General features: G+C 37.1%; 1 protein-coding gene across 1 annotated transcript; it reads right to left on the bottom strand.

Annotated features, from left to right (window-relative positions):
- Positions 1-22,185: 22,185 nt before the first annotated feature.
- F2RL1 (F2R like trypsin receptor 1) lies at positions 22,186-39,153 on the bottom strand. The gene is made up of 2 exons (XM_044657702.1): positions 39,057-39,153; positions 22,186-23,300 (listed from the first exon to the last, which is right to left on the bottom strand). Exons 1-2 carry the CDS (start codon positions 39,151-39,153, stop codon positions 22,186-22,188), a joined length of 1,212 nt encoding a protein of 403 aa, XP_044513637.1.
- Positions 39,154-72,089: the final 32,936 nt, after the last annotated feature.

Here is a 72,089-nt window from a genome sequence, read left to right as displayed (position 1 = left end):
GATGGGAGGTTCTGGATTAAAATCTGATCTCAGATACTTCCTAGCTATGTGATCCTGGGTAAGTCACTTAACCCCCATTGCCTATCCTTTACCACTCTTTTGCCTTAGAACCAATACACATATTGACTATAAGATGGAAGGTAAGGGTTTTAAAAAAAAAAAAAAAAAAGGAGAGGTCTAGGTCACTCATGTTTCATTATCCTTCAAGCTGTACTCAGAACTTTCTTTACTATCCTCTCCTCCCCTCCTTTCAGCTAAATAGTTTTCTTTGTGGTCATCCTTGTGCTCCATAGCTACCCCACACCTCACCTTGTTTGCTTTCTTGTATGGATGGATTTCCACCATTAGAATGTAAGCTCCTTGTGGACAGAGACTGTGCTTGTATTTGTATTCCCAGTTTAGCACAGTGTCTGGCACACAGCAACCTCTGAATCAATGCCTGTTGACTGAGTGACTGAATCCAAACTAATTCTATGAAATTTTAAGGAAGTTCCTCTTTTGAAACAAGAATTCAAAAGCAAAACGAATATCACCTGGTTTTACTCTCCTACCTCTCCCACGACTCTTGAGAAGCATTCATTCCCTCCCTCATACCTGCTTACATTGAAAGTGGCTGTTATTTTTGGGTGCTTTCCAGTTCCCTTGTTGTTATCGACTCTAGAGATCCTTCTTTTATAGACTGCCAAAATCTTCCTTTTTGGCTATCATTCACCTCAACTACTAGTTTCCCAGGTGTGAAAGAACAATTGATAATTGGCCATTCCCTGCCAATACCCTACCCCAACACCAACAGTAGTTTGAACCCACTGATAGCTTTAGAATCCTTGCCACACATAATCTAAGCTCCCTTACCTTTTTCTCTTTATTTCCTTGTCTCCTTTGCCTGTTCACTCTAATACTCCATCACTCCTTCAATTATAGAGCCATAATGTGTATGTATGTATGTGTATATGTATGTGTGTGTATGTATGCATGCATGTGTGTATATGCATCATATATTATGTATGGTGTAGATATATGTATGATGTCAATATAATATAATGCATGTGTATTACATATGCTACAGACAATGCATATACACCCACCATGTGTTATATACATGTGTGTATACATACCACATATGGTGCTGTATATACATATGCATGTGGTGTATTACAATTACATTACAATATAATATGTATATACATTGCATATTTTATAATTGTATAATACATTATATAGTATGTATATATTATATATATTGCATGTGGTGTATATACACAATACACATTGTGTACATATTAAATATAAGTATATAATATAAATACATTGTATATTATATAATATATTATATAATTTACATATGATACGTATACACAATACACATTATGTATACATTATAATATAATATGTATATATACATTGTATATTGTATAATTGTATAATATATTTTATATATTATATATTACATGTGGTGTATGTGTACAATGTATTGTATACATTATTGTCTATATTAAACATAAGTACATAATATAAATACATTGTATATTCTATAATATATATTACACGGGATATATAAACACATCATATGTGACTTATGTATGTGCACACATGCTATGTTGTATGCACATGGGTTGCATGATATTTGTGTGCATATCATGTGCTAAAAAGATGCTCTATTGTGTCTGTGTATATGTACACATGTGTACGCATATATACACACGTCACCTATGGTATTGATTCATAACCTCCATTTAAGGCAAAGTCTAGGTCATTCATGTTCATTATCCTCCGGCCTGGACTCAGGTCTTTATTATCCTCCCCTCCCTTCCCTTCAGCCAAATAGGTTCTTTTGTGATCATTCTTGTGCTCCATCCCTACAGAATGCATAAGATCTGTAATGCAAGATGGCTAACAGAAACTTTTTGCTTCTGCAATTTCTAACGGTCACAAAAAGTCAGTTAAACATCTTAGATTGTTCAGAAAGTCAGTTAGAACTTAAATCTATAAACAGAGGGGAAGTTCCAACTGACTAGGCTCTTGCCTTCTGGCTTTCGCTGTGGCTGGAGGCTTTTGCTTTGGCCTTTCAGCTTTGGCCTAATTGCTTCGGCCTTGGCCTGTGCTTATTTTGTTTTGGGGAAATTTGGACCTACCTCATTTCTCTGGACCTCTCCCTGATCTCCCACCTCCATCCCTCCCTTTCCCTGAATTTCCTTTGGGTTCTGGTTGGAAGGGAGGGCTTGGTGATTGAACATTGTGGGTTTAGTTTCTTTAGATAATTGGAGTATCCTCAAATAAGTTATCCCTAGGTTTGATAAAGACTTTATTTAAAAGGCAGCCAAATCTTCCTGACTGGGAGAGCCGGACTCTCTCTGTCTAACCTCTCTGCGACCCATCCCCCACCCTCCCCCCTGTCCCTAGCAGCAGTTAGAAAGCCCTGAACCCCCTCCCCTTCTGACTGACCCTGGTATTAATAAATCCCCTTGTTACCTATTCAAACCCTGTGGTGAGTCATTGTGTTGAAAATTAAGACAAGGGCCAAGAGGAAAGAATCATTTTCCTTTATTTCTTGAGACAACTGGGGCATCCATCTTGACAGGAAGTACCCACCTTCAAGACTTCCTCCAGCCCTCAGTTTGACTGGCAGGGAGGAGCCCTCTCGACCCCTCCCTCAAGAGACTTTGAAACTAACTAGAGAAACCCTCCAGTCAAGCCTAAACGTTTCTTACTGGCCCTAGTTTCCTCCCTGTATTCTCTGTATCAATCCTCTGGGAATAAACCTGTTTGAGCTGCCTCTCCTACATATCCCATTTCCTTTATCTCCAATATATCTTCCCATACCTTCATTCCTCCTCCTATCACCTTATAATCCCTTATTCCCTTTTATCCTTCCTCACACCCACCTACTCAGCTTATTTATTTATTTTTATAACAGAATGCACTTATATAAGTTACGTGTTGTGCATAAATCATGTATTACATACACATGTTGTACAGTATAGCATATATGCATATCCCTATACTGGGCAAGATGTATGCACTGTGTGCATATACCACACATGATTTATAGAGCTACATAATATACAATACCTGTGGGTGTACATATATACATACATACACACATTATATACAACATATAAGTAAATGTATGTATAATGTATGTGTAATATAGCATGTAATGTGTATGTGTGTGTATCTCATATACATGTATGTGTACATACCACATATAATGTATATGGTTCGTGCTTGCACCTTATATAAAATATGCACAATGTGTGTATGCATAAAATGTGGATTGCAAATCTTGTATAATGCACATGTGTGTACACATATCATATGTGATGTGTATGTACACCATAGGGCAGATACACCTGAACATATATCCTTTATAATGTATACCTGTATGCAATTAATATGTGTGGATATACACCCATCACATATAAGTATATGTATGAATACAAATATCCACCTTGGTATGTATATGTAAATAAATCATGTATAATGAACATACATGTGAATGAATATATAATGACCATATGTTTGAATGAATGAACATATATATGAATTTATATATACATCTATAATGATGTATATGCTATATAATGAATATATATATGAATTTATATGTACATATAAGTGAATATATGTGGGTGGGTGTATATATGTCCTATATATGTGTATATGTATACAGATATATTTCCTGAATTTGTAACTTCAATTTTTGTAGAGAATTCAAACTCCCTCTACCAATGAGGATAACCACTTCCTCTACAGTTTCTCTTAGAAAGTTGCGGGACCCAGAAAGGCTGTATGATTGACCTAGCTTAGCTTCCCTAAGTGAGGATGTGGCCCAGATTACACTTGAGCCCACATCTTTCTGATTTTAAGCCAACTCTCCAGTTTCTGGGCCAAGGCTGCCTCTTCAGTATAGAGTATGGGTAGTCTAATATGAGGAATGCCATCCACTGCCTCTAAGATGATTGGCCGGTCCAAAATTGTTAGGCTTCAAGTGTTCGCATTCAGCCACCTCTTCCTCTTGTATTGGAAAAATCTGGGCCCAAGAAGGGAAAAACCTCCTTTAGGCCTGTAAGAAATTACAAACGTGACCATTTCTGGCTAAGACCAAAGTTTCTTCTTTTAAGCTGTTGTTCTCAGGAAAGGAAGGGATGAGGAAGTGTTGGTCTTTGACCAATTGATTTCCTTCCTGGGGTATTTTGTCTCCTCTCTTCCCCATCAGTTTTTGGCACTTTGAAATTGGATACTTCATCCAGCAAGGCAAGAGTTAAGTCAGTACCTAGTAATGGCACTGTTAGGTTTGTTTACTAAGGGGATCAGGGAAAAAGGAAAAGCGCCTACATGTTCTAAAATATTTATAGCAGCTCTGTTTGTGGTGGCAAAGAACTGGAAATTAGGAGGAAGCCCATCAGTTGGGAAATGTTAGTACAAGTTGTGATATATGATTGTGATGGAATACAAATGCTCCATAAGAAATGATGAGCAGGTTGATTAAAAAAACACATGGAGGGGCAGCTGGGTAGCTCAGTGGATTGAGAGTCAGGCCTAGAGATGGGAGGTCCTAGGTTCAAATCCGGGCCTCAGACACTTTCCAGCTGTGTGACCCTGGGCAAGTCACTTGACCCCCATTGCCCACCCTACTACTCTTCCACCTAGGAGCCAATACACAGAAGTTAAGGGTTAAAAAAAAAAAAAAAAGATGGAAAGACCTACATGAAATAATGAAGAGTGAAACAAACAGAACCAAGAGAACATTATATACAACAACAGAAACTTTTCAAAAAATATTTGTGTATGTACACCTCCAAAGAAAGAACTGATAGAGATAAGCAAGACATAGTTATATATCTATATATATTTTTTGTCAAATGATGCCTTCTTTAAATGGAGAGTGGAACAAGGGAGTTACTTGGGAATTTAATATAATAAACAACAAATAAATAAGTAAATTTAAATTTAAAAAAAGAGAGCTGTCAGCTCCAGAGCATTTGAGGCAGATGAAGGAATAGAGATTAGTTCTTCAGTCAGACATAGACAAAATTTTAGAGAGACATCAAATTAAAGAAGGGATTCATTTCAAGAAGTGCCAGCCCTGTCCCACTGGAGTTTTAGTAGGAAATTGACATGGTTAAACCTGTGCTTTAGGAAAACAATGTTGTCACCTACATGAAAAATGGATTGGAGCAGCCTGAGATGACCCACAGAGAGGAAGGAGACTTAATTTCTAAATGTGAGGCAAAGAGGACCCAAACTAGGGAGAGTGTAGGAATGAAAGGAAGAGGATGGATATGAAATGTCATAGAGGTAGAGAGGACTTGGTTTTGGCAAGTGATGTATGTGAGTGGGAAATCCAGAAAGACAAGACTACAAGAAAGGTGATTTGGAGTATAAATAGAGAGGGTGTAGAGAGAGATCTGGGAAGTCTTCTGCATAGAGAGAATAATTAAATCTAAGGGAACTACTGAGGCCACCAAAAGAGATAGTGTAGAGAGGATGAAAAGAGCCCTTGACAGAATCTATGGAGCTCCTGCAGTTCGCCTGTGTAATGTAGAGGAGCCAGCAAGGAATGTCAAAGAATGAAAGAAGAGCTCCCAGAGTCTAGAGGGAGAGTGAAACTTTGGTCAGCGGTCAGCTTTGTCAGATGTTGCGGAAGACAAGGTAAGAACTGAGAAAAGACTTTCCAATTTGGTAACTGAAAGATGATTGATCATTTTGGTGAGTAGTTTTTGTTGTGATGAAATTGGAATCCAATTTACAAAGGATTGAGAAGTAAGAGGAAAAATTTAAGACAGGGAGTATAGAGCATCTTAGAAGAATTTGAAGTCTGATCTTGATTTCAAGAATAGTATCCTTTGTGACTTGTTGCCTCTTTGTAGGATGCAATAAAAAATACATCATTTGCAATGGTGGACAAAGGTAAAAAAATCACTCTACAATTTCTCTTCTTTAAGGATGAGAACTAAAGTGCCTAGTCATTCCATTGCCTCTGTTTGTATGCCTCTGATGTTTGGCACCTTCACTCGTTTGATTGCTCAGAACAGATAATGAAGAACTAGAAAATGATGAAACAGAAAGGAAGAGTGATTCCCTAAGCAGAAAAAGACATATTCCTTAATAGGAAAAAATGAAAATTTGAGATTGTATCTATGGGACTAGATGCAATTACTCTGGACTAAACTCCCTGGTTAAAAAAAAAAAAAAAAGTATTAGTTCTGGTTGAAGAGAACCATCTCTGTATTAAAGGGTTAATTAGCCCTGGCAAGAAAGAGTTTGAACAGTTATCAAATTATTCCAAGATGAGAGCAAGAATATAGAGTCCCTGTGGGGGTGGAGGTATGAGTTGTCTTGGCCAAATGTGTTTCTTACATGTTTGCCTCACTACCAGCATGAAATAGTACCAGTTCCCAAATCTTGATCTATACACGTGGTCCATGCTCCCTACCTCCTACTCCTTCCCCTCCGAGTGCATGGTCCTACTTGACTCAGATAAGAATCTTTTTTTTTTTTTTTAATAGGCAATGGGGGTCAAGTGACTTGCCCAGGGTCACACAGCTGGGAAGTGTCTGAGGCCGGATCTGAACCTAGGACCTCCTGTCTCTAGGCCTGGCTCCCAATCCCCTGAGCTACCCAACTGCCCCCCTCAGATAAGAATCTTATAAAACTTAGTGGTTTGGCTATCCTTTTTTCCACTGGGGCCCTACTAGGACCTGTTTCATCCTCTCTAACTCTTTACTTCTAACCATATTTCCTCTAAATAAAACTGGGTTGTTTGTAATCCTGTACCTCACTAAAATTAGACTAAGATTGGTTCCCATCTACTTCTCCAGTCTTACCTCATATTTCTTCCCAGTTGTTCTCTCTGTTCCAGTCTAACTGATTTGCTACCTGTTGCCTTTGAACAACAATCCATCTACAATCTCCATGCCTTTGTACATGTGGTCCTTCTTGTATAGAATGTACTCTCTCTTCACCTTTGCCTTACTGAATCTCTGGATCCTTTCAAAGAATAACTCAGGTCCCTGATTCTACAGAAAGTCATTTCTGGATTCCTAAATAAATAGCTCTCTCTCTCTCTCTCTCTCTCTCTCTCTCTCTCTCTCTCTCTCTCTCTCTCTTTCTCTTTGCTCTCAGCCTATCTCTGTGTCCCTTTCTTTCTCTGTCTACCTTTCTCTTTCTCTCCATCTCTTGCCTTCTCTTTTAGTCATTTTGTCTCTTTTCCTTCTTGAAATAACTTTGCATTTATTTGTCTATACATCATGTATATCTAGCCAGCTAGCCAGCTAGAGCACATATCATATCATCACAGTAGAATGTAAATTCATTGAGGACCAGGGACTGGTTACCTTTTTGTCTCTGAACAGTGCCTGGGCATAGAGTAGACGCACAGTTGGTGTTTACTGAATTAAAAACAATTCCTGAGCCTTTCAAATTTTCCACCATTTTCTCTTTACTTTCTCTGGTCGTTTTCTTTTTTTAAAGACATTCACATTTCTTTATGGCATAAAAAAGTTGAGGCTCCAAGTCATAAATAGTAAGCAGGAGACAGTAACTAGGAAGGAAGGGAGATCGTAAACAAAAGTAAGGAGTATTCGGAAGTTTAGTTACTAGGCTCACAGTGAGCAGTTGGAACAATAGCCCTCCTTCATGAATATTTCTGCTTAGAAAGACCAAAACCAGATTTCAAGAGTTTCAGGGGGAGCAAAGTAAAATTCTTTCATCCCGCTAGCAACAAATAGGGTGTGTTAAATCCGTTAAATCCTCATTCAAATGCATATGACCTGCTGAGACTCTAGCTTTAAGATCTTTCCTCAATCACCTCCTCCATCCCTTCCTCATCAGGCTTCTGGCCCTCCCCATTTGCTTTGAAAGAGAAACTATTTAAAATCTTCCTCGGGTGAAGCACGGATAGCTATGTCATGGTCTGTTTACCTCATCCTTCCAGGAAAGTGAGAAAAGAGAATTGATGGGTGTGACATTCTTTTGGAATCTGGGATGCTGGCTTTTTTGGCAGTTGGAAAGAACTAGAAATTATGGAATATGAATGGGATGGAATATTACCTTGATCTAAGAACTGTCTGAACAAACAATTTTAAAGAAAGCTGGAAAGATCTCTATAAAATGATTCTAAGTGAAGTATGAAGGACTAAGAGGCCAATTTACAAAATAACCACAATATTAGAGGGAAAACAAACAAACTTTGAAAGACTTTACAACTCTGATCAATCTAAGCTTGAGCCAGGAGTCCTAAAGACTGAAGATGAGCACTTCACACACTGTCCAGGCAGAGAGGTAATGGATTTAAAATTCAGAATAAAATATACATCTTTGGACATGGCCAATGTGAAAATCTGTTATGAGGGCTTAAAATTTGTTTTTTAAAATTGTTCAATTGGAGGAACAGTGGGAGAGAAAAGATAATAGGTGCTTATAAAAATAAATGCTTAATTAATTGACTAAATGATTAACATGAAGACTCACCTTTGCTCATTCCCACCTACATAGCACTCCAGGTATTGTTTTTAAATTAAATTTTTTTTTTTTAAGTAACAAAAAGTCATTTTTCTCTCCCACCCAACTCCCACCATTGGAAAAGAAAAAGAAAACCCTTATATGCATAGTCATATGTATGTGTAGTCAACAATGGATTTTCCTTTGTGTGGCTCACAAAACTCCAAAAGAGTATCCTGCTATAAACTACATTAGACACTTGCTTAGTGGTGCTGCAAGTTTTCTGAATTGCAATTAATATTTTCCTAGCAGAGTTAGCGTAAAAGAGTCACCTGTAGTCAAACTAGGTTCAGTGTGCTGTAGGATTTACAGAATATTTTAACATGCTTATTTTCTTCATTGGCAAATATTTGATGAATACGAGAATGAAACATTTTTGTGTCTCCAATTTACTAAATTTGTGATGAAATAAAATTTGATGTCTAAGGATAACCTGATTGTACCAATTTTGGAAGAGGAACTACAGAATTCAGTGTTAGGAAAAGTGAAGCATGATGAGAATCATACATAAAAATGTACTGAACACCTAAGTAACATTAATTAGGTGCTGTATATATCAGTTTAGACACTTCAATCATGTCTATTTGTCTGTTTCTATGTATCTATATATCTACACACATAAAGCTCTCCCACACAGCAGACTGTACAGGCCGTGGCTTCTGAGATGTGTGTGTGTGTGTGTGTGTGTGTGTGTGTGTGTGTGTGTGTGTGTGTGTATGCTGAGAGGTATAATTTAGCCCAGACCAAAGACTGAGAAATCAAAGGCAAGTCATTGCCTTTATGCTACAAGTCAAGGCTATATGGCAAAGATAGTCCTTCAGCAAATCCTACAAAACTCTAACAGGGCAGAAACTGTAATGGAGAGCAAACTAATGCAGCAAGAACAGACACCCAGAAGTCCAAATTATAGGAATCGTTACCTTTATTACTGACCAGTGGGGCGGCCCCGAAGGGGAGTTATGCCAAACAAAAGGGTAGGTGCAGAATTTATAGAGGTATAGAGGGATAGGAAGCCTTTCTTTGGCATATGCACCAAAGGAGATGATTGGTACATTTAAACAAAAGCATACATGTATATTCCTTATAAGGTTGGCAGAAGCAGGCACTAAATTACAGAAACAGAAGTGGCTTTTTGTTCGTTCCAATGTTTATCAGTGGAGGCATTTTGTCCTGCCATAAATTTACCCCTAGGGTGGACTGTGTCTGTAGCTTTCAGAGGAGACTAGCAGGCACTACCTGGAAATATGGTTTTTGTCTCCTTCCCTGCAGGCTTCCTGGACATGCCTGGGACTGTGGGTTTTTGTCTACTTCAAAACCCAGCATGCTCAGAATTATATCACTCTTCTCCTGAGATGGCTGTGCTCTAGTGGCCCCTGGGCCTTGATTCTGACTAAAAACTGGGTCTATTCCTCCATGATTTCCACCAAGGAACAATGAGAAGCCCACTAGAACTAGAGAAGTTTATTCTATAAAGATGCATATTTTAAGGTAGCCATAATCTCTTATTGCTTCTCATAATTGGGAGATCAAGGAAAATGGGCCTAAATTCATTCCCAAAGTGTAAAAATGTCCATTCCAATGATATTGCAGAGAGGCTGGGGAAGAGACTAGAGGGCCAAAAAGCAAGTAAATAAAGTACTACTATGGTTTGTCTTTTTTTTTTTTAGCCTTTTTAACATTGTTGTATGGAATACTCCTTCTACCAAAGCAGAAATGTCCTGCAATTTATCATCTTAGAGAGCTGTGAGAGTCACATGTGTAGGTGCATGCCTGTAGTTCTTACTGCTGGGGAGGATGAGGCTGGTGGATCTCTGGAACTCAGGTATTCTGGGGCATAATTGGTTGGCACCCATATAGTGAACTCCTTGAAACTGGTGAGTTACTAACCTGCCTAAGGAGATGTAGGGATTAAAATTGACTAAAATATATGAAAATTATAAATACTAATTGTGGTTGCCATTTTAAAGTATTATTATTGCTCAAAGTCTAAATGACTTTTAATAGCTTTTATTTACAAAAAGGGGTGGAAAGAGTGAAAGTAGAGAAATACCAAAAGTAGAGAAGACATTAGCCTATCTAACTAAACATTGCTCAGTTGCTTGACTCAGCCAGGACTTGTTGACCTTCAACTGAAATTAAACTCTCTCCAGAAGACAGGAAGGGAAAGCCAGTTATCCACTCACCCAATTTCCCTCCAAGAGGCAGTAAAGATGATGACTTGAGTTGAAGGTGACTCCTAAGACCAACTTTCTTCCTTGAGCTGATCTTCTTGAAGCCTATTTCCTCCTTGAAGTCCAGCTGCTTCTTGAAACCAACTTTCTTCTTGAAGTCAACTCCCCTAGCCCCAGAAATTCAGGGCCTTTTATAGTGGCTTCTTGTCCCTTCCCCTCTTCACAAAGACCAATCACAGCTTCCAAATTGCCCAGCACTGCTCAGGGGCCAGTGTTTTGGGGAACCACTTCTCACCTTCTGGAGAGATGAATATTCATCAAAAGGGTTCACAGATTCCTGGCTGATTGAGGTTGAATTCTCATTTCCTGGCTAATTGAGTTGAAAGGGTAAAGAGCTCCTCTACCTAGTGCTAAGTAGGGTGTTCAAGCTTTTGTTGATTCAATTTAAAAGTAGACAAAGGAGAGTTAATTCTGTCTTCACAATCTGGTGAGGTACTAAATTTGGGTACTTAAGTTATTGTTAACCAAAGTGTTGACTCCAACTAGACAAAGAGAATAAAGGATTCCCTTTTCACAAGTGTTAACTCAGAATAGACAAAAAGAACCAAGAATTTCCTTTCTGAGAGGGGAAGAACTGGCTAAGGATGAAAATGGAGCAGGTCAAAACTTATCATGCAGATTGTGGACTATACTTCTAGCCTGGCATTGAAAGGGAGATTCTGAAAGAAAGACAAAAAGATAGAGACAAAGATGCACAGAGGCAGATAGAAAGACAGAGATAGACAGCAACAGAGAGTGATAGAGTCAGACAGGAAGATAGTCAAAGATAGAGAGGCAGAGAGAGACAGGGACAGAGATAGAGACAGACAGAGAAAGGTACAGAGAGACATAAGAGCCAAAGAGAGACAGAGGCAGAGAAAAAGAAAGAAAGAATAAAAGCCAGGAACAGAGAAAGAGGGAGACAGTGATAGAGACAGATCGACAGATAGATAGAGATGCGGAGACAGAATAAGAGAATGTTTAGAATGTTTCTTAGAACACTGAAATATTAAGTGCCTTAGCCAGGTCACACAGCCAAGTTAGCCAGAATGCATTAGAGACCATATGACTTTGAGATTAATACTATCCAATATGCTGAATTTCCTTGTAATTAATGAGCTTTTAAGAAATGTTTCCTGATTTGATTTGAGTGAATAAGGGGAAAACATGAATCCTAATGATAAGTGCTATTCAAAAACTAGCCTTCTGTGCCCATCAATTGGGGAAAATAAACAAATTGTGGTTTTTAATGGAATGGAATGCTGTTGCACCCTAAGAAATGACGGAAATGAAGAATTCAAAGAAACACGGAAGACAAAGGAACTGATGCCACACTGGAGTTAGCAGAATCAGGAAAACAAAAATGTGACGATGTCAATGACGTAAATAGAAAGAACAATGAAATGAAACTGAACAGATTTTTATGATAACAACTGCCATTCAGCTGCCATAGTGAGTTTCCTAATGCATAGGTTCTATATATATATATATATATATAATGCATATATTCTAGTCTTCTTATACTTTTATAGTATAAAAGGTTCTAGTCATTAGACTGAGAGCTCCTTGAGTATAGGAACTATGTTTTTGTCTTTAATTGGATCTCCAGCAATTAGCATATTGACTGGCTCAGAGCAAGCATTTAAATAAATGTTTGTTCACTGACAGCCCTATGAGGCAGGCACCATCATTATCATCATTTTCCAGAAGAGTAAAACTTAAAGAAACTGAATAGAGGACCTAATGGAAATTAAGCAGTTAGGTATAAATATATTAAAAAATAATAAAACCATTTGCTACTTACTAGTAAAAGAAATTAGGGGCAGCTAGGTGGCTTAGTGGATAGAAAGTTAGGCTTAGAGACAGGCTGTCCTGGGTTCAAATTTGGCCTCAAACACTCTTTATCTATGTCACTTAAGTCACTTAAGCCATATTGCTTATGCCTTACCACTCTTCTGCCTTAGAACCAATACTTAGTATTGATTCTAAGACAGAAGCCAAAGGTTTAAAAAAAGAAATTAAGGTATTGACTATTTTTGACTCAGCCTGGTCTGATAGTTTGGTTTTGAGGTTGAAATGAAATCAATGAGATACTCATAAATCTAATAATCAACAAAAGGTGAAATAATCTACAAATGTGCAAACTGGGATCCAGAGAGAGCTTCCCAAGGTTGCAGCGGTAGCAAATGGCTTAGGCAGGATTGGAACTTGGATCCTATGATTCTTAAGTTTCATTTTCTTGAGAGTTGGTAGAAAGGAATCAGCATTTGTGAGATACAGGTCCTGAGAAGATGGTGGACTTCTCTTATAAGACCATATAATGGAATAAAAAGAAAAGAAAAAAAAGTTGAGTTGTTGCATGTTCCTAGCTTAAGCTCTTTTCCCCCACATCCATATCAGCAGGACATGATGAGGAACAAATGATAGGTTAGTCCTTTGGCTAACAGGTAAAGTTGCTTTGCTTTGATTGTTTAAAACCCATGTGAATGATTGGGGCTATGTGACTAGATTGTAACTCTCTGGTAACCCAGTCAATAGTGAATGAAGAGAGAGATTGATTTGAATTAGGGACTAGGATAAAAGGGAGCCTTTGCACTCCTACTCTTTTTATTTGCTTGCTGGCTGTAACACCTGTAACACTGGCTCATGAGTACCATTTTGGAGAGGATGAAATAAAATAGCCTTTGCCACGTTAATGCCAGAATTCATGATTCTTTTGAGTAAGTGCTTGTTCCTTTCAGCACAGTTAACCAAAATTAAAACAGAAGATTCAAGATGAATTATAAGGTTAAGGTCTACTAATCTTCCTTCAAGGAATAAGAATCAAATATTTGCATGTACACAGTAAATTAACCACTATATTGACAACACATTGGCCTTCGAAGGATGATGGCATAGTGGAAGAGAAAGGACTTTATTTGAAGTAAAAGGACATTGGTTTGGACATGAGCTCTGCTACCTTCCAGTTGCAATATTTTGGTTCTTCGTTTAATCTTTGCAAACCTTAGTTTTCCCCTCCTTAAAAAAAAAGGGGGGGGGGGGGGGGCAGCTAGATGGCTCAGTGGATTGAGAGCCAAGGCCTAGAGACAGGAGGTCCTAGGTTCAAATCTGGTCTCAGACACTTCCTAGCTGTGTGACCCTTGGCAAGTCACTTAACCCCCATTGCCTAGCCTGGTAACAAATAAAAAATTAATATAGAAGGATATATATAAAGATATTAGGGTTTAAAATTTTTTTTAAAAGGGGGGGGGGACCAGTACTTAAAATCCCTTCCAGCTTTAAATCTTGAATTCTATAAATTCTCTTATTTGAAATAGATTTAATGAAATGCTTTAATAGTTGCTTAGCCTGTAGGAAAGAGTCAGACCATTCTATAGAACTAATGTGGCACAAGGAGTCTCTCTTTCTAGAAAATGTTTTTTAAAATCCTACAAAGAAACCCAATTTAAGGCAAGGGAGGCAAAGGTTAATAATAATCAATAAATAACTTCCAGGAGTGAAGCCAAGATGGTAGAGTAGAGTAGAGAAGCACTCAGTTGAGCTCTCTTAGCATTCCCCTTCAAATAATTATAAAATAATACCTCAAATCAAATTCTGGAATAGCAGAGTCAACAAAAGGTCAGAGTGAGAGATTCTTCCAGCCCAAGATGACATAGGAAGTCAGAAGGAAAATCTGTGACACAGGGGAGGAGGTCCAGAACCTAAGTGGGTAAAGCACCAGTGGTGGACTAAATGGTCATAAAATAAGCAGCAGCAGCTTTAGGAGCTCTCAAGATATAGACAGTAAGGGGATCTGACTACTGGTTAGAAAGAGATTATAGGGTTCCCCTGTGCTGGATGCAGGACCAGAAGCTCTTTGGCAATTTCATTGACTTCAATCAATCATTTCTTGATGTCTAATGTAGTCACCAGCTTCTACTTGCCCAATTCTAATTTTCAAGGAATGGTTTTCTCCATTGACATTTTGTACCTCTTTGGTCAGTTCTCCATTTTTAATAGTTATTATTATCAGTGAATTTTTGTACATCTTTTTCAACTTGGTCACTTTTGTTTTCTTATGGTGTTAATTTATTCAGTATTTTTGATGCTTCTTTTGCTCCTTTTCTGTTAGTTGCATTTTTGAAATTTTCTTCCTTTGCTTTCATTTCTTTACTTGGTTTTTCCTCAACCTCTCTTATTTGATTTTGAAAATAATTTTTTAACTCTTCTAGGAATTCTTGTTGGATTTCTGTCATAATTAAAGGGCAAAAAGGACTTTTGGTCAAGAGGGACCAGAAGCCCTGAGGGGTAGTATCACTCCAAGCCTCAAGGGATCAGAGGACCCTGATGTAGTCCTGATGTATCAGTTGTGATCTCAAGAGATCAGAGACCCTTCTTGTATAAAGACCAGAGTACAAAGAAATCAGTGCTTACATCTCTCCACAGATCATGCCACCTAGGAAGCACTGAAAACTTTCAAAACCCCAAACTAGCTCTGAAATAACAGTGGAAAAAAAAAAACCTTGAAGCTGAAGACAGAGTCCCTCCTCCCCTCAGACAAGAAAAAGAGCCCAACTTTAACATAAAGTTCTAAATCAAGAAATAGGGCAGAAAAAAATGAACAAATAACAAAAAAAGAACCTAACTATAAAAATGTACTTATGGTAACAGGGAAGATCAAATCACAAACTCAGAAGGCAATGAGGTCAAAATACCTCTAAGCATAGCATTAAAGAAAAATGTAAATTGAACAGAAATCCAACAAGAATTCCTAGAAGAGTTAAAAAATTATTTTCAAAATCAAATAAGAGAGGTTGAGGAAAAACCAAGTAAAGAAATGAAAGCAAAGGAAGAAAATTTCAAAAATGCAACTAACAGAAAAGGAGCAAAAGAAGCATCAAAAATACTGAATAAATTAACACCATAAGAAAACAAAAGTGACCAAGTTGAAAAAGATGTACAAAAATTCACTGATAATAATAAATAAAAATGGAGAACTGACCAAAGAGGTACAAAATGTCAATGGAGAAAACCATTCCTTGAAAATTAGAATTGGGCAAGTAGAAGCTGGTGACTACATTAGACATCAAGAAATGATTGATTGAAGTCAAAAGAATGAAAAAATAGGAGAAATGTGAAATATCTCATTAGGAAAACAACTAACCTGGAAAATAGATCAAGGAGAGAAATTTTAAGAATTAATGAATTACCTGAAAGCCATGATCAAAAGAGCCTAGATATTATATTTCAAGAAATTATCAAGGAAAATTGCTCTGATATCCCAGAACCAGAAGCTCAGATAAAATTAAAAGAATCCACTAATTACCACCTAAAAAAGATACCAAAATTAAAATTCTTAGGAATATTATAGTCAAATTCCAGAGCTTCCTGGTCAAAGGTCAAAATGACAAACAACAAGAAAGAAATAATTCAGTGGAAATACAGTCAGGATTACTAAAACATTAGCACTACCATGTATAAAGTGTGGAAGGCTTCAAATATGATATTCCAGAAGGTAAAAGATCTAGAATTATAGCCAAGAACCCAGAAAAACTGAGCATAATCTTTTATGGGAGATAATAGATATTAAGTGAAATGCAGAAATTTCAAGTATTTTTGATGAAAAGATCAGAGGTGAACAGAAAATTTGACCTTCAAATATAAGACTCAGTATATACATGAAAGAGAAACCATAAGGCACTCAATAATTTTAAACTGTGTATCTTTCTACATGTGAAGATGATACATGTATCTTCTAAGAACTTTATCATTATTAGGGGAGTTAGAAGGAAAGAGGATGCAGGAGTGAGTTGATTAAGTTGGGATGGTGTGAAAAAAATGGACAAATGAGAAAGAAGGATGCCATAGGAGAAGGGGAAAGAAGAATGAGGGAAATTATCTCACATAAAAGAGGTGTGAAAGGAAGAGCTTTTATAGTGGAAGGGAATGTGGTGGTGAGTGGCAATGCTTGAACTTTATTTACATCCAAATTGGTTCAATGAGTGTGTGTGTGTGTTCAATTGATAACAAAAATCTATCTTATCACACAAGAAAGGAGGGGTAGTAAAAAGGGGGGCAGATTAGGAAAAAAAGGCAGGGACAAAAAACAGCCTACAGAGGAATGACAGGATAAAAAGAGAGAGAAAAGGATAACAGAAGAAAATAAGGAGGGAAATGCATAGTTAACAATCATAACTTTGAATGTGAATGGGATGAACTCATCCATAAAACAGAAACAGATAGAAACAACATGTTGTTTACAAAAAAAACATACTTGAAACAGAGACATACAAAGTAAAAAGAAGGGGCTAGAGCAGAATCTATTATACTTCAGCGAAAGTAAAAAAAGGCAGGGGTAGCCATTCAGATAAAGTAATAGGAAAAATAGACAATGAAAAGAGTTAAGCAGGAAAATTATATCTTGCTAAAAGGCACCTTAGGCAAAGAAGTCATATCAGTACTAAATATATATGAGCCATATGGCATAATCTTCTAATTCTTTTTTTTTAAGTTAAATGAATTATAGGAAGAAATAGACAATAAAACTATACTAGTGGAGGATAAAACTATACTAGTGGAGGACCTCAAATTTCCCCTCTCAGAGCTAGATAAATCTAATTGCAAAATAATAAATAAGTCAAGATGACAAATAGAAACTTTAAAAAGTTAAATGTGATACATCTCTGGAGAAAACTGAATGGGATTAGAAAGGAGTATGTCTTTTCTCAGAGGTATATGGCACCTTCACAAAAATTGGCTATGTATTGGGGTATAAAAACCTCACATTCAAATATGGGAAAATTAAATGCACTCTTTTTAGATGATAATGAAACAAAAATTACACTTAATAATTAAAAAAACACAGATAAAAAATTAATTAAAACTAATCTAATCCTAAAGAATGAGTCAAAGAACAAATTATAGAAACAATAATTTCACTAGAGAATGAGACAACATTCCAAAATTTGTGGGCTGTAGCCAAAGCAGTACTTAAGGGAAAATTTATTTCTCTAAATACATACATAAATAAAAGAGAGACAGATGATCCATAAATTGGGCATGCAACTGAAAAAGAATAGAAAAAGAACAAATTAAAAATCTCAATTCACCATCAAAATGGAAAGCCTGAAACTCAAAGAAGAGAATAATAAAATTAAAAGTAAAAATGCTATTGAATTAACAAATAAAATTAGAAGCTAGTTTTTTATTAGTTAATTTGATTAAAAAAGAAAACCAAATTGCCAGCATCAAAAATTAAAAGGGTGATTATGCCTTCAATGAAGATGAAATTAAGGCAGTTATTTGGAGTTATTTTAGCCTAATTACATGCCAGTAAAACTGATGATCTAAGTGAAATCAATGAACATTTGCAAAAACATAAACTGCCTAAATTAACAGAAAAGATAGAATGCTTAAATGATCATATTTTAGAAAAAGAAATTGAACAAGTATCAATGAGCTCCCTATGAAAAATCGCTAGAACCTAGTATTCTGAAGTAAATTCTACTAAATGTATAAGGAACGATTAGTCTCTTACTTGAAGGAATTGGTAAAGGTGTCCTACCAAATTCTTTTTATAACATAAACATGGTTTTGAGACCTAAACCAGGGAGAGCAAAACAAAGAAAACTATGGATTAATTTCCTTAATGGATATCAATAAAAAAATTAAATAAAATAATAGCAAGGAGTTTATAGCAACATATCACAAAGACAATGATCCAAGAAGGTTCTGAAGGTCTGATCATGAAAAATGCTACCTGGCTTCAGATACTTCCTACCTGTGTGAACCTTGGCAATTCATTTTAACTTCCACTGCTTAGACCTTACCTTTGGAGCCAGTACAGTGTACTGATTCTAAGACAGAAAGTGAGGGTTTAAAAAAAAAAGAGAAAGGTACTAAGATTCTGGGGGCAGGGAAGTAATTAAATGAGTCAGCCTCATTCACCTGCAATTCCTGAATAAGTATGAATTTATTAGAGCTCTGAATACAAACCAATACCAACTATTCATTCATTCACTCATATAATTAATGTGTGCTCACTATGTGCAATGTATGGACTATGCCAGGCACAGTCAATAAATAATTTGTAAGCAAGTAAAGCTTTTATTAAAAATATAAACTAAACCCCAAAAAACTAATATTGTTTTCCTTTAGGTCAGGGATAACAAACTTTCAGCATGGGGCCAGAATTGTTTTCTGCCTTTGCAGCTCACTGCCTCTTTGACCCTTTGGCAAGTCTCTGGGTCCATTTCCTCATCTATAAAATGGTTGTGGGTGACATGGGATGGAATAAATGATCTTCCCTTTCTAAATTGATGAGCCTTTGAAACCAGTTCTGATAGATAAAGCACTCACACTCCACTCATCCCATCATTTTCTACGTCAAACTTCAGTGAGTGATTTAATTGGTATAGTGGTCCCTATTTCTAGGAATGCAGATTGCCACATATCTCATCTCCTTTACTTCTTATTCATATTTTCCTATAATCTTCCACAACAGGTTAGACCAACAGCTGAAAATCTTCTTCTAAAGGAATTAGGAAGACCTCAGTTCAAATTTATTTTTGTTTGGGGAGTCACTCTTGAAGAGGAGTTGGGGCAGAGGGGCTGGGAGCCACCCAGCACCCTCTTCTTGTCCACATTTTCTGAGGGAGCCCTGAAGAGTCTTACATAGTTCTTAGTTGTGTGACCCTAAGCAAGTAATTTAACTTCTGTTTGCCTGAGTTTCCTCAATTGTAAACTAGAGATAATAATAGCACCTACCTCCCAGGATCAAATGAGGTATTTGTTTTAGCTCAGTGTCTAGTGCTTAAAGGTAGGTGTTTAATAAATGTTCACTCTTTTCCTTCTTCTCTTATTTAGGGAAATACATTTATTCTATCTCTCATTCCTTGCTCCATAACCAGCTCATCTTCTTTACTGGTCCTACTTGTCTTTCCTTGGCAACATCACAGCATACTTGAAAGCTATAGTAACAGCTGACTGAGTGTATCAAAGGGTTCAGCATTTGACCATATAACCTTAGGGCATTGACAGGTGTTAGGAATGAAGTAGATGCCCAGATGCCCTTGTTTCAAGTCATTAAAAGGTTGTGGAATCAAGAGCTCCATTGATTGTGGCCCCTTCTTGATTTCAAAGAACTGATGTTGAAACAAGCCTGCCTCCCCTTAGAAGAGAGCAATTGATCTTACAGGTATGAAATGAAGACTATTCTGTTAGATATGGCCTGAGTACTGGCAAGTTTTCCTCTTAAGGTTGACCTATTTAACAGCGAGACTTTGGACTGACACAGGAACCAGCAACCCAATGTTTTTGGTCCTTTTTCATGCTGAATCTACTACTAAGAGCTGTCATTCTTTACTGCCTGCAGAGACACATCATGCATCAGTGGGCATATATATATATGTATATATATATACAATTTTTTCTATTTAGTAAAGGAAAAGTGATGTCTGTAATTCATGTCACATCCCCCCCCCCCACAAAGTCCAACTCAGAAACAGGTTATAAAAAAGTTGCTTTATTTACAAAAGAGATCATAGTATAAAATACACGATTACAAAAAATAGTCATCAAATATAATGATCCCACAAAATGTCAGTTTCTGGGAATATATAATAGAAGGAACTATACAAGTATATACAACTCAAAAACATACCCAAAATTGTGAAACATAACAGTACATTGGTAGACTATTGTTACCCAGAAGAACATGCGCTCCTTCCCAATAAAGCCTACTTCCTTTTAGTCATTCGGCGCCTAGCGCATTCCAACATAGGAGGTACTTGTTAAATGCTTGCTGTTGTCCTATTCCTCTTTCTAGGAAGAATAACCTTATCAGGCTACTATAATTTGACTTTTGGCGATAATAAAAAAATTTGACAATAAATATTGCAATCTGGACAGAAAAAACTCTAAGTGTCAAATGTGGTTCTTATTTACAAAAAAAAAAATTCTTGGCCTATATACCCAAAATATGCATTAAAGTTAAGTAAAAAATTTATTTTAATGTATTAAAGGCTAACACCATTATTACATTTTTCTTTTCAAGTAATAATGAGCCATATAAAATTCAAAGACCAATACAAAGAGACACAGAAATTATAATCAGAAATGTGTTTGAGCCAACATGTATCAGCTCACAAGAGCTGACTGTTAAATTTTCAGTGTGAGCATTTATAACTTGAAACTAGCAAACACTGTAAATTAGGGCTTACTTTATTGTTTTGTTGATTGTCTAGACCTCACAAAGTGAATGCAAAAATCGATAATTTAGATTAAACTTAAAAGCATGTCATGTGTTTCAAAGAGTCATTTGTTCAACATTCAGCAGTGACCCCTAGTCATATAGCATAGGTTTAAAAGCAGAATATTTAGTACAAACCCCTCATTTTACAGGTGAAATACGTGAGGGTTAGAGAACTGAAATGTCTTCCCTGAGATTATGCAGGGAGAAAGCAATTGACAAAGGATTTTAACCTGGGTCCTCATGCCGTCATCCACCCAAAGCAATGAAAAAGAAATATTGGAAACAAGAAATCTGGGTTGTCATCCTCACTTTTGCCTTTGCCTGGTTGTGTGACCTTGAGTGAAATCAATTTCCTCATTTTTGCCATCTATAAAACAAAGGGGCTGGACTAGATAATCCCTAAAATTCTAACTCTAATACTCTAAGGCAGTGATGGGCAAACTAAGGCCCACAGGCCAGATGTAGCCCCCTGAAATGTTCTATCCAGCTAGGGGACATTATTCCTAATCTGACAAATACAACAAGGATATAATACAATGAAACTTCGAAAGAGTTGCCTTAGAAACAGACTGACAGATGAGCATTTCCTTTGGCCCCCTCTTTAAAAAATTTGCCCATCACTGCTCTAAGGTAACATTTTAGGGAAGCCAATTGATGGGTAGTTCCCTGCTCTAAAATTCCATAATCAACAGAAGGCAAAGAAATATAACTCTAGGTAACTGAAATTATCACTTCCAGCATCCAATATCTCTAAATTGTGATGCCATCTACATATACATTTTTTTAGTCTTTTTCTCTCCCTCATAAATTGACAATTAGTTGAGTTTTACCTGAAGGCTGAGCAAATGAAGCATACAAAAAGGAAAACACAGAACCACAGATTTATAGCTGGAAGAGATGCTAACAGCAGCTAGTCAAATTCTCTTATTTTATAAATGAGGAAATTAGGGCCAAAGGGAGGCTAAATGACCCACCTAAAATCATACATATTCAGTGGTGGTATTCAGATTCCAATCCAGGTTCTCTGTAACTCCTGAGCAGTCTCTGCCATAGCACAACATGTCCATTCAAACTACAAGTCCTTGCTTTTCTTGGAAACACCAGCACAGGGCTCCTTCTGAAGGGCAATGTGATCCCTATTGATGACAGAATGCAGAATGCAATGGCAAGACACTTTCTGAAATGTATTGTAGACTCTTAAATTCAACAATGATATTTTTCTCCAATGATATGAAAGATATATCAGTAAGATGCTTTAACACTGGTTGAACTAGAAGAGTAGGAGCTGGATTTCCGAGATAATTTCTTGGAAGTGAGGGACACTTGCATTCTATTCACAGTCCGAACACTTCGACAGAGAAGAGCATTCTTGGCATGATCCCTAAAATCCTGAGAAACAAAGTAATAGACAAAGGGATCGATACAGCTGTTAAGGGTCGAGAGACAGAGAGCTACCAGATACAAGGAATAGACATCGCTCTGTCTTCTGGCTCGAATCAGGAAGTAATGTACCACCAACAAAATGTTACTGGGTGTGAAACAGATCAGGTACATGGCCAGTACAGTGATGATGAGTTTGATGGCTCTCCTTCTCTTCCTTCCAGAATCATCCATAGCAGAAGAATGGAGTGTTCGGATCATTAGGATGTAGACAGAGGCCGTGAGACAAGCAGGGAACAAGAAGACACCAATGGCCAGAGAGAGGAAATAATTGAACATATCTCCCGCCAGCACATTTTCAGGCAAAACATCATGGCATGTTGTGATGTTAAGGTCTGGAATATAGACAGTTTGCTTCACAACATACAGGGGAATGGTCACCAGCAGAATCAACAGCCATATTCCAATGGAAACCCCTATGGCAATGTTAGACAACTTCCTGGAGCGTACAATGGGATTCATGATGACCCAGTATCTCTGCACACTGAGGCAAGTCATGAAGAGGATGGAACAGTACATATTGCCATAGAAAAAGCCAATCGACACCTTGCACAAAGCTTCCCCATAAATCCAATTGTTGCCATTTATATGATAGGAAATCTTCAAGGGAAACCAGATTACAGATAAGAGATCTGCCAAGGCTAAGTTGCCCATGTAAATCACAGCAGGGTGTTTCTTTTTTGTTCGGAAAATGAAGACCCACAGAGCCATGCCATTGCTTGGCAAACCGATGATAAACACAATTGCATAGACAATTGGAAGGAAGACAGTAGTCAGTCCTCCGGTGAGGATTTCAGCAGAAAACTTGTCCACAGAGAATTCTGGGACCTTGGGAACGCCTTCATTCCCACTGGATGAGATATTCTTTGAGGGATTTTGATGGCCAATAAAACTTCTTCCTTTGCTGCTGTTGACTCCTGAACAAGAAAGAGAAAATAGACGGGTTGGTTTAAGGCAAAAACACTCATCTAGAAGTTTCATCTGATTGGTTCAACTATAAGCACTTAAAAGCACGTGGTAAAAAGGTTAAGGTAAGAAAAACCAACAACAAATGCTATACTGACTTTTGAGAATTTCATAAATTTCATTAGATTTTACGGCATTATATTGATCTACTTGTTCCCTTCCTTCTCACCAAAGCTCAGCGTTCCCATTATTCTACTCTTTTCTTCTTATTTTTCAAAGCTTAGCACAGTGCCTGACACATAGAAGACACTTAATAAATGCTTAATGGTGACTGACTGACACATGTTTCTAGCTAGGAACATTTCATATTCCACTAATGGGTCAGTTAATAGGGAATGGTTTTTGCCTATTAATTTGTTTCAAAAATCAGAGAGGAGGTATAGCTAGGTGACTCAGTGAATAGAGAACCAGGCCCAGAGACAGGAGGCCCTGGGTTCAAATCTGATCTCATGTTCTTTTAGCTGTATGACTCTGGGAAAGTCACTCAACCCTCATTGCATAGCACTTACCATTCTTCTGCCTTGGAACCAATACACAATATTGATTCTAAGATAGAAGACAAGGGTTTAAAGAAAATATGGTGATTTAGCATTGAAAAATCCAACACCAGTTTTGAAATTTTTTTATCCCACAGTAAATTGTCAATCCAAGGTCAGGCTCAGGATCTGATCCTTCCAGTCAAATTATTCCTTTACAGAGGTCCTGACAAGTCAAATAGTTCCTTGGACTCCTGAGGATTCTCCTTTCTGCTGCAGGACAAAGTAACCCCAACTGACTTCATATAGTACTATAGAGATTGCAAACTGCTTTCCTCAATATCACATTGTTTAGTGGGTGGTGCAAGCTCTTTTGACCCCATTTTGTAGATAAGAAAGCTAAGGTTCAGAAAAGTTAAGAGGCTTGCCCCTGATCACATGGCAGGTGCCACAATGAGGAATCCGGCTAAAGACACTTGACTCAAAGAGTATGATACTCATTTCTTTCTACCATGTTGTCTCTCAGCAACAGGTGAGATGCTCAACCTTCATAATCAAGGGATTTGCTTAGATTTCTCCAAGGTCTCTCCTAATTCTTACTATCTAAACATCCAGAATTCCCTTTCTATTCTTCTGGTGCCCTCAAAAGAGGAGGCAGGAGGAAGGATCCCAAATTGAGACCTGGAAATAACCTCAAAGATCATCTAGTCAAAATTCATTTTGCAAATGAGGAACTTGAAGCCCAGAGAATTGATTTCTCTAAGTTCACCCAGGTGGGAAAACAGAGCTAGAATCTGAATATAGGTCATTAAGACTCTAAATCTGATGTTTTTTTCCAGAAGCTTTTCCCCATTTTGCTTCCCAAAATCCCCTCCATAAAGCTTAATTTTTTTTTAATTTTTTTACCAAAGGTCATAAAAACAAGAGGATCTTTACTTGCTCAAAGCTGAGAACTCAACTATAATTCTGTAATATGGATTATTGCCAGAAAACTAAAGGTTAAAAAATGATTAGGCATGTCTGCTTTATAATGGATAACCTACAAAAGAAGGCCTTCTTTTCTGACAAGCTTTAAAGCCTCCTTTCCTCATCTACTTAACAACTCCAATTCCAGTGCATTTTTTAACTGGAAGGAGACACAAAAAAAGACATTCCCCCCTTAAAATTAAGTATACTAAAATGTCAGAAAACAATTGTCAAAGATTGTTTCTACATATAACTGGAAAAATTAAAAATCAAGTATACTTAGCCATTTTTTATGGGAAAAGGAAGAGAAAATTTTAGCATAAAATAGGGATATTATTTTAATCAGAAAGTACGAGTCACCACATGTCCAAGAGCAGTGACTCATAACCTGTAATCTATAAACCTAATTAAAAATAAATACAAACATATATATTTATGTATATATGTACACATATATACGAAGACAACTGTATTTTGATATAATTGGTTCACTTTGTGATCTTATGTATTTTATTTTCATTTAAAAGCCTTATTCTGAGAGGTCCATAGGTTTCACCAGACTAACAAAAGGGCTAATAATACAAAAATGGTAAAGAATCCCTGTTTCAGAATATGGTCTCTCATGTGAAACAATTCAACCAACCAGTAAAATACTTGAATTCCCTAACAATCTGCCCTCTGTCCACGTGAGCAAGCACTATCGCCATTCTTTATGGCTAGAGGTTGGGGTGGGGAGAAGGAAGAAAAGAGGAAGAGAAGAGGCAGCAGGAAATAGAGAAGAGGAGAAAGCAACCACATCTGAAATGCACAGGTTTTAAAAACTAAAGCCCTTTGGACCTTTGGCAGTGAGAAGGTTTATAGACCAATAAAAAAGACTGATGTGGAAATCCACAATGACAGCATCATTCCCATTTTCAATGCCTATTGAGGCTATCCTTAGTCCTTTCACAGACATATCCAGTAATTTAACTTTACTTGCTTAAAGGTATAACTTTTTTTTAGCTTCTCATTGACTCAGTACAAACTATAATTTACTTTTTTTTAATGTTTCATGCATGAAGAGCCAAGAAATCTGAAATATTGAAGTGCAATGAAGGAACACAGTAATAATAGCAACCCCCACCATCCACTGTGCAGAAACTAGCAAACAGTGAGAAGAATCCTTCAAATCTACAATGTTAGAGGTGGAAGGGATCTTAGCCATTACCTTGATGGACCACTCTCTACTTTTTTATCTGAAGAAAGGGAAATTGAGAGGTACAAGAATTTGCACAGTTTCCTGGTTCTGCTTACATTACTCTGCATTAATTCATAAAATACAACTATATTTTTGTAAAATCATCTTATTCATCACACAGATAGAGGCGCAACTAGAAACTGCTTCTCCTTGGTGAGTCTGGTGCTTTTCTATCACTTAAGTAGGAAGGACTATACGCACAGATAAAGCAGTATCTGTGTTACATTTATTCATAACCTTCACAAATACTTTGCAAAATTTGAGCACATAAGAATTATACAATAATTATCTGCTCTAGATAGACAGGTAGATAGATAGGTAGGAGGCTCAGTGGATAGAGTGCCAGGCCTGGAGATGGAAGGTCCTATGTTCAAATCTGGCCTCAGATACTTCTTAGCTGTGTGACTCTGGGCAATTTAATTCCCTTGCTTAGCCTTTACTACTCTTTTGCCTCAGAACCTGTACATAGTATTGTATGGATAAGAGATTTAAAAAATTTTAAAAAGAATTATCTGCTCTACATGAAATTATGAAGATTGAAACAAGCAGAACCAAGAGAACAATATACACAGCAACAGAAATATCCTTTGAAGAATGACTAGTGTATGTCTACCTACAGAGAAAGAAATGATGAATAGAATTACAAAATAAGTTTTATATATACATATTTCTTTTTGTCAAATGATGCCTTCTCTAACGGGGGGAGGAAAAGAGGGAAGGGAGTTACCTGTGTATCTTAATATTTTCAGTGTTATGAACAAAAAATAATTAATTTTAAGAATTTTTTTAAAAGTTAAAAGAATTATCTGCTGACCTAGTCATCAGTAATATATGTCAGCAAAGCAGAGTTTTAGAGAGAGTCTGCCTCCCTGATTCTGCCCTGCCTAATCCCAGACTTTTGAGGAAATGGTCTGTCTTTTAGATATAGACTAACGGCTCCTGGGATTGTGTCCAGATGACACACAACAGAAAATCTGCAAATGGATCAAAACGAGAAGACCTACGTGAAACAAAGTGGGTTCTGATCCATTAGTGAATGGAGGACAAATTGTGGCATATGAGTGTAATGCAATATAATATTGCCCCCAAAGAAATGGCAAATATGAAGACTCCAAGAAATGTGTGTATAGAGTGAAATAAACAGAACCATGAGAACAATAAAGCTCACAATAATGTAAATGAAGAAAACTATTAAATAAAGTCTAACTGTAATTATATCACTCAGTCTTGACCCCACAGAAGAAATGAGAATATGTAGACTAGCCTTTCTCTCTGGGAGAGTGGATTCACAATAATCAGTGTCAAATGGTTTTGCTTAATCGGTTTTTTTTTTCTGTATTACAAAAGAAGGCCTCCTGGGGGTGGAGGGAAGAGTATCTGGAAATCCCAAAGATGGAAAAACAAACGGTCTCAATAAACTTAAAAAACAAACAAACAAACAAACAAAAAAACCATTGGGAGGGAAACAGCTTGGAACTCAAATGAAACAAAAATAAAATAAATATTTTTTTAAAAAACCTTGAGTAATGGGAAAAAGAGATGAAGTTCTAGGAAAAGAGATAACAAGAACCATATAACTTTCTTCATATCAGAAAGGTAGAGAACTACTAGGCCTGAGTATTATAAATACTGTCAGACAGGGTCTCTATATCTGAAGTTTTTGCTTAATCCCTTCCTTTTTCACAAAGCCTCAATGAATGAATTAAGAATTCCTAATAAGACAAAGTCAGGGTCAACAAAACTTATTTTTAAAGTCTTTTTAAAAATTACTTTAAAAAGGAAAACACACATCCTAATAAGATGGCCTATAAAGATCCTTTTTACTCAGATGAAGACTATTAGTCAGTCTCTCAAAGAAACTCGAAGTTTCTCTAAGCAGAGAAAAAGCAGGCAAATAACAGTCATGTTTCCATTAGCTCCATGGAGATGTGTTTTAAGACATTTAAAGTAAAACAACTTTGAAAGAAGAGAAAGTTATACAGAAAAGGGGCAGTGGTAGGCAACGGTGTTATCAACCTATCAGCTTCATGAAGGGTCTTAGATATGGAACAGGAGTGGGGAGGGGAGATGGGGAGTGGTTGGCAGAAAACAGAAATGACTAAAGCAAGGGGAGCAGTATCTTTTAAAAGTCCAGTTTCTGCTCCTTAAAGGCCATATCTCAGAAGAGAATAAATAATTTGGCTAAAAACAAAATGCTATGACTTTTTTCAGGGAGAAAGGTATGGGGAAGCAATTAGGCAGCATAAGGCAGACTGATCCTATCTTTGGATCCAGTGATCCCAAGATTAGAAGTTGTTGTCGTCGCCGTCGTCCTCCTCCTCCTCCTTCTTTTTTTAAACCTCTGCCTTTCATCTTAGAATCAATACTGTGTATTGGTTCCAAGGCAGAAGAGCAGTAAGGGCTAGGCAATGGCGACTAAGTGACTTGTCCAGGGTCACACAGCTAGGAAGTTTCTGAGGCCAGATCTGAACCCAGGACCTCCTGTCTCTGGGCCTGGCTTTCAATCCACTGAGCCACCCAGCTGCCCTCTAGAAGTCCATCTTCTGAAGATTTCATTAAAAGGGGTTCCCCTGCCTCTTAAAAAACCCAATCTAGGATATGATTGGGGATCTAGACTCTAAGAGATCACCCTAATGCAAATATTAATAATATGGAAATAGATCTTGATTAATGACACATGTGAAACCCAGAGGAATTGCTCATTGTCTACAGCGGGGAGTGGGAGGAGTGGAAGGAAAGAACATGAATCATGTAACCATTGGAAAATACTCTAAATTAATTAATTCAATAGAATTTTAAAAATAAAATAAATATACATTAAAGAATTTTTAAAAAATCAATCTATAAAAAATAATCATGACCTTTTTTTTTCTTTTGTAATAGCAAAAACAAACAGCTAGGTTAATGTTTACAAACAGGCTAACAACCCATTATCTCCACTTTGTCATCTCTCAATTATTCACTCACTTCTCAACCCTCTACATTCTGGATTCTGACATCATTCAACCGAAACTACTCTCTCTAAGATCATTAGTGACTTCTTAATTGTCAAAGCAGTGAACTTTTCCCTCCTTTTTTCCTTTAAGGAATCCATGTGACATTTTCCTGAAGTGTAGCCTTCTCCTGGACTCCAAAGGTAACCTGGTAGAGTGCTGAAGCTACCTGCTCTTGGTGTGTCTATTTGTCTTTGGTGACTCAGCTTCCGGGACAGATACCCCTAACAACTACTGCTGTTGCTGCTCATTTCTGTTGGATACTACCAGCATCCTTTCAGCTCCACATGTCCAGAACCTGGGAGTCATGCTTGCCTCTTTGCTCTCCCTCACCCCTGCCCATAGTCAATCAGTTGATAAGTCTTGATATGAAGATAGAATCAATATTCCTGGTATCCATCCCTTTCTGACCACTTATATCATGATCTTTCTAGGGTGGTTAATCATCATCTTTCCCATCAACTATTACAAGTCTCCTAATTGGTCCTCAGGTTTCTAGCCTCAACCCTGTCTAATCTATCTTCTACACAGTTGCAAAATTACATTCTAAAGCAAAGGTTTATGTTATTGTTCTACCACAAAAAAGCTCCATAAAATACAAAATCTTGTTTTGCCTTGAAAGCTAGTTAAAGTCGGTCTCTAGCCTACCACTCCAGGTTCATTGAACATTGCTACTCTTCACTCTCTATTTCAGACAAATTGATTTATTTCCTATTTTCTCAACTTTGCATTTTTATCTCTCACTCATGGCATAGGTTCTCTGTCACTCATGACTAGAACACACTCCTTAGAATCCCAGTTTCCTTCAAAGCTCAGAGAAAGCCCCACCATCTACATGAGTCTTACCCTGTTCCTTCTGGTTACTAACACCCTCTCCACTCCCTATTACTTTCTATATATTCTATAGTTAACTTGTATGTATACACATTGCTTCCCCCAGCAGAATATAAGATTCTTGAAAGTAAAGACTTGTTTTATCTTTGTATTCCTAGCACCGTGCCTGGAACATGTTGTTGTTCAGTCACATCCAATTCTTCATGACCCCATCTGGATTTTTTGGGGCAAAGATACTGGAATGGTTCACCATTTTCTTCTCCAGCTCAGTCAACAGATGAGGAAGCTGAGGCAAACAGGGTTAAGTGACTTGCTCAGGGTCATGCAGCTAATAAGTCTCTGAGGCCAAATTTGAACTCATGAAAATTAGTCTCTCAGACTTCAAGGCAGGCACTCTATTGACTGTACAACCTACTTATCTCACATGGAACACAGGAGCAGGCACTTAATAAAAGCTTACTGATTGATTCTTAGCATCCTCTCTATTATTATATCTATCCTCTCTCTACCACTCTGTCACCTTACCTGCAGAGGTAGCAGGAGACTATACAGGTTGGAAGCAACTTTTCATTATTCACTGTTTGGGGAATTGTCACAGCTAAAAAATATCCATCACCAAGTAGCCAGGTTTTGTGGGAAGAGTACGCTGCGTTTGCTCTTCTGTGGAACATATGGGAGGATATACAGATGTAAGTCACACAGAATAGCTAGTAAGGATAAGTTTCAATAAGCTTCCCCAAAGGGAATAACCACTTTAGGGATGTCCCAAATCTTGAATTTGAATATTGCACTGTCAAAATTTACAAATACAATGACAACAAAGGAATATGGTAAGACATTATTGAGTGACACAGAACAAAGGAAATAGGATCAGAATACTATACAATCTATGAATATATGTTTTAAAATAGCAACATCACAGAGTGAAAGGAGCAGAACCAGGAGAACCTTATACACAGAGACGGATACACAGTGGTAAAATAGAATGTAATGGACTTCTGTACTAGCAGCAATGCAATGACCCAGGACAATTCTGAGGGACTTATGAGAAAGAAAACTATCCACATTCAGAAGAAGAACTGTGGGAGTAGAAACACAGAAGAAAAACAACTTCTTGATCACATGGGCCGATGGGGAATATGATGGGGATGTAGACTTTAAACGATCACCCCAGTACAAATAATATGGAAATAGGTCTTGATCAATGCCACATGTAAAACCCAGTGGAATTGCTTGTTGGCTACAGGAAGAGGGTGGGAGAAGGGGAGGGAAAGAACATGAATCATGTAACCACGGAAAAATACTCTAAATTAATTAATTAAATAAATTTTTGCAGATCACACAAAAAAATTGCAGCATCAAAATCCAATAATAAAACAGAAGAAAGGGGCTTAAGAGGGGAAAAGATAAACAAAAATAATCCTTTGTAGCTATTTTCTTAAAGTTTATGTGTACTTGTAACTTTGTGTGTGTAAAGCCTTTAGAAAACTTAATAGTTTTTGAATTCATGATTTTATATGTGAATTTTATTCATTTGGTTTTCCTGAAATTATTACTAAATTCATAATAAAATGATTACTTTTTAAAAAACACAAAAGAAATTACAGCTAGAACAATGAAGCAAAAGAGGTGCCCACTAGAAACATGAAGAGAGAATATTGTCAGGACATATTCCAACATATATCTTATATGGTATCAATCCAATGAATAGATTTATATATCCACTAGACATGTTTTATCAGTCCCTGAATATAAATACAACACAGAGCCTGAATTTAAAAGATACCAATAATGTGCCAGGCATGAGGCTAAGCACTGGTGATACAAAAGAGGCAAAAGATAGTCTTTTCCCTTAAGGAAGGACAAATCATCTGCCTGGGTATACAGATCTGTCCTTATCAAGGTTAAAGGTCATCTAAGTACTTTTTACCATATCTACTCAGAGACTTTAGAGTTACTCAGTATTTTTATTCATGTAGTCATAAACTCAAAAGCATTTATTCAGATGAACTTGTAGAGAGAGATTCCCTGGATTCTTTTTTTTTTTTTTTTTTTATCCTGGGATTCCATTCTAGGAGCATAGGGCCACAACCAGTAGGCAATGTGACACACAGTCGCTCAGGGTCACCCAGCTGGGAAGTGTCTGAGCCCGGACTTGAACCTAGGACCTTTGGTCTCTAGGCCTGGCTCTCAATCCACTGAGCTAGCCCAGCTGCCCCTACTTTAGGTTGCAGTTTCTTTAGCAGATGTAGTTTTTTACAGGGTGGGGTTGCTAGCCCCACGCCCAACCCTCCTCCTTTTTTCATCCGGGCTAGGGACCGTCCTTGGCCCAGGAGTGGTAAGGGTGGGCAGTAGGGGTCAAGTGACTTGCCCAAGGTCACACAGCTGGAAGTGTCCAAGGCCGGACTTGAACCTAGGACCTCCAGTCTCTAGGCCTGGCTCTCAATCCACTGAGCCACTCAGCTGCCCCTCCCTGGATTCTTACAGCCTATTAAAAGTGATGGGGTCCTTCATAAAATTAGAAAATCATGACCAAAAGAGATCTCAGATGGGGGAAAAATAATTAATGACAATTTCCTTTGGATTCCTTTAAGAATTTCATCATAAGAGAAATAGTCACTTTCCCTGGATGAGACAACTCCTTATGAGTTGTTATAAATGCTCTTGCTTATACACACAAAATTTACAAAAATTAAACATAGGTAAAAAATATTAGTATATATTTATGTTTAGAGATATATGATGCATGTATGTTTGTATACATACACATGCCAGTTAGAAACCTGGTCATAGCATTAGATTCAGAAAATTCTGTTACTAAACCTTTATTCTGAAAAGGAGAAGGAAAGGGACTAAGCTTTTATATAGTACCTACTATGTGCCAAGCACCATGCTAAGTGCTTTTACAAATAGTGTAGCATTTGATCCTCACAACAACCCTGCTAGGTAGGTATTATTCTCTTCATTTTACAGTTCAGGAAAATGAGGTAAACAGAGGTTAAGTGACTTGTCCAGGGTCAGACAGCTAGAAAGTATCTGAGACTAGATATGAGATGATGTCTTCTTGACTTCCAGGCCTAATTCTCCATCCAATGTGTCACCAGATGCCTCAATATTAACGTGTAATTTAAAAACATTAATTAGTGAAATATTAAAATAATACTCTAACACAGTGTGCATTAAGTTTATAAAGTGCTTTTCTCATAACTATCCTTTGAAACCTGCAAGTTTGTCAATGGTGACAAAAACAAAACAAAACAGAAAATTACAAAACTTTGGAGGGTCTGTGGAAAAACAGGGACATTAATACACTGTTAGTAGAACTGTCCAGTGGTCCAAACATTCTAGAAAACAGTTTGGAATTCTGTTCCCAAAGTTATTCAACCTTGTATACCATTTGACCCAGTAATTCTATTACCAGGCCTAGACCCCAAAAAGAGCAAAGAAAGAAGAAAAGGATCCATATAGACAAAGATATTTATAAATGCTCTTTTAGAAACAGCAAAGAAATGGGGAAAAAAGTGGGTACACAAAAATGAGAAGTGGCCAGGATATATTAATGTAATGGAATATTATTATGCTATGAGAAATGAGGAAGAAATTGTTCTTAAAAACCTGAGGAGACTTGTATGAACAGAACAATTTATATAGTAACAAAACAAACAACATAAAAAGTTTTGAAAGCCTTAAGAACTCTAATCATTGTAATGGCCAACTATGACTTTCAGAGGACAAATGATAAAGTAAACTACCTATTTTCTGACCAAGCACAGAATGATATATATTTGTTGGGCATGAGCAATGAGGGAGAAACAAGCTTTTATTAGTGCTTTCTATCTTCTGTGTACTTTGTTAAATTCTTTACAAATGTTATCTCATTTGAACCTCATAACAACAGGAATTTGTTTTGTTTGACTGTACATATTGGATTACAAAGGTTTTATTTTTCCTTTTCTTTTCAATTGTGTGGGTAAGTAAGAGACATAAGGGAGAGAAAATAGATTCTTGTTTACTAAAAAATTTTAATTAAAACTTTTTCAATTATTTTAAAAGACATCAAAACATCACATGAAGTAAGTAGTACAAGTTTTGTCCTCATCATTTGACAGATGAGGAACTTGAGTCTCTGAAAGGTTCACCTAGTCACACTGCTAATAAGTGTCAGAGGTTTAAGTCTAGTCTACTACAGAAGTGGTAGAACAGGCCTATGCCAGGCACTAGGATTACAAAGAATCCTATCAAAAAACAAAAAGAATTCATCCTTTTTGGATATCTCATTATTATATGGCACTTAAAGTTTACAAATTGCTTTCTTCATAAAGACCCTGAGAGATGGATAGTAAACATTGATAATTATTTTATTTGAAAGAGCAAAAGCTTGCATGCTACCTTTTTTTTTTTTTTTTTAAATAATTGGGGGCTTCCTGGAATACTATTGTGCTCAAAGGAATAATAAACTGGAGGAATTCCATGTGAACTGGAAAGACCTCCAGGAATTGGTGCAGAGTGAAAGGAGCAGAGCCAGAAGAACATTGTACACAAAGACTTATACACTGTGGTAAAATCGAATATAATGGACTTCTGTACTGGCAGCAATGCAATGATCCAGGACAATTATGAGGGATTTATGGAAAGGAACGCTACCCACGTTCAGAGGAAGAACTGCAGGAGTGGAAACACAAAAGTAAAACAACTGCTTGAACACATGGGCTGATTCGGACATGGTTGGGGATATAGACGCTAAATGACCACATCAATGACTACACCAATTCAACCATCAATAATATGTAAATAAGTTTTGACTGATCATACACGTTAAAACCAGTGGAAATGCACATTTGATATGGGGGGTGTGGTTAAAGGGGGAGTGAAGGGGAAAGTAAAAACAGGAATCATGTAACCATGGAAAATTTTTCTAAAAAAATAAAATATTTAAATCTTAAAAAAAATAATTGGTGAACGCATGGGTCGGGGTGGACATGATTGAGGGTGTGGACTCGAAACTACCACACCAATGCAACTACCAACAATTTGGAAATAGGTCTTGATCAAGGACATATGACTAGTGGAAATGTGCATCGGCCATGGGTGGGGGGAGTGCAGGGGGGGTGTGTGTGTGAAGGGGAAAGTAGGAGCATGAATCATGTAACCATGTTAAAAATGAATATTAATAAATGTTTAAAAAAAATAATTGGGGGCTGCCTCAATGAAGTATAGCATAACAATGTAATTAAATGCTACGGCACTGTAAAAAATGCTATGAAAAAAATAAAAGAAAATGAGAAAACTTGGGAATTATGCAAATCAAGATATGTAGAAATAGAATATTATTATATATACTGACTAGAACTCTATATAAAGAAAACAAAGCCACAGGAAAAGAAATGGAGTCAGAAACTAAAACAGAAAAGTATACTTTTTTTGGTGGTTTATTTGTTTGATTCTGGTTTATCAGAATGTATTAAATATTTTGAGCTCTTTGTATGGTCTTTTCCCTTATTTTGTATGTTTATTTAAGTGCTTGCCTTTGTTGATTGTTACTGAGTATGTTATTTTAAATTCATTACTTATATTATTTATTCTTAAAAATAATACTAGATAACTGTAAAATAAGTAAATAACTAAAAAGAAAGAGACTTGTCCTGAGAGGACCCTGTCCATCAGTCAATAGGTATTTATTTACTAAATGCTTAGTATGTGCCAGGCAATGAGAGAGAGAGAGAGAGAGAGAGAGAGAGAGAGAGAGAGAGAGAGAGAGAGAGAGAATGGTGTTCCAGGAAAGTGAAGTGGTGACCGGTATTCCAAGAAAGGGTTCCTGTTGAAAGTGGGATTTGGTAGAGTCTTCGAGAAAACAAAGGAAAGGAGTCCCATTGTTAATGACAAATATTTTACTGATGGAGGTGAGGTGGGGAAGTTTCAATATATACAGTGCAATTAGAGAGACTGGTCATTAGGAGACAGGAATTCCTGTCCTAACTCTGCAGTTAACTAGCTCAGGCAAGCCACTTTATCTCTTGATCTCAGTTATTTGGATTCTGTAAAATTCTAAAATGATCTTAGGGTACTCTTGAGCACTAAATATCTCAGTCACATTTCCTTGTTTGCAAAAAAGGGATAATAATATTTTTGCATTCAATTTCTCAGGGTCTTTCTGAAAAAGGCATTTTATAAACTTTTAAATATCATAAAAATATGAATCATCCACTGTCTCTCTCAGAACCTTACCCATAGTAGAAGCTTACTAACTGTGGGTTGAACAGAATGATTCTATACACATTGTTGGGAAAATATACTGGGGAAAAAAAGTCAATAGTTGTAAATGAGTTGTATACAGCATTTACACCAAAACTGGGGAGCACAAAGAAGAGGTCAGATAATTTGCAATGGAATATAGCAACAGAAAAGTAGATGTACAAGATAGAGGGGTAGATTGGGCAAACATTCATAGCTCCCTGGTCCTAGGTATGTCTAAGCCTTTGTGATCCCATTTGGGTCAGCACAGATATTGGAATGGTTTGCCATTTCTTTCTCCAGCTCATTTTACAGATGAGGAAACCAAGGCAAACAGGGTTAAGTGACCTGCCCAGGGTCACACATCCAGTAAGTATCTGAAGTCACATTTGGACTCTGGTCTTTCTGACTCCAGAGCTGACTGTCTAGCCACTTTACCACCTAACTTCCTAGCTAGTCCTCCTACAAATCCTCATTTCTCCAAGGCAGGGAACTATATAATGTCAGAGAGAGGGATGGGTAAATTTAATAATTGATGATAAAAGATGATGGTTCTGCCAGCTGAAACATTGAACTTCATTTAATATAAATGCCAAAATGCTATTTAACCACTGTTGGGAAAATGACAGCTAGTGAGGTGGGAAAGAACTGAGATATAATATTAAATAGCCTTAGTTAAAGAGTAACTTGCAGCTTTTCACTAAGCTGTTATTCTATTCCTTGACCCACCCTCTACCTGACAACACCCTGAGTTACTGGAGCAATTGACCGGTGTGTTTTTTTAATTTGTGGTGTCGAGTTCAGTATAAGACACTAATAAGGAGGAGCTTACTGAATCTTTATTTCCATTTGTACAAAATAAAATCTTAAATGTCTGGCATAGAACTATAGTTCTATCCACTAATAGTACCTTTAGAAGAGTTCGGCAAACTGGGAAATCACAGCTTCCCAAGGCCTCAAATAAGCATAAGCTAAATGCTATTAGTTTTATGCCAACTAATGGAAAACATTCTGTTTTTCTTGAGAATCAGACCTATGTATATGGCATACATATACATTTATTATCCAATTACCCACCATTTTCTTAACTAGAAAGAAGTCATTTATATAAGTTCTTTCAGTCACATTCCACAAACTTTGATTAAAAAATCAAACAACTATTTTATGTAGAAATGAGAAGAGTTGGATCTCTGAAAAAAAGAATTTTTACAATAAGTAAAAATCAAGTCTTTGAAATTTTGTTTTGTTTTGAATAAAGGGACTTAAGAATCTCCATGAGCCTTTGTGTATACTAAAGAGTAAAGAGTGTGTGTGTATATATATATATTTTTAAAAGGGGACAACATTCAAATAATAAACCCCTGCTACATAGCTACTCTATTTATTCTTAATGTGTAGCTTAATGATTGGATCCCTATTTAAATCACATTTTCTCACTCTCAAGCCAGGTATATCTCCCTCCATCTTTGCTAGTTCAGTTAGGGCTCATTCCACACTGGGCATGTCATGTTTTTCTTCATAAAGACAATGCACATAGGCCCAATGAAAACAAGAACTCAGGCAACAAAGGGCTCCCCTGGTTGTTCCTGTACTGTACTCTTCTGTTTTGCTTAAATAGAATGCAAGAGAGTCCATTGCCACACGATTATGATAGCTGGCATTTGTCAGCTACTATGAGTCTATCATTAAAAAGGGCATTGCTATGTGATAGCCAGATAAGGTGGAATGGAGAACAAAGGTCTAAAATGTGCTCGACATTCAGGTTGATCTAAATTACTTCGAAGCTAACGTCAGAACCTCTAGCAACAGAAAAGGTAGGAAAGAGCTGCTGTTTAAAAATGCCAGGACACCCGTTTGGGTACCAAAGCTTAGGACAGTTCAGGGCTAGCCAATAAAGACTTTTAACAGTAGCTTGCAGTTTCTGAGTCAGGGATATTTAGGGGCTGGAGAGAATTTGAGACAAAAGACGGAACTGAAAAATTAAGGCATTCAAAGGAATCAGAGAAGAGTGAGTACACACGGAACCAAGTCTCAGTCTTAGGAGTTTAATTTTACATCTTTGAGTAACAGATACTCCCCTGGGAACAAGTCTCTGCAATAGCCTCTGTGTCAATCAATCCTCCAGGGTCAGACAGTAGTCCCCAAATTATAGTCCCCTCTCACCACCACCCCATGGGACCCACCAAAGGAAATCACAAGGGTTTGTCAAAAGGTCATAATTACTTAATGTTTGCAAAGTGATCTAACCCCAAAGCCCAGAACGGCAGGCAGCCACTCCACCAAGTAGAGGTTGAGGGATTCCCCTGAAAGTCAGGCACGGTACCATCAGCAAGGGAAAAGAAGAGCAGCACCCGGATCACTTAGGTGTGGCAGATAAAGCTTAGGATTTGGAACTAAAAAAGCCCTGGTGCAAATCCCCGCCTCTGCGCTTATCACCTGTGCTATTGCAAGCAATTAATTTAACTTTTCTGACGCTGTTTCATCTTTAGTAAATTGGTGTAGGCGTGTTAAACTAAATGGTCAATATGGCCCCTTTTTTGTTTCGAACTGTACGATCTCCTTTTTTGCGTTCCAGCCCTCCCAAGATCAGCAGAGACATTCCTCATCATCTTACCTCGATGTTTTCAGCCCTCCGCACTCCACTGCGAAGGAGGACCACTTCCCTTATAAAAAAGCTTTTAGTGCAGTGCCTGGCACATAGGCGCTATAGAAATGCTTTTTATTCCCTTCCCCTTCCCCGCTTATGCCAGCTGAGAATAAATTCCACCCCGCCAGAAAAGGAGGGGGAACTTGGTAAGTATCCAAGACTTTCCAGATTCGCCCGGATCTCCTCCTAGCCCACAGAGTCCCAAGGCATCGCGGGGTCCGAAAACAACGTCATCAGGGCCCAATCCCCCTCATTTTAGGGCCCAGGGAAAAGATTCGCTTTACACCTAGACTGGAAAGATTTGCCCCTCCCGTAAGTCTCACCTGGAGTCAAGAGGCCAGAGGAGGAAGCGGAGCAGGTGACTACAGCGGCTAGCAGAGTTGTGCACCCCAGCAGCTGCGCCGTGCCCCAGGCTTGCATCTTCCCAGAGCTGCCCAGGAACCAGCCCCGGCGGTTCACCCGCTGTTACAACCACAGGAGTTGTAGAGGCTCAGCGCTAACCCTGCCGCTCCTGCTCTTTCTTCAACCACTGCTTCTGAGGTCGGGGAGAACAGAATCCAGTGAAAATTCCCGGCCAAGGCCAAATCCAAACCTCCACGGAGGAGCAGATAAGTTTCACTGAAACTTGAGGCTCACCTGGAGGACGTCAGCGCCTGGGGCTCGGCCCCGCCTACTTCGGACGTTGGAAGCCGAAGTCCCGCCCCCGTGGAACGCCCACCTGTCGAGGGCCCAAGCCTTCCACCTCCTGTGCTTGGAGGAGTCCTCCTAGATAAAGAGGAAAAGGCTGAGGCTCCTGGCTAAACCTAGGAGGTGGCAGTCCTGGAAAGAAAAAAGAAAGAAACTAGAGATCAGGACAGGGCCAGGAGCATTCAGGTGTTTGATCATTCTCTGAGAGTCTAGAGTCCTCGAGAAAAAACAAAAACAAAAACAAAAAAACAGAAACCGAACCCTAAAACCGAGCTTGACCCTAGAAGAGGAGACAAATTCCTTTTCCAGAAGAAAAATGCAGTGGTGGGGAGAAAGTGTAGAACGTTATATATAGTTAGACCAATGTATGTATAGGTTCTACTGAACTGCCTTTTCTTTTTCCTTTTTAAATCTTTGTTACAAAATATATTCAGTATACATATATACATTCACACATGTACCACCAATATATATAAACACATATATAAGGGCACACATATATATGTGTGTATACATATATAAACGAATGAGAGAAAAGCAAGCTATATAATGAAAATAAAATAGTTCTTTTTAAAGAATCTGAGTGCTATAAGGCCTTTCCTGCTTACAGCTTACAGATTTGAAGTTCAACTATTTTATTGTCAATTGGTGGATGCTGAGACTCCCTGACTTCTTGTAGCTACAATTATATTTTTAGAAGTAAGACACAATTTGACAGATTTTAACTTAATGCTCTCTTTTTTAGCTTCTTTTGTTTAGAAAATCACAAAGGAAGAAAATAGCTTTTGAGTAGTGTCAGTTGATCTTGTGCTTGGGGTACACATTAAAATTCCTTATTTGGAATTCCTACAAGTCCCATCTGAGTGCCTTTGGATACATTGCTTTATATCCTCTATTCTGGACATCTCTGTGATGACCTGTAAAAGTTCTACAATGTATATCCTCCTTTAGGGGAAGACTATGTGACCTTGAGCAGAGGTTATAGTTGTGTATTGCCATGCCAAGCACCAATAATCCCTTAAGGAAGCCTATTCTGCTCTTAGATGCCTGTTATTGTTATTGTTACTTTTTTCTTTATATCAAGCCTCATTCTGCTTTTTTTTTTTTCCTGCACTGTACCCATTGCTCTAATTGTACCTTCAGGGATCAAGAAAAATGAAGCTAATTGTCATTCATGTAGCAATTCTTCAAATACTTCATCTGAGCTAGTTTTAGCTAGCTCCCATGACTGAATAAGTGGGATCCAAGATGCTAAAGCCATCAGTCTTGGCTATGGAATGAATTGTGGCTATAGGGCAGTGACAACAAACCTATGACATGCGTGTCAGCACTGACATGCCATTTTCTATGAAATACAGCCGCATGTGACTGCTTACAAAGAAGTAGGGGGCCACATACCAAGGATGAAAACATTTATGGTAGTGTAGTGTAGACACTCTGTGCTCTATAGATGACAATTCTACCTATATTAATTTACCTACTTTGGTTTATTAAATACAGTTATATATTACCATTATACATTTTTGTTAAACTATAAATATTGCAAAATTATGGTGTTTTTTTCCTCAAAGTGACACATCACCCGAGTTATGCTCAGTTTTTTGGTGAATTTTGACACACCAAGCTCAAAAGGTTGCCCATCACTGCTGTAGGGCTTTCTTTCCTAGACTCCTACAGAATTTATACTCCTCTTCCTGGTTTTCCTCATATGGTCCTTAGCTTTTACCTAAAATTCTTAAGATTACAGACTTAAGAGTTTGAAAGAATACCTTAGAGATCATTTTGTCTAACCACTCTCATTTTTTACAAATAAAGAAACTGAGTCCCAGTGACATTTTAATGGTTTATTCATTCTTTGTCATCAATATCACAATCCATCACTATGCTATTTTAATATAAATCTGTAAACCTTGTGTCAGAAGCTCTCACAACATGTTAGCCCCATCCTGGTTCACCTAGGATAATTTTTTTTTAAGTTTTTTTTTTTTTTTTTTTAAACCCTGGTACTTCGGTGTATTGTCTCATAGGTGGAAGAGTGGTAAGGGTGGGCAATGGGGGTCAAGTGACTTGCCCAGGGTCACACAGCTGGGAAGTGGCTGAGGCCGGGTTTGAACCTAGGACCTCCTGTCTCTAGGCCTGACTCTCACTCCACTGAGCTACCCAGCTGCCCCCACACCTAGGATAATTTTTAAATTTTCTAGCTCATAGTCATGGAGGAAGGTCACTACTTGATACTGTCAGTACTTGATTGCTGCCACTGTCTTTGCAAACATATTCAAGAATTCAAAGAATTCAAGAAGCAATGTAAATTGAAAGACTCTATGAAGTAGATCCAAAAACAGAAAAAACAGAAACAAAAACAAAAAGCATTTGTGGAATAACCAAAAAAGCCAAAAATATGTATGGAAAGAGATTTTCAAGCACTTGTCAACGTGAAAAGGGAAATCACTGTTTTCAGCAGCTCTCACCAGATGTGATGCCTGTAAGTTAAGTTTTGCAAGTTTTGCAAGAAGGCATGTCTGGGGGCAGAGCTGCCAGTTGGACACTTGGAATCTTGGGAGATTACTGATGCCATGCCAGGGCATGAGATCAATCCTCAGCTGGGCTGTGCCCTATATAAGGGAGAGAGAAACCCAGTCCTGGGACTCAGTCTTGAGCTGGGGATTCAAGTGGTTAGGACAAACCTTTCTCTCCTGAATTTAGTGATTAGCCTAAGAATCAACCAGCATACCTTGAAGTTACAGGTTTCACTACTGAGCTTTAGGGTCAATTAACACCATTCAACAAATTACTACAGAAGATTTATCCATCGAATTCTCTTCAATCAAGCTGCAAACTAAACAATCTATAGGCAATCAGTGTTAATTATAGCAGGCCAGTGGGCAACCTCAACATTCTGAAACTATTGGATTATATATTTTGAGTTGGAATAGATTTCATTTAGGGATTCCTAAAACCCTCTTCCCTTCCCTCAGCTTTCCTGATTATTTGAATATCTCAAATAAAAATCCTTGTTATAAAACTCATACCATCTACTGACCTTTTGTTGGTTGACCTGACAATAAGGCAGCCTCAAAGGAGTTTAGGGGAACTTGAAGGGATAGAGAGGTGTCCAGTTTCATCCTTTGAAGCTGTGACTAATTACCTTTATTAATATTAGCAGTCAGATGTGTTATTGATCTTTCATCAATACTTTAATAATACTGTTTCACATATCATCAGTTGACCAGTTGATCATCAGTTGATACCAGGAAGTTAATTTTCCTGAGGAACCATACTGTGACTGGTTGAGGGAATTCCAAAGGAAGTCTGGTTATGCCACCAGACTTCCTGGTGAAACCAAGGGGAGGCTTAAAGCTCTTCTAACATCTGAGACTTTTTGCTTTATTCCTCTGAGCAAAAACATCATTTCTACTGATTCCCTCAATGGTCATAACATGCCTCCTACCCAATGTGCAACAGCTATCAGGCAAGAACAAAATTTTCCAACAAGACAAATATTTCACTGCCATTAGATTTGTCACCAAAATTCCCACAATAGCTCTAGAGATACACTATCAGACTAGGAAGCTTTGTTCACTGAGGCTATTCTCTTTTCCTCCTCCTCCTAGTGACCTTTGACCTCACAAAAAAAACCTATTCAAGGGGAAAACAATTGTGACTTTCCAGTTCCAAGAGAGTTATAGGACAATAGAACTAGATTCAGAAGGGACATAAGAGGGCAGTCTAACCTAACTGTTTCATATTATAGTTGGAAAAAATTGAGTTGTTCAAAGTCATACATGTAGTAAGGATTAGAAGCAGAACTTGAATCCAAGTCTTCTGAATCCAGAGTTAATGTTTTCTGTCTTCTTGACTTCAGGGACAGAGATGATGACTATAAATCTCATGCAACTGATACAAAGTGAAGTAAGCAGAGTCAGAAAAATAGTAGAAAGGCTATAACAATGTAACTAGAAAGAACTAAAAAAAAAAAAAAAAAGAACTCCCAACTAATGAACTCTGCACAATTATAATAACCAACTTTGGTCCCCAGAAAGAAATATGAGAATGAACCTCTTTCCCATCTTTACAGAAATTGGGTGTGGAATACTATAAAATTTTGAACTTGGTTACTGTGTTGGTTAGTTGAGCTCAACTTCCCCTACTTTTTATTTGTTCATTTATTTATTTCAATTATAATGATTTTTTTTTCTCCTTACCACTTAACACTAGTCATTGAAAAAGAAATACTCCTATATTATATGAGCATAGTCAAGAAAAAAAATTCAAACATTGTCCACATCTCTAAATGCATTTCTTCTTTTGCATGTTAGTCTATTATTTCTTGGTTGTGAAGTTTTAAGGTATAATTCTCTGGGATGGAAATGAAAATGTAAAAACAAAGATATCAATAAAAACATAAAGCCTAGGGTCAGTGTTACTCTTGAAAAGGAGCATTCCCCACTTGGTCAGTAGGGGATAAAGTCTTCTTTCTCCCCCTACTCCCCCTCCATTTCTATCACTTTTTATATCACTTGAACACTAAAGAATTTCTCTTAGGCAACAGGTTAGAATTATTCAAATCACCCTAGGGGATTCTCTGCATCCTTCAATAAAGAATTCCACTGGGGAATGCCATTCATTTTGAGAGTAGGGGAAATGAAAGGTCTCAGCAGGCTAAACATCTGCATAGCTAAAATCATCTGCAGGCAGCTGTGTTTCCCAAGAAGCCTTATGGGTCCATATTGACAATGGAATCAATAAACAAGGCATGCAAGGAAAGGGGAGGGTGGGGGTGGAAGCAGCAAGCAGCAAACTCGGTGTCTGAAAAGCAGATGAAGAAAAAAATGCAAAATACAGTCATCCCTCCCTATATCACAGTTCACTTATCACAGCTTCACTGTATCAGGGTTTTTTTTTTTTTTAAAATCTAATTTTATATCGTAGAGTTTTCACTATATCATGGGATTTTGCAGATGAATATCATACTGTATGCAATGGAAATGCAGTATGCTACTACCGCTTGTGCAAGTTTGCCAATGAGGGATTGTACACACATGTTATTGGGCTGATGGAATGAAAGATGACCAACTACAGTGCTGTGTTCTGTATCCTGGACTGGTTCAGTGACTGTAGCATTGGTCTGTTTACTCTCCTGCACTGTGCCCATAGTTCAGCATCTATCCTTTTCTACTTCATATCAAAGTCTGATTGCTGCATGTAGTGTTGCTCTGTGGTATTGTTTGTTTGTTTTTTTTTTTGTGAAGTTTTTGTAAAAGTTTGAATTTATTTCAAACCCTATGCCACTCAAACATTCTGCATCCTCTAAGGCTTCTGGCAGTAAACTAGAGTGCCAAAGGAAGAAGCTTACCATCAAAGAATAATAAAAGAAATGTAACACTACTACTTCATGGATTTTCACCTATCTATCATGGAGAATCTCTAGAACATAATTCCTAAGATAAGTGAGGGATCACTGTACTTAAATATTTGCCACATGGCTACTACCACCATCCTTTTCACTTTCACAAAGACAGTTTTTCTTTTTCTCTCTCCTATTCAACAAACATATCACCCTTAGGTATCTTATACTACTAATCCTACTCTGATGGTGCATGCTCAAAAAGTAGGCTCCAAGGAGCTCTCATTGGGCACCCTGCTTAGGTTTGCCCTCTCCATTTCTTTGGTTCCCTGACTAAGCCACCCAGCCCTGGATGCTGTTATGGCCCTGCCATCCTCTAAAAATCAAATTTTCTGAGCCTCCCAAGAAGTCAAATGGATAACGTGGCAAACTAGTCCTAATTAATATCTTAATGGAAGAGAATAAAGTAATGTGTTAAACTATATTTTAAAAAATTATTGACCCCTCTTGCTTTTATATCACAGGCATTTCTGGATGTAGTGATGCCTCCCCACTCTATTACTCCCTCCCCAGCTATTGCCCAAGGACTTTCTCTCATAACAAAAAGAAATAATTTAAACCACATAGCACAGTGATTGTGTCTAACTTCTTATGCAATATTATGCAGGCATAGTGTCTCACTTATAAAATGAAGAAGTATGTTTTCTTATTTCTTTCCACCGCCAAGATTTTTCCTTAAAAAACTACTGGGGAGGGGGCAGCTGGGTAGCTCAGTGGAGTGAGAGTCAGGCCTAGAGACAGGAGGTCCTGGGTTCAAACCCGGCCTCAGCCACTTCCCAGCTGTGTGACCCTGGGCAAGTCACTTGACCCCCATTGCCCACCCTTACCAATCTTCCACCTATGAGACAATACACCGAAGTACAAGGGTTAAAAAAAAAAAAAAAAAAAAAAAAAAAAAAAAAACTGCTGGGGAAGGGAGCAGTAGAGAGAGAGTCTGACCTGGAGATGGGAGTTCCTAGGTTCAAATCTGGTCTTAAGTACTTCCTTAGCTGTGTAACTCTGGGCAAGTCGCTTAACCCTCATCATCTAGCTTTTACTGTTCTCCTACCTTAGAATCAAGTATTGGTTCTAAAATGGAAGGTAAGGGTTTTTAAAAAAAGCAGTGGGTTCTATTTTGTCTTAATGGTATTTTTCCTGTTAACATTTTTGCAATGGTTGCATGTATCCTTATGGTAGGGATTTTGAACTAGGTAGACTGATAGGGATTGAGAAAGGATTAAAAGAGGCTACTTTTATATAAACCCAGGTTTCCATTATACTCAAGTTATGTTCTAGATCCAAAAAGGAACACATTATTACTTAAAGATGGCTATGTAACATAGGATTATAGATTTAGATCTTGGATATCATATAGTTTAGTAAACAAAAGAACCAGAATTAGAAGCCATGTCTTCCAACTCAGCCCTCTTACCACTGTACCATATCTTCGTCTACTTCTCTTTTTACTGTTACTAGATGGGAGCCTTCCCCAATTCTCCATTTCAAGGGAAAACATTCACAAAAATCTCTGTCACACTATCCAAACTTTTTCTCTTAGGACAACTTTAAGATTTTCTTCCACATCTTTGATCAGTTCTGTTTGCTGGAGACTTAGAAATTTTTGGTAATTCATTCTATTTTTGTAGTCACTGTTTACCCATCGAATTCAAACAGCTCCTTGAGCAATTGGACTCTGCAGACAAATTACAAATTATAGCAGACATTACAGAAATTTCTGGCACTGATATATTAAACATACTGAGCAATTTGTTCCTATCAGAATTCTAAGCAAAGAAAGCAGATATTGGGATTACTGGGACTATAGCAAGGATATGGCAGCCAGGGAAGGATCTGGCCACCAAAAGAGTGGCCCCCATCCATCAGAGTGGGTGGGGTGGAACAGTTAGCAGACATGCTATTGTCTCCTTATCTTCTACATGACCACCCATGCTGGGACTGGATGGGCCCCTCTGGAGGCCGGAAAGAGTAAATCAATTAGGAAAGAGAGTTTGTTGTGTGCTTTATTTTCTTTTGCAAGGGAAAAGTAGGAGGAGCACAAACTGATGATCTCAAGTGAAGTAAGCAAAACCAGAATAATACTATATCTGAAGACTTTTACAAGAGTAAATGGAAAGGACAACTATATTTGGCAGTGGGAGGAAGGTGAGAGTACTGGTAAGGATGGGAGGAATGAGGGAGTGGATAATCTTTTTACATGTGAAGGAAGTAGGACACAATTGTGCCTTCTTGTGTCTGGCTCTCTTTATAGTTCTTTCATTTCATCATTTAAGTCAGAATAGGATGTAAGGAATACCAACCCCTGGCATGTCTGAAGCTGCCTGAGTTTCTGCTTGGTATCATATCCAGAGTCTATTTATTCAAAATTTTAATGCTTGATGGTACTTGGAGTGGGAGTAAAAGTGGGCTGCTCTTCCCAAGGCAAAGTTATTAAGACATTCCATTCGTGTATGTGTCACACATGTGTCAGAGATATATCATTGGGGAACAATTCCAGTTTAAGTTTTAAAAAAATTTAATTCTCTTCTTTATGCTCTTCCCTTCTTACATAGATTTTTCCCCCTTATCTCAAAAGCTCTAGCCTAATATTAAAATTGAGCAAGGCAAGATTTAGGAGTAAACTACTTAAGCAAAGTATGAAGAATCAGGGTAGCTAAAATACAAACTATTCAACATTTATTAAGGTGTAAAAAAGATTCATTCCCTATCACATGCATTGCCAGACAGTCTATGGGCTAATTGGTTAGTTTTTCTGAACTGCTTTTATTCTTTTCTAATCTTTGTTACAAAGAATCACATTCTGGGAAAGGGAGAAGGGAGGGATATAGTGAGAAGTGAGGGTGATATAAAAGCAATAGGATTTAAAAAAAAAGATTCATTCCTTTAAAGCTTCTGGCTTCTAAGAGTATCCATTTAAAATGCAAATTTTTAGGGGGAAAAAACAATCTGGAGGCTAAAAAGTGTGGAGCCACAACCATATGGCATGCTAATGAGTTGAATGAACTAGATGCATTTATCTGGGGAAAGAGAAAGGTAAGGGGGAGACATGAAAGCTATTAATAAGTATGTGAAAGGTGGTCATACAGAGGAGGGATAAGATCTGTTCTGTTTGGCCTGAGAAGGTAGAATTAGGAATGATGGGTGGAAGTTAAAGAGAGGTAAATTTAGGCTTCATGTCAAAAATTTCAGATCAGAATTGTCCCAAAGTGGACAAGGCTGTCATAGTTAAATAATGAGCTCTCTCTCACTAGAAGTCTTTAAGCAAAGTATATGTTGTAGTAATGATTCTTTTTCAGGGACAGGTTGGACTGTAGGATCCAAAAATTGCTTCTAACCTGAGTGTACAGGAACCAACTCCAATCTGATAGAGTCAATTGTTAAATTTTCAATATGAGCACTTATGCCTCTGAAATTGGCAAACTATCAATTGGGGTTTGATTTATTTTTTTAATCATCTAGACTTAAGAACATGATGGAGAAAATATTAATGAGGCAGATTAAATTTAAAAGCGTGTTGTTTAAATATGTTTTTCTTAGAGAGGTGATTATAGCCCTATGTGAAATTATGAAGAGTGAAATGAGCAGAACGAAGAGAACATTAAATATAGCAACAGAAAAACTTGTATATGTCTACCTCCAGAGAAAGAACTGACAAATAGAAACCAGGAAGACATAGTTTTATATATACATACATCTTTTTGTCAAATGATGCCTTCTATAATGGGGAGGGAGGAAGATATGAAGATGCCTGAGAACTCTAATGCAACAAAAAATTAAGTTTTTAAAAGATTTTTTAAAAAGCAAAGAAGCTGAGAGCAACAGTGTAACATGACTTCACTGGATACTATAAATTAATTGGACTGTGAAAGTTCAGGGAAGAGGATTCAACTCACTAGAGATCCTGAATAGCTTCTTGTTAGCAGATACCTCAGGGCATCTCCGTAAGTCTGGAAGATTGATTAAGTCTCTAATTGAAATGGGAGCTCTGGAGAGAGAAGGAGAATTGTCCCTTATTTGTGGACTCAGGTAGTAGCCCTCAGTGTTTTTGTCATGAAATAAAATCTATCCTATATTCATTGTCTTTTTAGCCTTACTACTTGCTCAAGAACTTAGGACTCTTATTTTTGTTATGGAGATCTAGACACAAGCCAAAATCTGACATTCCAGGAAAAGTTCTAGGTTGGGTTATAAGCAAAAAAAAAAAAAAAAAAGATAATTTTGTGATATATCCTAAAGACTCAACTCAGTCTATGTAAACTCAGGATTTTCTGAGTCGTGTCTGGGTCACAGATTACCTATATAAAACACTCTGACAGCTTACTAAATTGAAGAAGAGAATTTAGGCTGAGGTTTGAAAGGCAAAATGTAAAGAAAGGAATGAAAGGGAAGAAAAAAAAAAAGATGCCAAGACTACTTGAGAATTTTGTTAAGAGTCAACTCTGAAGGTGATATAGGCTGTTAAAAACACCTCAGTTGTCAAAAATAAACCCATCTCTTAATTTTCCTATAAATATCTTCCACCAACACCCTCTAATCAAGGAGAAAAAGGAGAACTTTCAACTCCACTATCTAATTTGAACAAATTGCCACACATTCTTGAGAATATGGACATTTTCTTTCAATTATATCTGTAAGGTGGCTCTTCCCACTTCTCCTTTATTTCTCCTCCCTGGCTACGAACTTCTCCCTCCCATATATGGTGATTTTTGACTTGTAGTCAGCTTCTCCACATTTCTGCTCTAATCTTAAAGTTCAGACACTCAGTCTTGATCAGACTGGAGAAGGAAGTCTGGGGCTTTGAGGGAGAAGGGCTAGAGAAAGTAAAGAGAACTATGAACTGTCAAGATTATATCATCAGGTTCCCTTCTGGGCAGTGTGAGTGGCTGGGTGGGACCAGAAATCTGCTTTCTGGTATTAGTTCACAGAAAGGTCACATCCTATCCAATCCTATAGACTTTTCAACACTTAACATGGTCTTTAGAAATCTTAGTTAATTAACAATTCACCTGTGTCCTTATGTTTGCCAAATGAAAATTCAAAGTGACTTAAAGAGTAATCATAAGTCAAAATGATGCATAGTAATGTAATGAGATGATAAGAGGTGTTAAGGACCTAGAATAAAGCCTGGAGGTGGTCTGATAAAGCATACTGAATTTGAGAACTTTGATAAGATGACTTTGGTTGTTTAGTCTTTTTTTTTTTTTTCCAGTCCTGTCTCATTCTTTATGACCTCATTTGGGATTTTCTTGGCAAAGATACTGGAATGGTTTGCCATTTCCTTCTCTAGTTCATTTTACAGTTGAGGAAAACTGAGGCAAACATGGTTAAGTGACTTGTCTAGAATCAGACATCTGGAAAGTCTAAGGTCAGATTTGAACTCAGGATAATAACTCTTGCCTGGTACTCTAATCACTGTACCATCTAGCTACCTCAAGATGGCTTTAAAAACTCATAAAAATGATCTAAACATACACAAGACAGTCAGAAAACAGCAAAAACATACTAGACTCTTAACCTGGCATCTGTGAACTTTTTTAGTTTCTATTTGATAATTGTATTTCAAAAGAACTGGATTCCTACATAATCCTCTGTATTTTGTTTTATGCATTTAAATTCACTCTGACAAGGAGTCCATAGACTTCACCAGTTTGTCAGAAGGGTCCGTGGCACAGACAAATCTAAGAACTCCTGTGAACTGGAATGATTGTTTGGGAAAAGAATGGTAAGTCTACTCCTATATGCCAATGTAGGATGATGGAAACAGAAGTGGTTTAGGAGTTCTAGGAACTGGTTTCAAATCCTGACCTAGATACTTACTAACTGGGATCTTGGGAAAGTCATTTCCTCAATTTATTTCCATATGCAATGAAATGACATAATGTGGCTCCTCAGAGGCCTCCCACCTTGAATCCTATTGTTCTATCAGTTTTGCTCTGTATTAGTGTTTGGGGTCAAACTGCCAGAAGAGTTAAAAATTGAAAACTATTCAGCTTTACAGCTGAATGGCTGAACGAGCTGAGGTATTGTTATGGAATACTGTTGTGCTCTAAGAAATGACAAGAAGGATGGTTACAGAAAAACATGGGAAGACTTTATTGTATGAACTAAAGCAAAGTGAAGTGAGCAGACCCAGAAGAACATTCTCCATAGCAATGTCAATATGGTAATGATGAATGACTGTGAAAATTTTAGCTACTCTTATTAATGCAATGATCCAAGATGATTTCCAAGGACTCATAATGAAAAATGCTTTCCACCTTCAGAAAAAAAACCTTACAGATTGCGAATTAAGTATGTTTTTTACTTCATTTTTCTTGCTTTCTGGGGGTAGGGAAGGCACAAAATGGCTAATATGGAAATATGTTTTGCATGATTTCATATGTATAATGGATGTACATTTATATAATTTCTTGCCTTTTCAGTGGGTGGAAAATAAGCTAGATGGAGAGAGACTTTGGAATTAAAAAAATTTTTTTAATTTAAAGAGATGTGATGTAGGTACTAAACTAAGAGGAAAATTTCCCTCTGTCTCTGAGTATAATTACTCTGTTACCCTTCCTTTCCTGAATTTACTATCTCTACCATGCAGGAATCTTTTGGAGGCCCTATCCCTAACAAATTCCAAGCTTTCAGTGTTATATTCCCCCTGGGCTTCAAGATCCTCCTTCTAGATTTTCTTTCATCTCTGGGAAAAAAAATATTCTTACAATTAAAGGAAAAGAAGCTTGAGGCTCAGTGAATTCTTGTAATAAAGGTGAGATCCAACACCCTAAACTGAATGCTATGCATGAAAAGTCAAGAGGCTTTGTTTGACCATAACGAATTGCTGATAAGGACTGCTGGAGTGTTGGAAAGACAAGGGCCCAGGGAAGGGAGGCAATTCATGGAGGGTCTTGAAATCCTAAGCATGAAGGGTTATTTAGCAGTGAACAGGAGATGAGAGGGAAGAGATGTTCCAGGGACAATCAATAGCCCAAGTTTCTGAGAGTAATGACCTGGACTAAAGGGGCATTTAAAAGGGACGGAGAAAGTAGATCTGGGAATTGAGCTGAAGTCAGATTGGGCACCTAATTTACACCTGCTTGCATGGAGTTCACTAGTTTAGGTCCTTGGCCTTTTTTTTTTAGCATGTATGAGCTGTTCGTTAGCACCTAAAACAAGTCTTGATGATAGATCCTGGGATCAAAACCCCTTTTCCCCTTTCCCAGTCACTACTGAGGACCAATAGGCACCCCCTTCTCCTACCCCTGCTGGAAATCCAGAACAAAGCTAGTAGTTCCACTTTTCTACAAGAATATAGATAATATTTACCATGAACTAATATGTTCTAGGGAACAATTTCAGTGGCTCCTTCAGGAGCTTACATTTGGAAATTACTCAATTAAAACCCAACTAGAGAAAAGATGGCAGAATACTAAAGTAAAAACATGGAAAGTGGGGCATGGTCCATTGAGAAGAATACCAGATTTGAAGGAGAAGGAGTTTGTTCCAATCCCAACCCAGTCACTTGCTATCTGTGAGATCTTTTGTAAGTCATTTCACATCTCTTGACCTCAGTTTCTTTATCCTTAAAATGAAAAGGTTGAACTTGGTGGCCTTTTAAGTCTAACTAGGTGACACAAAGGTGACAGAAAGACTCATCTTCCTGAGTTCAAATCTATCCTCAGACATTTATCAACTATGTAAACCTGGGCAAGTCATTGAACCCTGTCTCAGTTTCCTTATCTGCAAAATGAGCTGCAGAAGGAAATAGTAAACCACTCCAGTGTCTTTGCCAAGAAAACACCAGAGTCTCAAAGAATTGGACTTGATTAAAATGACTTGAACAATCATAAAAACAAAAGTCTGTTCTAGCTCTAAAGTTATAATTCTAATATGTGTGTGTGAGTGTGCAGTTTTCCACAAACTTCCACCTAAGTCCACTGAACAGAAGGTTATTTTAGCTGACCATCTAGATCAGTAATTCCCAAAGTGGGAGCTACCACCCCCTGGTGGGTGCTGCAGCGATCCAGGAAAGCAGTGATGGCCACACTTTTTTTGTATTACATTCTATTCTGAGTTCAATAAATAGTTTCATAATTTCTAGGGGGCACAAAGTAATATTTTTTTCTGGAAAGGGGGCAGCAGGCCAAAAAAATTTGGGAACCACTGCTCTAGATTTTGCAGGATTGGAACTCAGAGGTTTGTTTACTTCACTTATTCATTTAAATGCTTATTATGTATTGTAAAAGTGAAATTTGGGAGATGTCATCTAAAAGTATATATATTTTCTATGGACACATGGAAATTATCAAACTACATTTCCCATGGTCCAACGGGTTTCCGTTTCCAGTTCTTTGAGCATGGGGACGCCTATGTCTCCATGCAGAAAAGAGTTTAAATCTCCTGGGTTGGGGGGGTGGCCTCTTGGCCAGCAGACTCAGGAGGAGACAGGAGACAATTATGGCTAGGCGGCAATTTTGAATTCTTACAAGCGTGTGGTCTAATAACTTTATCTATCAGCATGGCTTTAATTAAAATACTAATTTTTATATTTATAGCAGCCTTTATCATTTTTCATATTTATAGTATCTACTGTGAGCCCAAGAATGGGAAGAGAAGCATTTAGACACCTGACAATATTGCCTAGACCTGGCTTCAGAGAACAAGTTATAGCTAGTTTATCTCTAAATCTTCCAGTTAAACTGATTTCAACTTAAGTATGCAATTCATAAAAGAATACTCTTTTGCCCTTGGGTTTTGGCAATTTTATTATTATTATATTTTAGTTATTTATGTATTTGGGAAAAGCTTACTGGAAAGTAGGTTCCAAGAAGTTTTGTTAACAATCTCTGACTCATAGCATCATATAAAATCAAAACTGCGATGGACTCTGAGATCATCTATCTAGTCTAGCCCCCTCATTTGGCAGAAGAGGATAATGCCAGAGATGATAATGTTTGCCTGAGGAAACACATTGAATCTGGCAGAGCTGGCAGAGCTAAGATCTCTTTTCCTTGCCTTATCTTTTTTCACGCTCCTGTAGATGCATGTTATCATCGTTCAGTCATTTCAGTCATGTCCATCTTAATGACTCCATTTGAGGGTTTGTTTTTTTTTTTTGGCAAAGATGCTGGAGTGGTTTGCCATTGCCCTTCTCCAGCTCATTTGACAGATAAGAAAACTGAGGCAAACAGTGACATGCCTCAGGTCACAAAACTAGTAAGTATCTGAGGCCAAATTTGAACACAGGAAGATGATTCTTCCTGATTCCTATCCACTGTACCATCTAGCTGCCCTGTAGAATCTCATCCCTCAGTACAAATATGGTACAAGACTTCACTCAAAGAAGACAATTAATAGATATATGGTGAATTTTACTTTTCTTAAACCTGGTGGTCACACAGCTATTATGTATCAGATCTGTTGCCTCAGAGGCTAGCTTTTTGTTCACTATGCCAAGCTTCTAGAACCAAGTGGTACCAAATTCCATCTGTACTTTCTTCATCCATAAAATGAGCTGGAGAAAGAAATGGCAAGCCACTCCAATACTTTGCCAAGAAAACCCCAAAGGGTAATGAAGAATTGGTTACAACTGAAAAATGACTGAACAACAATGTAAGTGAAATAAGAGGAGAAAGTTTGGTGCCAGTTCTTAGTGATGTATACTGAAAGAGACACACACGTCTTCATCATGCGTACATATGTTAGCAGTGGTACTCACTACCCTTCTGACTAGACTCTTAGTGACTGGAGGGCAGAATCATGGGCTCCAGAGCCTGCATTTAAGGAGAGAGCCTAGTACAGTGTTCTTCCCACTGTCCATCAGCTTATACTGCTTTGGGACTTCTTTGGATTCCTCATCATGGGTACTTTCTTCAGCTCCATCCCTCCCCTACTCCTTTTCTACTTCCTTTTAAGCATTGCCTTCCACTGCTAGATTGTAAGCTACTTGAGGGCAGAGGCTATCTTTCTTTTAGTACTAAATTTTAATATTTTAGTAAGTTAATTGAGTAAAACAATATTTTAGGTTCTTAATAAATGTTTATTGACTATTCATGCTTTTGGAAGCTATTGCTGTGCTCCTTGCCATTTGTTCAACACTTGCCACTGAGGATAGAATGGACAATGGAAATAAAACACAAGATTGTTTTCTTTATAATCCATTGCCATGGGCCCTAAAATTCATTTGACTAGCATGAATTGGAAATTAGAGTGGAGAAGGGAAAGAGCAGAGTCCAATAAACTTGCAGGAAAAGAAATCACACTGATAGACACTAGAATAGAACAAGTTTCCTTTAAAAAACAAATTTCTTACTTGCACCAGACAAGAAGTGGATCTATAGTCTTCCTTTTAAAGGAGGAAGGACATATTCATTCAACAGTACCTACCTAGGCTTAAAGTGTCTCCTTGTCCCAGTTTCCCAACATTCTTTGGTGGGAAAATGTTAAAGTTGTAAGAGGGCCTCAGTGATGATCTAGCTCAACATCTCCATTTCACAGAACAGAAAATGGGCATTCATGTTTCATAGGTTCTTAGCAGGAAAGGGCCTCAGAGATCATCAAATAGGGGGCTTTTAAACATGGGGTCCCTGGATATATTTCAGGGGATATGTGAACTTGGATAGGGAAAAATTTACATTTATTTTCACTAACCTCTAACTTTAAATTTATTTAAAAATATTATTCTGAGAAGTACTCCAAAAAAATCCAACCCATACCTTTTGTCTCAGAGTTGTTACTGAATATTGATTCCAAGGCAAAAGGAAAGGGTTAGCCAATTGGGGTTAAGTGACTTGCCCAATTTGAACCAAGGATCTTCATCTCCAGGTCTAACCATTGGGCGACCTAACAATTCAAAGGTTCATAGTTTTTAATAGACTGCCAGAGAAGTGCATGACACAAAGTTAAGAATCCCTACTCTCATACAGCCCCTTACCTTTTATAGCTGAAGGAAAAGGCCCAGAAAGGCAAAGGGACTTCCCCAAAGCTGTAGAATTAACAAGCATCCAATGGTGAAGTATAATGTTCTGACCTACAGTGCTTCATGAATTGCCCAAAGTTACACAGTTGGTGGCAGGCCTGGGAAGAGGAAACCTGTTTTCCTGACTCCAACTCCAATATTCCATCCACTGTGTCAATTCAAAAATAATAACTAACTGGATGTGACTTAGGAATTGCAGCGTTTCCAGATTGTTGAAGGTTTGCCTCCTCTGTAGCCAGAGTTTGTCCTAAATAAGAAGTAATTCCCTGAAGGGATGGGTGGCCTGGTGTGATCTGCTTCCTTTCCAGAGGAGATTAGATTCAGCCTCAAGGCTTATGGAGTACAGCCTAGTATCCCTCCTCCCCTTTAACCTAAGCAGAAAGCATGTGGAAAAGCCTGTTTAAGAAAGGCAGTGGAAGAATCATTGCCTGATCCAACCAAATGTTTCTTCGCTGCTATTGGCAAGTAGACTAGAGCAAAACACTCCCCCTCCCCCCATGAAGCAGTGATAGCAAGGTCTGGGGGTGCAATGGGCCCATTCTTTGAACTTGCAAAGTTAAGCTAAGATATGGTCCTTGCTATCATGACCCAGTGTGGTGTGTGTTGGTAAATGTTTAAGAACCAGCTTTTTGGAAATATAAAATACGTGCATGAATTCTGGTATAGCCAAATTAGCCTATTTACTATCTTGAATGGGGGAAGGGAGGAAGGAAGGGAGAAAATCTGAATCCTAAAATGGCAGAAAATAATTGTTAAAAATTGTTTCTATGGGGCAGCTGGGTAGCTCAGTGGATTGAGAGCCAGGCCTAGAGACGGGAGGTCCTAGGTTCAAATCCGGCCTCAGACACTTCCCAGCTGTGTGACCCTGGGCAAGTCACTTGACCCCCATTGCCTACCCTTACCACTCTTCCACCTATAAGTCAATACACAGAAGTTAAAGGGTTTAAAAAAAAATTGTTTCTATGTATAACCGAATAAACAAAATCAAACAGCAAAAAAAAAAAAAAAAACAAACAAACATACAATACAGTTTTCAGCTGAATCTGCTTTATGAATACTGTTCTCTGAAGTCTTAGACGATAAACAAAACACTAAATCAAGCCTTGATCTGTAGCATTTTCCAATTTCTGAGGTATAAATGTTCATAAAGAAAATTTAACAAGTAGGTTCCTAGGAGCCAGATAGGAACTGGCTCCAGCACACTCCTGGATGTAATGGAAAGAGTACTATTGATTTGAAGTAAGAAGACTTTGGTTCAAATTCTGATCTGGCACATACTGGCTTTGGAGACCTTGTACAAGATGGTCTCCAGGGTCCCCTTTGGCTCTAATCCTGTGACCATACGGAGTTTAGAGTTTGACAGTTCAAAATAAAGGAGGCAACATGTAAATTGGAGGCATCTAGGTAGATGAAATGTTGAGCCTGGAATCAGGAAGACCTGGCTTCAAATCCAGCCTCAGATACTCACTAGCTGTGTGATCCTGGGCGAGTCCCTTAACCTCTGTTTGCCTTAATTCAATGGAGAAGGAAATAGCAAACCACTCCCCTATCTTTGCCAAGAAAACCCTGTGGATAGCATTAGCGTGCTAGGATCCATGGGGTCACAAAGAGATAGACAGCTAAATTACTGAACAACAGCGCATATAAGTACCATAAAGAACAACAAGCAGATAGTTACTAGAGGTATCTGGAGGTAAATCCTTCTTCCTAATCTAGGCTCTCATTTTTTAAACCCTTACTATGTGCAAGGTAAGCCATAATATAGGAATTTTAATACTAGAGTCAAATCTGAGTTGAAGTCCAGCTTCTGTTACTTGGAAATCATTTGAACTTGGAAAAGTCACTTGTCCCCTTAGCTTCTCAGTGCCCTCAGGCAACTTTCCAAGAATACAAGCTTCAGAGCCTTTGCTCATCTGTACTGTTGTTGAATTGTTTTCCAGTCATATCTGACTCTTTGTGACCTCAGGTTTTCTTGGCAAAAATACTGGAGTGGTTTGCCATTTCCTTCTCCAACTCATTTTACAGATGAGGAAATGGAGACAAGTAGGGTTCAGTGACTTGCCCAGGATCTCAAAGCTAGTAAATCTGAGGCCAGATTTGAACTCAGGAAGATGAGTCTTCCTTACTCTAGCTGCGCTCTCTGTTACTAGTAGTTAAAATCTAATCCCATTTCTTTACTGTTTGTTACTCTATCCACTGCACTGGCTAGCTGCCTAATAGTCATGTCTTTTTCTGTTTTAGAAGAGGGAATTTCTTATGGGTGGGGTTTGAGTGAGGGAAATTCTAAATAGCAATGAATTGGTAGGCCTGAACCAAAAAAAAAAAAAAAAAAAGCATATTCTGCTTTGTAGTGGAAATAGAAATTCAAAATTAAAAGTAGTCCCTGCCTTCAAAGAATTTAATAGGAAAGAAGATGGTCTATATGTATATCTAACATAAAGGAATTTCTGCTGAGGCCCAAGCACTGGAGCACTGTGCCTACTCCCTCACTAAGGTACCAAATCTGCCCTGCATCCAAGGTTGGCAGCTGGTCCTAGGAGAGTTTAAGCTCTAAGGAGAAAAGGGCTAAGCTGCCTTTTCTCACAACTCAGGTGCTCTGGGGAAAAGCTGCATGTCTCCATCTCCCCAAAGAGTGGAGCAAAAAGAATCTTAGTGTACAATGTAAACTAGATACTGGCAGGTATCTATTTCCTTTATATCCCCCGTACCAAATACTAGATACAAAAGATTCTCCCTTGTACTCATTGACACAACTTTAAACAGAACTCAGTAACAACTTCTATCTACTGTTCCAATCTTTGATACTTAAACTTTATTAGAATATAAAAGTTTGTAATGTCATGATTAGGACATTTACATTTCACCTCACCCCTACACTGTCCAAACAATTCTAGGTGCATATCTGCTGGCAAAACTAGTCAGACTTCTGTACAAACAAAACCAATGCAACCAAAATTAGAAGGGAAGCAACAAATTGGTGGGGAAATTTTATAACAAAAACCTCTGACAAAGGTCTAATTTCCCAAATTTATAAGGAGCTAAGTCAATTATATAAAAAAATCAAGCCATTCCCCAATTGATAAATGGGCAAAGGACATGAATAGGCAGTTTTCACATAAAGAAATCAAAACTGTCAATAAGCACATGAAAAAATGTTTTAAATCTCTCATAATTAGAGAAATGCAAATCAAAACAACTCTGAGGTACCACCTCACACCTAGCAGATCAGTCATTATGACAGCTATAAAAGGGAAAAAAATAGGGTTTGGGTTGGACTAAATATTTAAAGGGGTGGTCACCAAGAACTGAATAAATATCAATTCTAAAATGCTTTATAGCAATAAATTTATAAAATATAGGAGAGAGTGAAAGTAGAGAAATGAGAAGAGGGCAGAATAAGAGATCTAGCTTAATGAACTAGATTATGTGTTCAAGTCTTGGCTTTACTCTGGCAGGTATAAGAGGGAGATTTTAGATATTTTATAGATATATAATTAAAGTGTGGCTGCCAGGAATCAACAATTCAGATTGATTCCGTAATTAAAATAGACCCAAGTCAGGATCGGGTTTAAGGTAGTTACAATTAGGAAAGTAAAAGGTAGGGAAATAAAGAGAGGGAGAGGCTAGTCCAGGCCTGCAGAGGCCTGGACAGAGAGAGAAGGTTAAAAGGCTAAATAAATGAGGCTACAAGCCACAAGGCCTAGCAATCAGATATGCTAGAGCCTACTTAAAGGTAGAGTTTGGAAACGCCAAAGTAGGCCCAAGATGTCAGCCTAACTTACCCACGTGACCATTCAGAGTGGAAGCAGTCTGAGGTCTCAGCTGAGATCCTTCAGCATCAAGTTCAAAGCGGGAACTCCCCCGACAGGAAGTAACCTGTCTTTTGTCTTTTGTCACTTCCTGTGGGTCCACCTCTAATTCAAGTGGACAAATGGCAGCCTCTACACTGATTTGGACTGCCCAAAGGGCAGTCCCTTGTTCTTGATTTGTTACTTATTGTCACGTGTGGGTAACTCATCTCCCCTCCCCACTAAGGGAGGTGGGGATGACATCATCTCGGGTAGGTAGAGTTCTGGCTATGAATGGGCTAGAGCTAATTCCATTAACATACAGGACTCCAGAGGCCCACTCAAAGAGCCTAAAAGTCAATTAACAAGGGTTTTAGCCACGAGGCCTTCCTCCCAATCAAGGGCCCCTCGGAAGCTAGTACCTCCAGGGAAGCTCAGGGAGTCAGCCTTTTTCACTAACCATGTGTAGTTCTAAGGGAGAGATTTAAGAACAGTCTCACCAAGTCCAAGGTCCATAGCTCCTCCAGGTCCAGTTCCAGGCCAAAGAGAAGAGCAGTACTGATTCACAGGAAGTTGTCACTCCCTTTTAAAGGTGCTTCTTCTGTGTCACTTCCTGTGCCTTCCTCTAGTTTATGTGTCCAATCACAACAAATGCTTTGCTTAGGACTGCCCAGGGGGCAGTCAGTCAATTCTGATTCATCACCCACTTTCACACACATAGGTTACAGATTTCCCTACTTGTGAATTAAGTGGTGGTATTTACACTTTTGGTGATTAAATCTAAAAATGGGCAGGGTAAATTTAATCTCATTATGACAATCCCCCCGTGATCATTTGGGAGACTCATCTCCCCAATTGATCTTTTGACATAATCATCTTGTACCCCTAAAAATCTTCTAACTGCAATAGTTAGAGATAAGAGGGAAGTAGAAGATAAAAAGAGAGAGAGCAAAACCAATGTTTTTTGCTAGGCAAATTGACAAAAAGCCAATTAGGGGGCAATCCCTTTTGGCATACAAGTTACATTCAAAATAATTGTTCAACCCCCTTAAGTTCAATCAATTGCACACCAAAGTTCATTCTGGATCTTCTTGATGTAATGTAGGTTTCTATAGCTATCTTCATGGCGCCTTCTCCAAACAGTTCACTTTCTGGATTTGGGGAGGTAGCAAGCTTCTTTTTCTGAAAATTTTCTCAAACAAAATTTTTAAATCTTGGATTTTTATGAAAATACACAGTAAAGGAAAATAATAAATGTTGGAGGAGTTGTGACAAAATTGGGACACTAATGCATTGTTGGTGGAGTTGTGAATTAATCCAGCCATCCTGGAAGGCAATTTGGAATTATGCACAAAGGGCTTAAAGAATGCATACCCTTTGATCCAGCAATATCACTACTAGGTTTGTATCCCAATGAGATAATAAGGATAACTTAACTTTTATGTATATATACAACAATATGTACAACTTGTATACATACACACACACACACACACACACACATACAATAATAACTTGTACAAAAATATTCATAGTCACATTCTTTGTGGTGGCAAAAAATGGAAAATGAACAGATGCCCTTCTATTGGGGAATGGTTGAACAAATTGTAGTATATGAAGGTGATGGAACACTATTATGCTATAAGGAATGATGATCTGGAGGATTTCTATGTGAACTGTTTTGCTTGATAATACATGTATAACCTAGATTAAATTGCTTATTAACTCCAGGAGGGGGGGGGAAGAAAGAAGAGAGGGAGACAACATGTATCATATAACTTTGGAAAATTTAGGTGGAAATTTATTATTAAAATAAAATAAAGATTTAAAAAAGGTCCATGCTTCTAGTCATAGGACCCCAGACTAAATAAGTCTTGAAGATGGTTTTATGACATTTTTAGGGGCATATTAGCCTAATTTACATGGTAGAGACTTTCCAGGCTTGGCATTTGCTATGCTATTCCTACCACAAACAAAAAAAAAATGGGAGAAAGGTTAAAGATGAGAAGACATTGTATGTAATTACAACAGCTCCAATTTAGCTCATTCAAACAACAAATTGATTCCTCCAAATAGGAAATACCTAAAGTAGGATATTGGTCAAGAAAAGACAATGTTCTGTACTACCACCATTTCCATTTCACAGATATAAAGTCATCACCATAATAAGGAGACCAAAATTATCCAGAAAACGAATTAGCCACAGTGTATAGAAGGTTGGGCCTGGGGTCAAGAAGACTTATGTACAAACACAGTCACATATGCTTACTAGCTGTGTGACTCTGGATTAGACACTTAACTTCTGCCTACCTCAAATTCCTTAACCATTTAATGGGGGAAAATAGTAGTACTTACCTCCAAGGATTATTATGGTGATCAAATGAGACAATAGTTATAATACACAGTCTAAGGCCCAGTTCCTAGTACATAGCAGGCAGTTAATAAATGCTTGTTCCCTCTTGTCTGTCCAAGAAAAGAAATCTAACTACAGCTTAAAATACTAGTTTGAAGCCTTGTGATGATTCCATTCTCCATATTCTCTTACAACAGGCATACCTCTTCTCCCAACCCCTTATAGGCAGGCTGGTTCTCTTCCTAAAAACCAAGGAAGTCCTCCCCAAGAACTGATTAGTCCAGAATGCTAAGGTTCAAAACATTTGGCTACTTTTCAGTGGCTTTAGGCCATATTGACCACAGCTTCCTGTTTACTGAAAAGTATTTAAAAAACACATGGAGTCAGGGCCCTGTAGATTCAGAGACTATTCCTTATGAGTCACCATACCTAAACTATCAGGGAACCAGTTTGAGTCAGACCCAAGTCATGATAAATATTAGCTCATTTTCAAAACATGAGAAGTGAAAGATTATAAGCAGTTGTTTTTCAGTTGTATCTGACTCTGTGATTCCATTTGAGATTTTCTTGGTGAAGATACTGAAGTGATTTGCTCTTTCTTTCTCCATATCCTTTTGCAGCTATGGAAACTGAGGCAAATAGGGCACAAAGCTAGTCTATGGCCAAATTTGAACTCAGAAAGATGAGTCTTTTTAACTCCAAGTTAGACATTCCATCTTCTGTGCCACCAATCTATCCTTATAACTCTTCAAAGAGTGGTGAAGAGGAAAACAAATCTTCAAAAAGCTTGTCCTACCATTCAACCACACCATTTTTATGCCAGAACTCTATGCTTGTCTAAACTTTCAGTCCAGATTTCTAGCTCCAGCTCTGCTCTTGGGCCCTGGGCTTCTGAGAGAAGAAATGACAGCTCTTTGGACATTTTAATGCCAAGCTCTTAACAATGACCCTTCCTCCCCATTCCTTTCCCACTCTAGCTCTGGTATCAATAATTAAATCAACATTATCATACTGCTATTACTGGAGAGGAATTGCCTTATGACTCCAATTACCATCTCTTTGGCTACCTTGACCAAAGCAAGCTTTTTTGCCCATTGTTCCTTTTTACATGTGATAAGTAAACCCTCCATGAAAGTATTTTCTTGGTAGATGTGGGTTGTCCTGCTTTTTATATTTATAACCCCCTGAATTTAGCAAAAATTTAGTAAAAAGTATTTAATAAATCCTTTTTCATTCATTGATATTTAAGAGCATTTCTAAAAATGAAGGAAAAAACATTGGTATAAAATATTCCTTCCATCCTCTCCCACTGAATGGTTCCCTCCTGATGATAAAGCCTTTCTATTGATTGTCTCTAATTCATGATATATATAAGTTGATTGTCTCTAATTCATGATATATATAAGTTGTTTGTACATAATCATTTGCATGTTGTTTCTCCTACTAGGCTAAGGACTGCCTTCTGCCTCTCTTTGTATCCCCAGTGATTGGCCCAATGCCTATTTTATCATAGTTCTTCCAACATTTCTCATTTCTTTTTTTAATAGTTTGTTCATAATAATTAATTTGTTCATAATAATTAAAATATTAATATACTCAATTAACTTCCTCCCTCCCCCATTAGAGAAGGTATCATGTAACAAAAAAGATATAACAATATATTAGACTATGTCTTATTTATTTCTATTTATTAGTTTTTTCTCTTGAGATAGACATATAGAAATTATTCTTCAAAGAATATTTCTGTTGTATATAGTGTTTTATAGGTTCTGCTTTTTTCACTCTTTATAATTTCATGTTATTTCCATGTTTTTCCAAAATTAACCTGTTTGTCATTTCTTATAAAACAGTAGTATTTCAGCACATTTATATGCCACAACTTGTTTAGCCATTCTCCAAATAATGGCCATACCTTCAATTTTCAGGTCTTGGCAACCCCAAAGAGAGTTACTATAAATATTTTAGAACACAGTGTTTCTTTTCCTTTATCCTTGATCACCTTGGAAAATGAACCTAATAGTGGTATTGCTGGGTCAAAAGGTATAAACAGTTTTATACCTCTGAGTATAATTCCAGATTGCTCTCCAAAATAATTTGTATTGATTTCATTAAGTATATCATGTTAACAATGTATCAGTGTCCCCATTTTTCCACATTCCCTCTAACATTTCTCATTTTACCTATTTCTCATTATAGTCAATCTGATAGGTATGAGATAATGATATGCATTTCTCTAATAAATAATTATTTTGTGTATTTTTTCATATAGTTATATATAGCTTTGATTTCTTCATCCAAAAACATTTGTACATATTTTTGACTGTTTATTAATTGGGGAATAACTCATATTCTTATATATTTCACAAAGTTACCTATATATTTTAGATATGAGACCTCTATTTGAGTAAGTCTATTAAATTTCCCCCCACTAAATTACTGATTCCTTTTAATATTGGTGACAGTTTTATTTGTACAAAACCTTTTTAATTAAATGTAATCAAAATTATCTATTTTACATTTCATAATGATTTCTCTTATTTACTTATAAATTTTTCTCTTTTCCATAAATCTGATAGTTAATATGCTCCTATTCTAATTTGCTTATAAATATCTCCCTTTTTACCTAGGTCATATATCCACTTTGATTTATCTTATTAAATGGTGCCAGCTGTTAGTCTATATCTAGTTTCTGCCAAAATGCTTTCCAGTTTGCCTAATTATTTTTACCAAATAGTGAATTCTTATTCGAAAATCTTAGGTCTTTATCTTTGTCCAACACAAGGGTATTATAAGCTTTTACCACTGTTTGTTGTATGTCTGTTCCACTGATCTACAGATCTATTTTTTAGCAAGTATTAGTTAGTTTTGGTAATTACTGCTTTATAATATAGTTCAAAATCTAGACCTCCTTCCTTAACATTTTTTATTATTTCCTTGATATTTTTAACTTTTTATTTTTCCAAATAAATATTATTATTATTTTTCTAGCTTAATAAATATTTTTTATTTAATTGAGATGGCATTCAATTAGCAGATTAGTTTAGATAGGATTGCCATTCTAATTATGTTGGCTTTGCCCAACCATAAACAATTACTATTTCTCCAATTATTTAAGTCTGACTTTATTTGTATAAAAAGTACTTAAAAATTATGTTTCTATTGTTTTTGGATATGTTTTGGAAGATATACTCCTAGGTATTTCTTTGCATGCATCTATGCATGGTCAATTTAAATGGGTTATCTCTTACTATCTCTTCTTGCAGGACATTGTTAGTGATATATTAAAAATATTTATTTATGTTTGTTTATTTTATATTCTTCTACTTTGCTAAAGTTATTGTTTAAATAAATTTTTATATAAATCTCTAGGATTTTGATATACATAACATTCTGATTCCTTCAGTTTCTTTTTTTCTCTCTTATTGCTATTGGTAACATTTCTAGTACAATATTAAATAATATTGGTGATAATGAGCATTCTTTTTTCACTCCTGACCTTGTAGGGAAGGCTTCTAACTTACCCCCATTACAGATAATATTTGCTTATGGTTTTTAGTATGTGCCTCTTAAAGAAAAAAGTAATTTATGCCTATGCTTTCAAATGTTTTCTAATAGGAATGAATGTTGTATTTTAATGCAATCAAGTATATTAAGAATTTTTCTTATATTAAACCATCCATGTATACTTTTATAAATCTTATTTGGTCACGATGTATAATCTTTGTGATATATTGTTGTCTCCTGGCTAATATTTTATTTGGAATTTTTGTTTTTGCTATTCCTGGTTTAGGTATCACCATGATATTTGTTCCATAAAAGGAGTTTGGGAAGATTTTTTCTTTTTTTAAAATTTTATTTAATGTTGGAATTAGATGATCTTTAAATGTTTGGTAAAATTCACTCATAAATCCATCTGGTCTTGATGCTTTTTTTCTCAGGAAGTTCCTTTAAAGTGTGTTCAATTTATTTTTCTAAAATAGGTTTATTTAAATACCTTATTTCCTCCTCTGTTAGTTTAGGCAATCTGTATTTTTGTAAGAATTCATCCTTTACACTTAAATTATTAATTTTTTGGCATATAATTGGGCAAAATAACTTCTAATAATTGCTTTGTTTCCTCTTCATTGGTGGCAGATTCACTCTTTTCACTTTTGAGGCTAAGCTAGGTTTCTTCTCTCTTTTTTTTATAATTATATTAAACAATAGTTTATCTAGTTTGTTGGCTTTTTAATAAAACCAACTTGATTGTATTTATTAATTCAATCATTTTTCTTACATTCAATTTTATAATTTCTTTTTTAAAATCATCTTTGCCAATCTGATGAACATAAGGTGGAACTTTAGAGTTGTCTTTGCTAAGTATTGAGGCTTGTTGCTAAGAGGAAACACACTAACAGGGACTACTAAGCTACAGAACCCAAGGGAAGAACCCTCTAGAGACTCAAATAGCCAGTGTTGGTACAAGATGGGGAAGTGAACAGAGAAAAGATAATTCACAAAAAAGTGAGAACCAAACTTTTGGAAATAATCTTTTACTGTAGATCATATCTTCATGGTCACACAAATAACTGAGAGATGTGAAGAATACAAGATCACACTATGAATATAGTATGTTGGCTTTTTTTTCTTTAGTACTTAACTCCATAGGGTCTAATGACTATACTCTAATTGGAATTTTCCTGTACATAAACTATAATCATATATGACTCCTTAATAGATGCAATCACTGAGTTGCTTAATGAATGATTCTCGATTGACTGAAAGAAAACAAAAGGATAAAATGAAGTCCACAAGGAAGAAGTGTATGCTAGAGTCAGCATATTTAATGTTATCATTCTTAAAATTAACAGGTATTTATTTTCTTTTACCACTACCTCTTACCACTAATCCCTCCGTTCAAAAGAAAAACAAACCCCTTGAACAAGTATGCATAGTCAATCAAAACATATTCCCAAATTTGACTGTGTTGAAATATGTTTCTCATTTTGCTTATTTAATCCATCATCTCTCTGTCAGGAAGTAACAGGCCTCACCTTCAGTTCTCTGGAATTGCATGGAATCAGAATCTTTCAACTTTTTATTTTTATAATATTATTGTTATAATATGAATTGTTCTTCTGATTCTGCTCACTTTACACAGGTTCATACAGGTGTTCCCAGGTATCTCTGAAACTGTTTCCTTTGTTATTTCTTATCATACATTATGCAACATAATTTGTTCAATCATTCCCTCTCTGATGGGTATCTCCTTAGTTTATAGTTCCTTGCCATGTCAAAAATACTGCCACAAATATGTTTATACATATAACACTTTTGCCTTATCCTTTTTTACCTTCTTGTGGTGTAGTCTTGGTAGCAGTTTCTCAGGGTCAAGGGTACAAGCATTTATACACAGTTTAGTAACTTTTTAAACATATTCTCAAATTGCTTTTATGGATGACTGAACCAAACACAGCAACACAAACAGGGCATTAATGTACCTATTTTCTCACTGCTCCTCCAGTAATTCTCATTTCCTATAACCAATGGTTTATCTGTTTTGTTGGTTTTTTCATAAAACAACTCTCTTTTATTTATTAGTTCAATGACTAACATAATCAATTTTGTCATTTCTTTTTTAAAAATCATCTTTGCCAATCTTATGAGCATAAGCTGGAACAGTTTGATTGTGAAGGGGAAACACTCTAGCAGGAATTCATGAGCTGCAGAACCCAACATAGAACTTTCCCCTCTGGGGACCTATATTGTCAGCTGTAAAAGAAAAGTACTGAGAACAAACTTCTGAGCATACAATATTTGAAAATGTATATTTCACATAAATCCTTTAATCTATGAGCATCCCCAGCTTAGCCTGAAACACTAAGCTTTGAACTGAAAGGAGATATAGAGATAGAGATAGATAGATAGATAGATACATAGATAGATCCCAGTGAGATTACATAAATTCAGTTCTGAATAGGTCTGTCAAGTAGGGTCTTTCTTAACACAAAAATTGTCTTTTCCCTTTGAAGACATAGTGCTCTCTTGACAATAAGGTCAGATCTTCCTGATAGCGCTGACACCTTTTTGAAAAGAAGATCTGAAGTTTTTCTTAGCAAGAGGGTCAGATATTATCATATCTCCTACCCCTCTGTTTCCTATATGGTAATCATTAGGATAGCCAAGGTTATTTTATAGCTTCAGAGCCAAATGAGATAACATCTTAAACTGAATATATTCCAAGACACAGAAGGCATACATGAGCTTCACAGTAAATTCTATTATTAATTTTAAGCATACTACAATTATTGACTACTGATTCTCTCATCAGTTATTTAACTAATAACTGGAATTATTCTTTATTATTAAATCTATTTTCATTACAACTCATCATGAAAATACTGATTATGTAATAAGATTACATGCTGAGAATATAATTATACAGAGATATAAAACAATAAATATAAATTAGATTGCTCAATTAGATTATCTTTTGCAGAGTATAAATTGGGAGTGTTAGCAGAGAAAAGATACTTCATAGAAAATGGAGAAGCAAGTTTTTGGAAATAATTTTCTGCTGCAGACCACATCTTTATAGTCACACAATTAACTGAGAGATGTGAAGAATACAAGGTCCCATTATGATTATAGTATGCTGATTATTTTTTTTAATTTGACTCCATAGGGTCTAATGACTATACTCCAACAGGATTTTTCTATGTATATTGTTATAATTATAGGGAATCTCTTGATATGTTTGAAATTGTAAATTGATGTACAGAGAGAATAAGATGACCCTTCTCCCTTATAACAATTGCCCAGGCAGGATCCTTCAGGTCTAAGATGTATATCCCTTCAGGACCCACCTGGGGTTAATTGATATATTGATTTGAGCTCTTTAGCTAGGATAATGCCTTGTATTCTGACTGCGATTTCTCCCTTCCCAAAACAAGTTTGACACTGCTTTAGGAAAGTACTTTAAACTTTATATATATATTTTTTAAACCCTTACCTTCCGTCTTGGAGTCAATATTGTGTATTGGCTCCAAGGCAGAAGAGTGGTAAGGGTAGGCAATGGGGGTCAAGTGACTTGCCCAGGGTCACACAGCTGGGAAGTGTCTGAGGTCAGATTTGAACCTAGGACCTCCCGTCTCCAGGCCTAACTCTCAATCCACTGAGCTACCCAGCTGCCCCCTAAACTTTATATTAACAAGAAGGATAAGGGTAAAGGACTGTGGTATAGGAGACCCTATTCTACTGGTTGCTAATGAAATCTCAACTGCTGGCAGATGAAGAATCAATGTAACTTCCCTCTGGTTCAGCCTGGCCAGGACTTAACCAGAGTAGGTAAACTGCTGGGATATTTTGACTTCTTCTTCAATAGATCTTCAGCCTTACAGTTGAGTTATTTCCACCCTTTTCCACCCTCTTCTTTGTCTCCTGCCCACTTCCCGGATCCCTCCCAGGCCCTGGGAAACCTAGATATCTAGATGATGTAATTCCTAATATCTAGGGGCAGTAGACACCAAGGTGGTGGTCAGGTACAGGTTGGCACGGTATCTCAAGTACAGGAAGAGTTTGCAGAGAGAGATGTTTGCACCCTCTCACTCCAAGACCAGGATCCACCGATCTCCAGCCTCAGCACAGGTCAAGACCCAGAACCCTTTCAGGATTCTTAACTGCCCCTCCTCCTGCCTCTCACATGACTCCCTGGGAACATTCCATCCAACTGACTTATTTGTCAATCAAAGGTGATCTTCAAGCTCCCAGAGATTCAATATAACAATATACAATGATGATACATGACTCCTTAATAGATGTAATCACAAAGGTAACTGTTTCAAGATCCTCAGATTATACTGGATATATATAAAAAAAAACAAATTTTATTTCCTGTCCACTCATAAATGTAGGTGAACCTTATAGTTTTGAGTATGTGTTACTGATTTGGCTTTAGATTGTTTTTTTATTGCTCTCCATTTTAATGATAAACAGTTAAATATTTTAATAATTTTTTTTACTAAATAAAACTGTGTTCATTTAACTCATTTGAAATTTGACTGATGATTTCCTGTTGCATTTTATTGTGGATCATCATCCTCAGCAATCACCAGGAGTCAGTCTGTATCCCTGAACTCTACTTGTCTTGTTCTTGCTTTTCTATTGTTAAGATTACTTTTTTAAGGGTAATTTAGTTCCTCTGATAGTCAAGGCAGTTTTTTTTTTTGGTAGTTGTTCTTTCACTTCACTTACATTGTTAAATTTTTTTTTCAATATAATTGAGCAAAATAACTTCTAATATTGCTTTATTTCATTGGTGGTATATTCACTCTTTTGATCTTTAATGCTAGTGATGGGTTTTCTCCTTTCTTTTAAAAATCATATTAACCAATGGTTTATATATTTTGGTTTTTTTCTCAGAAACTCAACTCCTAGATTTATTTACTAATTCAAAAGTTTTATTACATTCAATTTTATTGATATCTTCTTTAATTTTTAGGATTTCCAATTTAGTGTTTAGTTGTGGACTTCTATTTTGTCTTTTTTCTATTTTTTAAAAATTGCCTTCCCAATTCATTGATATTTTCTTTTTTTCTATTTTATTAATACAAGTACTTAGAGATATAAATTTTTCCAAAGAACTCTAAAACTGTGCATACCCTTTAATTCTGTAATAATATCCCTACTGAGTCTGGATCCCAAAGAGATAATAAAAAACGGGAAAAGGACATACTTATACAAAAATATTTATAACAGCTTTTTTTGCAGTGGCAAAGAATTGGACATTGAGGGGATGTTCATCATTTGGGAAATGGATGAACAAATTGTGGTATATGTTGGTGATGGAACACTCTTATGCTATAAGCAAGATGATTTCAGAAAAAGCTGGAAAGATCTGTATGAACTAAAGCAAAGCAAAATAAGCAGAATAGGGAGAAAATTGAAAACAGTAACAGCAATATTGTATGATGATCAACTGTGAAAACAGAGCTACTCTCAGAAATGCAATGATCTGGGACAATTCTGAAAGACTTATCAAGAATGCTATCCAGATCCAGAGAAAGAGTTATTAGAGTCAGATGGATGCAGAGCAAAGCATACTATCTTTCACATCAGTGTATTTATTATTTTATTTTGGGGTTTTGGTTTTGTATGAGTATGCTCTTACAACAATGATAAATGTGGAAGTATGTTTTGCATGATAATACATGTATGGCCTAAATCCATCTCCAAGTGGAGGGAGGGAAAAAAGGGAAGGAATTTGTATCTTATAATTTTGGGAAACATATGTTGAAAATTATTACATGTAATTTGGAAAAATATCTTTGAATTAAAAAAAAAAAGATGGGTTCTTTTTCTTTTGATTTTTTTTTTAAATTTTAGCAGCCAGGCCAATAGGCTTAATTATTAGCTTTATTCTAGAGTCAGTCTCTGTTGCCAGAGTGTAGGGGATGGTGCTTCAAGTTTCAGCATTTTTTGTGTTTGTTATTTCCTGGGCCACATTTAGTTCTAATTTTTATAATCCAGGGTCAGGTGTAGTCCCTGGTCCCTGTCTGCCCTCCATCCACCCAATCCAGGTTGTGATTGACCTCAGGTGCTCCAACCAGAATCACCTGGCAGGTCTGCCATTGAAAGCAGACTGCTCACCCTTGGAGGTACTCTGCTTTCCTGGGGGCGACCTCAGCTGACAAAGACTCAGTAGGGATATTATTACAGAATTAAAGGGTATGACAAAGCTGACAACTCTTACACAACTGCCCTCACCAGTGTATACTTCCTTCTCACCCTTTTCCCAAAGCCACAGACTGGAACAGAGCGGGAGGACATGGTCAGTGTTCCTGGGCCTCTGAAGGCCTTCCTTGGTCAGTAGTCAACCCCCAGCTATGGATAAGTGGAAATCTCTGGAGCCCAATGTAAGGAATTAAAATTAAGGTTTTAACTAAAATATATGAAAATTATAAATAATATGGTGGTTGCCAATTTAAAATACTATAGCTCAAGTCAAAATGATTTTCAATAATTTTTATTTACAAAATAGGTGGAGAGAGTGAAAGTTGAGAAATACAAAAAGAGGGTAGAGAAGATATTTAGCCTATCACACTAAATATTGCTCCAGTGCTTAACTCAGCCTGGCACAACTTGTTAACCCTTGACCAGAATTAATCTCTCTTCAGAAATCAGGAA

Source organism: Gracilinanus agilis, chromosome 1, assembly GCF_016433145.1.
Source record: "Gracilinanus agilis isolate LMUSP501 chromosome 1, AgileGrace, whole genome shotgun sequence".
Classification (NCBI taxonomy): domain Eukaryota; kingdom Metazoa; phylum Chordata; class Mammalia; order Didelphimorphia; family Didelphidae; genus Gracilinanus; species Gracilinanus agilis.
The sequence above is the reverse complement of the archived record's forward strand: the minus strand, read 5'-3'. Positions and strand labels throughout refer to the sequence as shown.

Bases quoted from the DNA above. Each gene is read 5' to 3' on its own strand.
- F2RL1 (XM_044657702.1), bottom strand. From the start codon at position 39,153: ATGCAAGCCTGGGGCACGGCGCAGCTGCTGGGGTGCACAACTCTGCTA. The intron at 23,301-39,056 runs GTGAGACTTACG...TTTCTTGTTCAG, and splicing joins CTCTGGCCTCTTGACTCCAG to GAGTCAACAGCAGCAAAGGA.